The sequence below is a fragment of the Zeugodacus cucurbitae genome, chromosome 2 (assembly GCF_028554725.1).
Source record: "Zeugodacus cucurbitae isolate PBARC_wt_2022May chromosome 2, idZeuCucr1.2, whole genome shotgun sequence".
NCBI classification, from domain to species: domain Eukaryota; kingdom Metazoa; phylum Arthropoda; class Insecta; order Diptera; family Tephritidae; genus Zeugodacus; species Zeugodacus cucurbitae.
Window position 1 is genome coordinate 61224315 of NC_071667.1, and position 66681 is coordinate 61290995.

The window sequence follows — 66681 nt, forward strand, 5'->3', positions numbered from 1 at the left end:
TATGCTTTAGCGGGCGCGCTGACAATTGTTTTTCATGGTTCAACAGCAATACAACCCATAATACAAAGTACAAGTTGTACAAGTCGTCAAACAAAGGCACTCGCAACAATACCGCTAGACATCGAAGGCAAACACTCAACGCTGTGCGGTTCATTGGAGTTCATGGCAAGTGTGTCTGCAAAATTCATCGACTAACTGCATATATAAATGTGTGTGTGTGTGCGTGTTCGTGTGAGACAACATATGAAATGTACAGTTATATACAAATACGAATGTGTAAAAAACTTAAGCATGCTTGAGTGTGTCTGTGTGTTTGGGTACACAATCCATTTGAATGTTAATTTTGAAAAAAAAGATCGTAAAAAAGTCGGAAATTGTAAGATGCCAACGCTGTGAAGGACTCATACGCGCGAGTACATTGAAAGGTGAGTAAATTGAAAATTGTGTAAGCACATGTCGTAGTAGTGCGTATATATGTTATATACTCCTACATATGTATATATAATGTGTGTGTTGTTGTTGTGAACGTGCTTACTTTGTTACAGTTACATGTCGTTTCCCTTCTGCCCTGCTTATGCTGCAGTGGCATAGCGAGATGATTTAATTCAACGCGCACGTACATTTGATATTACGTTGCGTAACAAATGTATAAGTACTTGTACGAATACATATATACGACACACGTTGCATATATACATACATTACAAATGTGCTTGGGTACATGAGCAATTTTAATCCCATTACTTAGCCCATTAGGCGTGTGTACACGCGTTTATTTGTCAACAAATAGGTGTTAAGCGTGTGCGGAATGTGTTGAAAATCCATGTACACGCACACATACATACAGGCATACAAATATATAAATTCACATAAAATATTTGCCACATTTTGCTCAACACTTTCAAGTATTTGTTAGTGCAAATTTGTTTTAAAGATTTCCAAATTCCAACTTGTTCAATAGCTATTCGGCTGTGTGAGTTGTATCTTGAGCATCAAGTTCATTCATATATAATACATATACATCTACAGTGAATTAACACAAATTTGTTGGTAATTTAAAAAATTTGTAATTTTTCAAACTTTTTAACTTTCAATGGTGTTCAGAGATTCATATATATGTATAATGGAGACATTGTTTCACGTTTGAATTGAAGAAACCTATATGGACTCCGACATAAGCTACTGCATTTTGATTCGGATGAATTCAAAGGCTTGAAAACTGATCCTCGACCCGTCTCGTCTCGCGACAACTATTTATTTTCATAAAATTTTATTAACGTAGCACACAATTATATAGGAGCCATATATTCGGCATAGACTACACTAGAATAATGAAAATCATTATTTTTAGTATATGGGGGCTGGGATAATTCCTAGACCACTTTTTCACACCCAAGCTACATCATATTCAGGATTATACATTCATATAATTTTGTTAAAATATATGTATGGTTTAAAAATACCGGTTGTTTGAAGTAACATAATATTAGGTAGGGAACTAATGGAAGCTCTAACCCAATTTCACTCATTTTTAGCACGGAAACATATCATTAGAAGAAAAATATTCCCTATGAATTTCTTCAAAATATCGGAATTTTCGGTAAAAAAATTTATTCGAAGCTCTGAAGTCTTCATGTTCTGCCATTTTTAGAATGGGGCTGCCACACTATAAACATAGTATTTGTGCAAAGTTCTCTTCCGATATCTTCACTAGTGCTTTCTTTATATATTGTAAAGTTAACGATTCAGATCGACTTCAATGTTCTGCTATATGGGAAGTAGGCGTGGTTATGAATCGATTTCGACCGATTTCAAACCAGAAAGCCAGGAATATATTATAAACCGAATTTCATTGAAATTGGTCAAGTAGTTTCGGAGTTGTGCGTTATGACCCATAAGTGGGCGGAGCCACACCCATTTATAGTTTTGTATATTAATTTGAGTGCTGTGGTGGGCGTGGTTGTCATCCAATTTCCTTTATTTTTGGACTGTAACGACTACTGAGAGTTTCGTTGATAAAGCTTTAGCAGTTTACGAGATATGTACAAAAAATTTAATAGGGGGCGGAGTCACGCCCACTTTCCCAGAAACATTACATCAAAATTTCCCCCTTCATAGCTGCATTTCTGGCTTAGTTATAGCTCTTTGTAGATTTTCGGTTATTGCTATTTTGGGAAGGAGGATGGGATCATGTGTAGAAGTTCACGCAAGTGAGGAAAGTTTTTGATTGCCATTCACTTGGGAGTGGCCAGAAACGATTTTTCTCCACATGGTTCAAGCAGCTCACGACTTCCGGTTTTAGACCAAGTATCCTCTGGGTAGCCAACAGACATCCGTTTGAAGGCGAGCTAAAGTGAGAAGGTGAAGCCCGCTTATGCGGTTGTGCGTAGGGCTTGGGACCCACCACATAAAAACGAAGTACCAATGAAAAATCTACGAAAGCCTCGGATGAGACACCCCCCTTTTGATGACGACCCCTGCAAACGTTTTAAGGATAATGATATAAGGGCATGCACCTGGAATGTCCGGACCCTTAATTGGGAAGGTGCCTCTGCTCAGCTGGTTGATGTCCTCATACGACTCAAGGCTGACATCACCGCCATCCAAGAAGTGCGATGGACGGGACAAGGACGGAAGAAGGTGGGTCCTTGTGACATCTACTACAGCGGCCATATAAAGGAGCGCAAATTTGGTGTTGGATTTGTGGTGGGAGAGAGACTCCGTCGCAGAGTCCTGGCATTCACCCCGGTGGATGAACGTCTAGCCACGATCCGCATCAAAGCGAGGTTCTTCAACATATCGCTGATTTGCGCCCACGCCCCAACGGAAGAGAAGGACGATGTGACCAAAGATGCTTTCTATGAGCGCCTAGAACGCACCTATGAGCGCTGCCCCCGCCACGTTGTAAAAGTCGTGCTTGGCGATTTTAACGCCAGGGTGGGTAAAGAAGGTGTCTTTGGCACAACAGTCGGAAAATTCAGCCTCCATGACGAAACATCGCCAAACGGCCTGAGGCTGATCGACTTCGCTGGGGCCCGAAATATGGTCGTCTGTAGTACCAGATTCCAGCATAAGAAAATACATCAAGCTACTTGGCTGTCTCCTGATCGAAACACGCGGAACCAAATCGATCACGTTGTGATAGACGGAAGACATGTCTCCTGTGTTTTAGACGTGCGTACGCTCCGAGGACCAAATATAGACTCGGACCATTATCTGGTCGCAGCGAAGATACGCACCCGCCTCTGTGCAGCAAAGAATGCCCGTCAACAAACACAAGGAAGGTACGACGTCGAAAAGCTGCAATCGCAACAGACAGCCACGAAATACTCTACTCGACTTGCACTCCTACTCTGAGAGCACTCATCAGCATCTCGGTATAAGGGAACTGTGGAACGGCATTTCAAACTCACTGCGTACCGCTGCAGTCGAAACAATTGGTTTTCGGCAACGACAAAAAACAAGCTGGTACGATGAGAAGTGCCGTCTCGGAGCGGAGAGAAAACAGACTGCCTACCTCGCAACGTTGCAAACGACCACTACACGTGCGGGATGGGATAGATACCGAGAGCTGAAGAGGGAAGCGAGACGCATCTGCAGACAAAAAAAGAAAGAGGCCGAAATGCGTGAGTACGAAGAGCTTGAGAAGCTGGCAGACAGAGGGAATGCTCGAAAATTTTATGAAAAAATGAAGCGACTTAACGAAGGTTTCAAGACCGGAGCATCCTCATCTAGAGACCAAGGTGGTAATCTGGTAACCGATGTCCAGGGCATACTGGGATTATGGAGGGAACACTTCTCCGACCTGCTGAATGGCAGTGAGAGTACAACACCAGGAGATGGCGAACCCGATCCCCCAATCGATGACGATGGAATAGATGTTCCATTACCCGACCATGAAGAAATTCGATTAGCAATTACCCGCTTGAAGAACAACAAAGCAGCGGGGGCCGATAGATTACCGGCAGAACTATTCAAATACGGCGGCGAAGAACTGATAAGGTGCATGCATCAGCTTATTTGCAGAATATGGTCGGAAGAAAGCATGCCTGAGGATTGGAATCTCAGTTTGCTCTGCCCAATCCATAAAAAGGGAGATCCCACAATCTGCGCCAATTACCGTGGGATCAGCCTCCTAAATATCGCATACAAGGTTCTATCGAGCGTACTGTGTGAAAGACTAAAGCCCACCGTCAACGAACTGATTGGACCTTATCAGTGTGGCTTTAGAAAATCAACAACGGACCAGATATTCACCATGCGCCAAATCTTGGAGAAGACCCGTGAAAAGAGGATCGACACACACCACCTTTTTGTCGATTTTAAAGCTGCTTTCGACAGCACGAAAAGGAGTTGCCTTTACGCCGCGATGTCTGAATTTGGTATCCCCGCAAAACTAATACGGCTGTGTAAATTGACGTTGAGCAACACCAAAAGTTCCGTCATGATTGGGAAGGACCTCTCCGAGCCGTTCGATACCTAACGAGGTTTCAGACAAGGTGACACACTATCGTGCGACTTCTTTAACCTGATGCTGGAAAAAATTATAAGAGCTGCAGAGCTAAACCGAGAAGGTACAATCTTCTACAAGAGTGTACAGCTCCTGGCGTACGCCGATGATATTGATATCATCGGAAGCAACAACCGCACCGCAGGTGCTACTATGGACTGAGTAGGCAATTGAAAAGTAAAGTCCTCTCTCGAGGAACAAAAACTAAACTCTACAAGTCCCTCATCATTCCCGTCCTACTTTACGGTGCAGAAGCGGGGACGATGTCAACATCCGAGGAGACGGCACTAGGCATTTTCGAGAGCAGAATAAAAAGACAGGGGCTGGCTAGGTTATGTTGTCCAAATGGACGAAAGTGCTCCAGCTCTGAAAGTGTTCGATGCAGTACCCGCTGGTGGAAGCCGAGGAAGAGGGAGACCTCCACTCCGGTGGAAGGACCAGGTGGAGAAGGACCTGTCTTCACTTGGCATTACCAATTGGCGCCAAACCGCCAAAAGGAGAGATGCGTGGCGCACTGTTGTGGACTCGGCTATAACCGCGTAAGCGGTTTCTACGCCAGTTAAGAAGAAGAAGAACGACTACTGAGAGTTTCGTGGATAAAGCTTTAGTAGTTTACGAGATATGTACAAAAAATTTAATAGGGGGCGGGGTCACGCCCACTTTCCCAGAAACATTACATCAAAATTTCCCCCTTCATAGCTTCATTTCTGGCTTAGTTATAGCTCTTTGTAGGTTTTCGGTTATTGCTATTTTGGCAGTGTCACCCTAAATACTTCAGAATATATTACCCTATATCTGACTCTTTTAGTTTTAGAACTTACAAACCGTTATGTGAACAAAACGAGAGTATAAAAATATCGTTCGTACTGTCATCGCTCGACAGTTTCACCGAAAAAGTTGTACAAAAAATGGTTGCTCATGTTCATCTCTTCAATTGACGCATAACCTCTAATTAATTATTTAAGCTCGACTCTGATTGTGGGCAGATTAATTAAGGAATTGGAATTGCAGACACCCACCCACTAATACCGCCGATCTTTGTAAACTTTTAATCCAAATATATAAAAAATCCGCACTGAATCTCACATTACCGAAGACGCTCCAAAGTGGCTTCTGTCCGGTATTATCTTCAATACTGCTACTAAATTCGCAAAATTAATTTCAGCCCAGCATGCACTTGTACATAGATATTGCAAACAGATTCGACAATTTGATGCTATACACTCTTGCATTTGCATTTAAGCATTTTGCTCGCCCACTAAACTGCAGAGCTGCACAAGTAAATCGTATACAAAAGTGAAATGTTGAAAGCCAGATTCTCTAAAACACTGCCCCAAAGAAAACGCGTCGTTTTGGCTTAGAAATTCGTAATTGGTTGGCTTACTTTACGTTTCCATTTGTACAAGTACAATTTAAAATGGCTGTGCCAGTTGCAACAGAGCAAACAGTATAGTATAAGTAGGACAAGGACACGGACACGGTGAAAGACAACAAATGCTACAACAAGAGGAAACCACAAATGAGCCGTATAATTATTTAATTAACCGAAATGAGCTCGCTTCGATGGCGCTTAAGTTGTATTTGTGTGCGCGTGTGTATCTGATGTTTTCCCCCTCCTAAGAGATGAAGAGAGAGTGAGCTTTTAAATGTTAAAACAAACAAATAGATAGATATGTATGTGTGTGTATAATTTAAAATTTTTGATTAAAGGGCATCATGTTGAATAGCGCAATACTTATGTTGACCTCAGTTACAGTAATGAGTAAAAAGCAAATGAGAATCGTATTAACCATAATTAAACCAATTTAAAGAAGGGCGAACAGGATTTTTCATACTGCATATTTACAACTCATTAAATTGCATAAAATCATGCCATAACTATGTAAATATGTGCTAATAAGTTTGTATATATACCATACAAATATACATATATATCGACATTAATGACTAACGTACTAACTTCACTTAACACTTGCAGCATATACTATTATCGAATAGCCTTTCGTCATTAGCTTAATTGAAATCTTATTAAGGCTGGCAAATGTGCGGTATTAAACGCTGTTGAAAATCCAACCTACTATATGAGTAGAATTAAATGGGCCTTAAGTAGTTGGTATTCAATTTAATTACAACACTTGGTATGTTAAATCCGAAAATAAATTCAACTTAATGACATAAAAACGATGACAGCAAAGTGTCTGCCTGTTTAATTAGCATAAATTGGCAGTAAAACTAAATGAGAATTTTTTCCATTCGATTGTTTCAGCTTTAAAAGTGTTTAAGCTTCGCTTCTGTGTTCTTGGAACGAGAGTCTTACAAAAGAGCATAGAAATACTCTCATATCAGATATTGCCTCCACCGTTAATTTAATTAGAAGCTCACAATAATGTGTTTGTTCTCAAATCACTAATTTTATACTGAGGCTAAATGGCCTATTTTTATTACTCTCGCAACAAAAGTTGCTAAGAGAGTATTATAGTTTTGTCCACATAACGGTTGTTTGTAAGTCATAAAACTAAACGAATCAGATATAGGGTTATATAGTATATGTATATCAAAATTATCAGGATGACGCGACGAGTCTGTCCGTCCGTCTGTCCATGCAACGGATAACTTGAGTAAAAATTGAGATAACTTCATGAGGTTGGTTTTGAAAATAGGCGAAATCGGACCACGAACACAAAATGCGAAAACTGGAAACCTGTAAAGGGTCATAACTAAGCCATTAATAAAGCTATAAAAGTAAAATTTGACATAAAGGACCCTTCCTAGTGGTAAGTAAGTTTTATGTGAATATCTCGCAAACCAATAAAGCTATATTCAACGAAAATTTTCTGCAGTCGATTCTCTTACGTACCCCACCACACACCATAAAAATCGTTGAAATCGGATAATAACCACGCCCACCTCCCATACAAAGGTTAGGTTGAAAATTACTAAAAGTATATTTACTCACTAACGAAAACCACCAGAAACCGTAAATTTTGCAGAAGAAATTGCAGAAAGAAGCTGTACTCAGATACAAAATGAAAAATAAGCGTGGCGTCGCCCACTTATGGGTTAAAAACCTCAGGAACTACTCGACCGATTACAATGAGATTCGGTACATAATACTTTTTTGACACACTGATTACACGGATGGAGAAAATGGGCGAAATCGGTTCACAACCACGACTACTTTCCATATAACTCAATTTTGAATTCCATCTGATTCCTTCACTTTATAATGTATACATAAGGAGCTAACGAAGATTGCGGAATAAAGCTTTACACAGATGATAAGCACAGATGCTGCATATTGTGGTAAATTTTTTTAAATCGGACTATAACTTTTCAAGGCCCAGAATAAGGTAAGGTAAATATGGGTAAAACTATCAGATAATTTAATGCAATTCAGAGGAGAATTTGTTCCAAAAACTATTAAATTTGGGTCATAACTTATCGTAGCTCCCATATACCTAATTATAGGCTTTTACAAAAATACGGTAGGCTTTATTTCGCAGATATCGATTAATTTGTGAGATATCTTAACAAAATTAAGTAAGCGTATAGTCTTGGATATAGTCGCCTCAGGGTTCAGGTTTATGACGACTATGTGGGTCAAATTGTTTGTTATATTAATAAAATTAAATAAATAAATTGCGAGAGTATCAAATGTTCGGTGACACCCGAACTTAGTCCTTCCTTACTTGTTAATATAATAGTTATCGAAATAATGGTGCAAGCGGTGTATTTTAGCTGATATTTTAAAAGTCTTACAAAGGATTTTGAGGTATCTCTACTAATACTATAATTAATTCACTATGCATTTAAGCAATTAATTTGCTATGCAATAAATAGTTGAATAGTAATTTTAATTTCAACATATTTATTTTGTGCAATGAGCATAGTTTTACATTGTAAACGAACTATAAAATTCAAATATGCCAAACTGGTGCACTAATTACACTTGTATTTACGGTGCACTTTGAAGCAGAACAAATTCGTAGCGAATGTTAATTCGAATTTTAATGAATTACGCCAGCTACCATATATGCTGTCTAAGAAGTAACACAAAATTCAGGTTAGAAATATATTATCAATTAAGAGTTTAATTCTATGAGCTTGCATTCGTTGTGTTTTGACAGTTATGTGTTGTTATTGTCATGTTTTATTAAATTATTTATAAATAAATACAAAATAATACTTAATATATGTCACTTTGGAGGTCACAATTTCGATCAACATAATATTAGGTTGTCAAATATCTCCCTTCTGCCTTTTTTTCTTTTTATTCAATGCTAGAAAGTGTTACAGTGATCGGATTTAGTTCAAATATGCGCCGTTACGTACGATAATCTGTTTCCATCTAGTCGGCAACTTCATAATACCCCCCTCGTAGAAGCCCCCCTTCTTATTTGCGAAGAACTCGAACAGCCACTTTTCATAAGCCTCTTTTGTCTTCAACTTTACACCACCAGAGGCGTTCGCCATGGACTGGAAAAGGTGGTAATCACTTGGCGCTATGTCCGACCTATATGTTGGCTGCGATAAACCTCCCATCCGAGCTCCCGTAGCTTCTGACGAGTCATCAACGAGGTGTGTGGTATGGCTTTGTCCTGGTGGAACACTACACATTTCCTGTTGGCCAATTCTGAACGCTCTGGTCGATCGCCTGCTCCAAGCGGTCCAGTTGTTCGCAGTAGATGATAGAATTAAGCGTCTGGCCATATAGAAGCAGCTCATAGTGGATAATTCCCTTCCAATCCCGCCAAATAGACAGCAAAACCTTCCTGGGTTGGCCCCTGTTTGGGACGATTCACCGGCCTTCGACCACTACCTTTTTCGCTTGATATTGTCGTATGTGATCCATTTTACGTCGCCAGTTACCATCCGCTTCAAAAATGTATCGAGTTCGTTCCGTTTCAGCAGCATTCGCAGGCGTTGATTCGGTCCAGAAGGTTTTTTTGCGTCAAATCATGCGGCATCCAAACATCAAGCTTTTTTGTGTATCCATCCTGCATATCTGCAGATAAACCATCTGGTTTTGTGACTAACTGGCTGGCTGGCTTATCCATGGTGTCGTTTTCACACGCTTTGAATCGTTGAAACCATTCCTCCGCAGTTCGAAGTGACAGAGTACCATCCCCCAAAACACCATTAATCTCACGGAACGTTTCTCTAGCGGATTTACCTTTAACGAAGGAAAACTTTAAAATAGCCCGAACTGCGGTGTTAGTGAACTCCATGTTTACACGTCTATAACTGTTGAACGCACTAGGTTATGTCAAGACCTTTCAATGATGCATAGTATTGCCAGATAGAAGCTCTGTAGGACTTAATGTATACATAGCCGCGAAAGACAAAAAAGCGGGGACGAGTTTGACAACCTAAGATGTGATACCATTAACCTCTGTATTTTCCAACAACAAAAAACTTTTTTTACAGGAAAGTCGGACTAGGGCCAACACAGTCTGAGTGATGTTTACTAATATTTATAAGCAATTGGTGGGATCCAAAAGTTGTTCTGACGATTCCAAATGGTTATTAGATTTTATAAGAAACTTTGGCTTTGGGGCGCTATTAGAAAGGGAACGACATATTGTTGATAGTAAGAGTGATCTAATCCAGATTTTGTGTAGTTCATGAATTGTACTGAAACAAATGCATGCAATTTTATTATTAATTTTAGAAATATGAACTCAAAATCGGATACTTTTCACGCAGAATGTAAATACAGTTATTGCGCTCTAAATACATAATTATGCATTTCCAATGCATACAAGTGCGTGATTTGCACATTAAATGCGGCCGCTAAAATTTTACTATTTTATTGTAATTCTGACCGCATTCCAGCAAACCGCAACTGTTAAAAATAATAATTTCAATTTGTTTATGAGCGGCAATGCATTAAATTTGAAACAATATTTCGGTATAATTAGTAACAACTAAACTCATGTAAATACACACATACATATGTACATATACATATATATATATATACTTGTATGCATGACTACTTGCAAATTGCAAAATGAAAGAATGTTTGTTTCTAATTGCATATTTGATGGAACGCTCTTCATAATACATTATCAAATTAGAACGGAATGTTGATTTAATTAGTTTCATAATGATGAAAAAACAAAAAATAAAAACAATATTACAGAGAAATATTTGAAGCGAATAACACAAATTTCAAGATAAATTTAATGATTGTATGATTCAAATAATTCGAAGGAACTTTAAGAATTTCATTGAAATGTCACACAAGTGAAATGCTCAATTAAAACGAAATCATTTACCAGCAGATCAACGTAATTAAAGTCGCGGGGAGCAAATACCGAGAATTATTTCATTCGCATCCGAAAATATAGACGTTTTTGCTTAACTTTGCGAAATGGCTAAATAATTCTTCTACGATTTGAATTCGACCCAACGCTAACAACCCTCAAGTATGACTGTTGGTGTCAAGTTATGAAGACATGCTTCATCTGTTGTCACACATGCAAAAGTTGCTAAGAGAGTATTACAGTTTTGTTCACCTAACGGTTGTTTGTAAGTTATAAAACTAAACGAGTTAGATATAGGGTTATACATATCAAAATGATCAGGGTGACGAGACGAGTCAAAATCCGAATGACGCCTGTCCGTCCGTCCGTGCAAAATTTGGAACATAGGATCGTATTAGGGAGAGGCACATATGGAAGTATTTTTTTTGGAAAAGTGGGCGTGACCCCGCCCTCAAATAGGTTTTTTGTATATAACTCGCAAACCAATAAAGCTATATAAACCAAACTTTTCGCTGTCGTTTCTTTTCGCCGTTTCCTTATACAGTTCAAAAATGAAAGAAATCGGATAATAACCACGCCCACCTCCCATACAAAGATTAGGTTGAAAATGACTAAAAGTGGGTTAACTCACTAACGAGAAACGTCAGAAACACTAAATTTTACAGAAGAAATAGCAGAAGGAAACTGCGCTCAGATTTTTTACAAAATGAAAAATGGGCGTGGCATCTCCCACTTGTGGGTCAAAACCCATATCTCCGGAACTACTCGACCGATTTCAATGAAATTCGGTATATAATAATTTCTTGACACCCTGATGACACATGTGAAAAATGGATGAAATCGGTTCATAACCACGACAACTTCCCATAAAACTCAATTTTGAATTCCATCTGATTCCTTAACTTTATAATGTAAACATAAGGAACCAATGAAGATAGCGGAATGAAACTTTACACAAATAGTACATATCATCTCTGGCTTCACTTGAGAAAAAATTGTCGAAAACGGACTATAACTTTTCAAGGCCCCTGTTATCGAACATGTTGAATTCCGCGCCTAATGGTAAATTTTTACCGAAAATATGGATAAATCTCTCTGATAATTTAATGTAATTCAAAGGAAATTTTTTATTCTAATAGTGTGTCTCGGTTCCAAAAATTATTAAAATCGGATAATAACATCTCTTAGCTCCCATATACCTAATTATAAGTTTTTCAAAAATACGGTGAGCTTTAATCTGCATATATGTATTGATTAATATGCAGAGCGGTGATGTTTGAAACTTTCAAATTGCCGATTTGTACCAGGCCACCAGAACTGTGCTGCAGGTGGATGCTGGAAAAAATTTGCAGGTACATGTAGATATGTATGTGCGTATGGATGTATGCGTCCGGCGGGTATATATGTACATGCATATGGATCAACGGATATACCTCGAGGAAAAGGAAATGGACATAACGGATATGAGGTCGCCAGAACCGAAAATTCAATGGACAACAACGTAAATCGGCATCGGATATAGGAACTGGATGTTGGATATGAGCGGAAGTCACGGATGGGAAAGTACAACAGGAAATGAGTTTTCAACAGATACTTCCTGTACAAGAGCGACAGAAACCCGCCAGCTTCAGTAATTAACAAAACTGTTTCCTGTTTACAGAGAACTCCCGTTCTTCTCATTTCCACTTCCGTTGATGGCCTCCGTTTCCTTTACTCGATATCCGGTTTGAGATGGTGATGTGGTCATTTCAGGTTTCGGAACTTCACATTCACCATGAGCATTTCCGTTGGCCACGATGCATCCTTTGATCTCTATATACATATGCTCAATTCATAAAAATCTGAACGGCGTCCGGTCCGAATGACATGCAGAAGAAGCATGCATGAGTGTCCTCCCCGTACTCTTTAACATCCAATGCTTTGTATCGGTGCAAAGTCTGCTGGACGGCTGCTCGACGGTTGGATCGACTTCTCCGAGAACGAGCGTCTGCTGAAAGTTCCGATTACCAGACGTCGTGTTGTCGATTTTGAATTCCCACAAATTGAGTTTTTGCGACAACGAAGCAAGTTAAGTTATACTACGCAAAAAAGAATCGACCATAAAATTAGTATATATTGATTACAACAGTTCGGCGCTAAAAACTTCCATACGAAAAGAGATAACTCTCAAAGCAAGTTAAGAAGGTTTTTCCCATTTTTTATTGCAAATATCTAATGTGTGACTTTGAAAGTAACGGGAATGGCATTGCAGTAAATAAAACTGAAAACTTTCAGTTTTATATTCATTTCCATGAACCAAATTATTTATGTACATATGACTATACTCCGATAAGCACAGGTGTCCAAAAGTATACGTGCGCCCATAAGTCACCAACACTCACAAACACACACACACACTGCCCATACTACCGTTCTAAGACAATATATATTGCTATCGTCATACACAAGGATCATCGTAACTTTACGAGAGGTGCGGGCCCAAAAAGAATGCCACCATGCAAGCCTGAAAGCGCGAACGTCTGCTTATGGCCGATGGCAACGGAGGTGCAGTTAAACATTTAATGCCTCCCAAACAACAACAACTTCAATGACAAAGCGGATTTACTGTTATTGTTTTTGTTGCATAAAGTTGCCTAGAAAACACGCGCATTAAAATGAGATATTGCTCAAGTGGCAAGCAACCACAGCGACGGCATCGCTGTGTGCCACTAGTAATGGCGGTCATGCAACGGCGGGCGTATTGGTGACAACAATGGCGACACAACAATGGCTGTCTCAGCATCTCCGCCGGCAAAAGTGCCACACTGAATGGCCAGATTGTTGTAGACTCGACGCTTTTATTTGTTTGCGGCAATGGGTAAAAGACAGCAGTGAGTTTGCCTAACGGCACTCCAGCTATGCATATACATCGTACAAAAGATGTGATACAAACAACAACAGCAACAGCAACGGCACACGGAAGTGCGCACAATAGCAGGAGCAAGCGTTGACAGTTAAAAATGTTTCTTTGATAACACAATCGATGTTTACTATCATAAAATAAGCGCCTTTTACTCATATGCATATAAGCGCTTCATGACATGATACAATAATACAATTTGTTCCTGCATAAATTTTTATAATAAAACAACAGTTTATATAACACTAACAATAATAGCAGCAAATCATAGCAGAAAAATCTCTCTGTGTCACACTTTGCCCTTTAAAATATGGAGCAAATAATTTATGTAACTAGCGACCAGGATGTGGCTAATAGTCAAGAACGAAGGGTTCCAGTAAGATAACCACTGCAATTTCGCAACAGGCAACCATACGCCATGGAAAATGATTCCCTAGCTCCCTTCAAGTTCAAAACTTTATCTCCGAATCATTTCTTTCAAAGGTTGATTGTCGAATGTTGCACTGAGCGCGCACATGCTTCTTTTCACCATAGCTATGCTTTATAATTGGCCACATTTAAAAATGTTTCACGATTCAAAGATCAAATCATAAAAATATAGAAATTTGGAAATATAGAAATTTGGTGTGTTCAAAAAATAACGGGAATTTTAGTTTTTTTAAACAATATTTATTCATTCGTCTACATTAATGTGGTCGCATTTTAAACAGTCGCCCCTAGATATTATGCACTTATGTCAGCGCTTCTTCCAATCGTCGAAACACTTCTCAAATCGATTTTTAGGACAGCCTTGGGCTCTTTCAGCGATTTCTCGTTTGCTTGTAAAGCGACGGCCCTTTAAGGTTATCTTTATTTTTAGAAATAGTAAAAAATCACACGGAGTCTTGTCTGGCAAATATGGAGTCTGGAACATCAATACAGTATTATTTTTGACCAAGAACTCTGGAAGAAGCAACTAAGTGTGAGTCTTTGACAAACGAAAATCGTAAAGCTCATAAAAACACTTACAACCTTAGTGGCTGCTACATACAAAGTAAGCAATGAATACAGCTGAAATAAAAAATACAGCATAATAAAGACAATTTTTGACTTGCCAAAACCGTGAAATTTTTAACTTTTGCCATTCCCGTCATTTTTTGAACACACCACGTATGTATCAAAAAGATCAAAATTACGAGAGGAAATGAGTACCCGTTGCCTATTCGTCTATCCATAATACGACTATTCAAATAATAGAACCCATTATCTCGGTTCATCTCATTGCATTTTGTCTCAGGAAGATCTTTAAATTTTTGAAAAAAATGCCTTGATCCTATCTTCTAAAAGATGCTGTGCATATCTCTTAAACTACTTGAACAATCTGAAAACTGAAATAATAAAGATTCACTCTATAGTATGGGGCTATACCAGTGTAACCCAAGAAAAATTAGGCGATTTTCGTGAATTTTTTTAAGGAAAGTATTCGATGGAATGTTTCGACGTTTTTTGGACATAATAAAGTATATTTACAGCTATATTTTAAAATGTTTTCTTACAAAAATATTGAAAAATAACTAAGTTATGTGCTGTCTTCGGAGGTGTCACAAAAAAAACGTTCCCCGCTTGCTGACATGATTCCGGCCGAATGAGTAGCTGAAACTAAACAATTCAAAAAGCGTATTAAAGTTGAAGGTATTTTCTATACAATGGCCTACCTAAATATATTCAAGACTACTCAGTTTAAATTTGAAGTCGATCGGTCATTTTCTCGTTGAGTTTTGATGTCAGCAATTTTGAGAAAAGTCTATTCAAGATATGACCTTACCGCTTTCACAGGATATTTTTGAAAGTATAAACTATCGAATAACCAAAAAAATAAATCGATTTTTTGAAAATGTCACAGTGATAACCCCTTAACGGAATTGTAAAATACTACCACAAGTATGTTAACTTACTAACATATAAGGAAGCTAGGAAATGTCTAGTACATTTATATGATAATTTCGATAATGTAGATTTTGAAATAACGGTAAGATCTAACTATTCACCAGTTGTTTTGAAGTTAGGCCTAAGATTGTACACTTTTTCCTCCGGGATTTTCTTGATTTGTTCAATAACACTGGTTTACAGCAAAAATGTTCCATGAATGCCACTATCCAATTTGTATGTGGAATCGCTCGCTGATTTCGAAAATCGAATAATTTTTTTTCATGGATACGTTTTTGAGATATTTGCAATTTACCGTTATTCGACCAAAAAAAAAGGTGTCTTCATTTAATCATGTATATCTCAATGACCAGTTGAGCAATCTTACTGCAAATTATAGAAAATGAAAGTGATTGAAATTTCCTAAAAATATTGTCTACTCCATTTTTCCATAGGCCTTATAACTTCTGAGAAATTTGAACATTTTTATTAATGCAAAAAACCTACATATTGTCCCAAACTGCCAACAAATTTCCATCGACTTACATGTGGAGGGAAAAGTAATTGAGGTTTTTTGTTTGCTTGAAGGCCTGTCGTTTCGCTACTTAGAACCGATTAAATGAAACACTTAAACACTTTTTTTTTATGTCAATGTCACTTTATTTCAAATATTTTTCTATTTTATACATTTGTCTATTATACATGTCTCTTATGTACTAAATAATTTAGTTCTAAAATCAAAAATATCATACATTTATATTTTAAGCGAACTCCAGCTGAAGATGCCGAAAAGTATGCAATGCTTTATCCTCCACGATCAGTCGAAAAGTCTGCAGATCACCCAGCCCATGAAAGATCTTTAATTGATAAGGAAAATTATTCATTAAGTACACGATACTGTAATTAATTTACTATAATAACAATTAATGAATTATATAAAAACATAGAAGTAATGATTCTTCGTATACATATATATATGAATAATATCGCTGTACAATATATTTTAAAGTATTCGGTTAGTTCAGTTTTATGATAAATGTGACTGCTATTGTTCGCTTCAGTTGGCGGATCACTGCTGCTTTTGCTTCTTTTGCGAAAAATATATTTCTTGGGGCATTTCTCATTTCTATGCATCGTAAAAATTTCCCTCGCAAATTTAGTTAAAAATCCTTATTGATACTTATTTCTAGTAGAAGTTTACTCCTGGAGTATGTTTATATAAACAATATGGCTTGGAGAAGGAAGATCTACACCGGCTTCAAATAATTAGCTAAAACATTATATAGCATATGTGCAAAGCCAAACATGAAATTGCTAATAAACCATTTCTCTACTTGACTGCAAACTTTGTCTTCTATTACTTTCTTCTTAGTTTTAAAAAGTCTTCAAATTGCACAAAATACTGGTGTTTTTGCTGGTATTTTATTAAATTTACTTTACATTGGATAGATCAGTGTTATAGATGAAAAATGACACCAAAACCATCAAAATAGGTTCAGAATTATCAGAGTTATGACAATTTAAAGAGTTGTGGTGCTCCACACGGAAGCTCTGCTCAGGTGGGCAGCGCAGTTTTACAGGCAGGTGGCAGGTGGGTGTCTGTATTTAGGCATATATATGTACATATGGGTCAGCGGATATACATCCGGGTAAGGGCATGACGGAAGTGCAACTCAAACCGGATGCCGCCCACCGAAACCGGAAACGAAAAATGATTGGACCGGAAATGAAAATACTTGAACCGGAAATGAAAATGATTGAACCGGAAACGAAAATTTTGACAGAAATAACGCAGGAAATCTCAATTTCCGGTTCCGGTTCAAGCATTTTCATTTCCGGTTCAATCATTTTTCGTTTCCGGTTCAATCATTTTCATTTCCGGTTCAAGCATTTTTCGTTTCCGGTTTGCAAATTCCGGTTCCGGGTTTTTTATTTCCGGTTTCAGTGGGCGGCATCCGGTTTGAGTTGGCGGCAAGTGGATTTCCGGTTTCTGCACTTCCATTCTGCCCATATCCGTTATCGGATGTACATCCGCTGAACCCATATGTATATATATATGCATACTTACAGACTTATAGTTTATCGCATGCTATTATGTTAAGCGAATTATATAATTTTTCGCCGTTCATATAAAAGTGTCCTGTATAAATAGCAATACAAACACACAACTATATACATGTATGAGCAAAATAAGTGCACTGCAAATTTGTATATAGAAATGGAACACAATGTGCGTGCGTGACTATTCTCTACTAAAGCGCATATAATTAATTCATATCAAATGCATATGATGATTGCATTATTAAATGTACATATAATCCACAAGTACTCTTAAGTCTACTTATAAATATTTTAGTATATGAAAGTTTACTATAACCAAATATTTAGGTTTCTAGGTTATTTGCTCTGCTATTTGAGAAATGGTTGCAACAATGTTTCAAAATTACTATTATTGCATTAATTATTGATTATGTAACTGATAAATGATTGTAACTATTATTATTATTAAATATTATATTATATTTATATACAGCAAGATAATGCAGCAGTTAGCGACATATGTAAATGAGAGATCATTGAAAAATGTAAGAAATAAAATATAATAAAATGTGAAATATTAAAAATCAATTTGTTTTATTTCAACAAATTTGTTGTTGTATGTTGTTACCTTTGTGGGTTCATACAGGAACATTCACGTTCCAAATTGGTGATCGATAAGATGTAGTGGTTCCCCCCATAGGCCAAAATTCAAAAAATCGATAGCAAAATATTTTGACAAAGTGTAAACGAAACGAAAATGATCAAAATTTTATATGGTAAAACAGTTTTATCTGGAAATCTAACGGGACTTTCTAAAAATAGAATCGAAGACGTGAGTACATGTTCACTTTTGAATACTTCTCAACTAAAGCGGAAATTCAAAGTAGTCTGTCGAATATTTACGTTCCGGAATTTGAATGATTTTAAATGTATTTTTAAGTGGAAGGTTTACATTTTATGATCTAATAATAATAAAAGCTAATTTGTGTTGTATTTTTTTTTCTTTACCTTGTTTTTTGTAGATTTTACCAATTCCAACGAAATTCGGTTCACAATTTTGTTTTTCTCCCAATACTACAGTTTGAAAATTGGCGAATTCGGTTTACAGCTTTTACACCATAATTTTGAAGTCCATCTCATACAAATACTACATTTAGAGTGTGGTATCGTCGGTGTAAAAATTGCCGAAATCGGACTATAACCTTTCAAAGCCCCAGATATAGAACATGATGGCCTCAGTGTTTTTTGACTAATTCAGTAAGTCTCTCAGATATGAACATAGCCCTTCTTTGCTTGTTTTTAATTTTTTTTTTGTTAAATACCTGATTATACAGTCTTATTAACAATCTGTATATGTATATATGTAAATAAGTGGACGGGCGGGAATGACCACGCCTTTTTTCCTCCATATTAAGATCTCTGTTATTACACTAAATGGACAAAGTTCATAACCGAAAATAACAAAATTATTATAACTTGTCCCGATCGTTCCTATGGGAGCTATAGGATATAGTCGCTCGATGTAGCTAATTTTTTTATAATATATTTACAATATTTTTCTAGATTTTTGGAGAACATTTCATAGCGATATCTCAACGGGAAGTATTTATGGCCGCGGCTTCATACAAGCGGGCCCACTGTGTACTGTTTTCCGTACAGACATAATAAATCTGCTAAAAAGGTTGTTGTTGTTGCCATAGTGACTGAAAAGATATCAAAAATAATTAAGAGAAATGCTACCTTATTAGGTTATGTTAGCCGATGTATTATGTTATGGTAGGCCAATAAGCCACACATAGATCAGTTTTGGTCCTTTGCGATACCAGATGGAGTGCCGTCACATAATCCCCGAGAAGTAGTCATTTTTTAGGATGCCTGCGCTTGTCGCGAATTTCAATAGGTTATGTGGTTTCACTATCGATAAAATTTTTAAATTTCCATACTGTGAGACCCCCAAATGCTGCAGACGTTGCCTTGACAATGCAGGACAAGCGCATAAGAGATGCTTCATTGTTGCTCAGGTACCTTGCTTTTGACATTTTCTGCAGTCATCTCCATTCGTCAGCCCTATCTTATAGGCGTGTGCCGCCACCAGATCAGACAGGGGATATTCCAATCATACTCCTACAGTCGATTCTATCGAGTCTTTTCTATTTCTCGTCTACCGCTTTACAGTTGGCTTTATTTGTTCTGCCTTGATTGATTATTTATTTTTTATCATTCCGTCATGGTTAAATTTGTGAAGAGTAAATGAAGATTTGGGCGCTTAAGTCTGTTATAGTCAACAGACCAGTTTATCACTAGTAGTTTCACTACTTACGAAAATAGTTCAATCATAGGTGATTGGAAGGATTCGAAAAGTTGTAGATCGAATAACGCCTATATTCTTAGTGAACAGAAATTTGTAAACCGATTATCGAAATTTAATTAAACTAAAATTAAATTATGCCAAAAATTCGGTTTTTATTTGTTATTCGGTCATTTGTTATTAGAAAGAGACCGATCGTTGTTTTCGTTGATAATTGTCCAATGGAGTGTTTGATCTAACCTTGGTCTTGTACAAATATACGAGTATCTTATAACAGCAGAGTGTAATAGTAGTTTTTAATTTTTTTCTTTTTCAAGCGATACATGAAATTTAATGTACCAATGATATGGCGAGAACCTATATGCCACTCAGAAGTTTGTTACATTTGTATGACAAAAGTACTTGGCTTTGGAAAATCAAGAAAAGTGATTTATGCTAACGTACCTACCGTTTCATTGCCAGTTCTACATTTAGCTGATGTTGCGCATCCAGTTTCGTTGTCAACAGCAGTATCTGAAGGATCATCTGAATATGGGGAATCAAGTTGTAATGAATTTTTAATGGAAAACGAGAGAAACGTTCTATCACAAGCGCAACTAAACGTTTGGATTAGAGATTTGGAATTATCCAAGGAAAAAGCTGAGCTACATGCCTCTCGTATGCAACAATTTCAATTCGTGTCACCCCATATTAAGGTGACATATTATAGAAATCGTCACGAATCATTTGCCAAACACTATACGAAGGAAGACAATGTATGCTATTGCAAAGACATTCCGGGATTATTCAAAGAGTTTGGTCAACCATAGGATTCCGAGGGGAGTGGCGATTGTTCATAGACAGCAATAAACTGAGCTTGAAGGCCGTATAACTGCATAATGGCAACAAAAAGCCCTCGATCCCGATCGCGCAGTAGAATGGATACCAAGGTTTCTGGGACGTCGGTATGATGGGTGACTACTGTTGGTTTCTCATAAGAGAAACCGATGCTAAACTAAATAAACGACAAAACAAAACACATAATCATTTCGACTATAATGTAAGAATATCAACTTAAGACAAAAATAACACATTGTTTTAATATATATTACTAATATATAAATAAATGAGTTTATAAAAACTAAAATCGACATGAAAATTGACTTTTTACTTAACAGAAACAGCGCATAGCTAGATATCCCACCCCTACTTTACATACTACTTACGCATATATGTATACATTGACTTTGCGCGACTTGGATATATTTATTTGATCATGTACAACTTTCCTATTTATCCACGGATTTTGTTCGTTGGTAGCTTATTTTTTTATAAAGAAACAGGACTTCATATAAAATAAAAAAAATTTAAAAAACATCTTTTTTTTTAAGTTTTTTTTCTTGCCAAAGTTTATTTTTTTTTTTAATTTTTTCATAAAAAAATTTAAAAACACGAAGTGATTAATCAATTTCTCAGAAATTATAAGGCCTATGGAAAAATGGAGTAGACAATATTTTTAGGAAATTTCATTCACTTTTATTTTCTATAATTTGCAGTAAGATTGCTCAACTGGTCAGTGAGATATACATGATTAAATGAAGACACCTGTTTTTTTTGGTCGAATAACAGTAAATTGCAAATATCTCAAAAACGTATACATAATAAAAAAAATATTCTCGATTTTCGAAATCAGCGAGCCATTTCACATACAAATTGGATAGTGGCATCCGTGGAACAAAAAACAAATGCAAATTTGTGATCCAGTGTTATTTTTTTGTAATTTAAAAATTTTTGGCGGCCATCTAAATGTGAACCGTTATTAGTAGAAAACCTTACCCCACCCTTAATGTTGTCGCATTTCAAACAGTCGCCCCTAGATATTATGCACTGATGTCAGCGCTTCTTCCAATCGTCGAAACACTTCTCAAATCGATTTTTAGGATAGCCTTTGGCACTTTCAGCGATTTCTCATTTGCTTGTAAAGCGATGGCCCTTTAAGATTGCCTTAATTTTTAGAAATAGAAAAAAATCACACGAGGACATGTCTGTCGAATATGGAGTCTAGGACATCATTACAGTATTATTTTTGACAAAGAACTCACGAACAAGCAACGAAGTGTGAGCTTTTTTAACAAACGAAAATCGCCAATTTCATAAAAACACTTCCACCCTTAGCTGTTGCCACAGACAAAGTAAGCAATGAATACAGCTGAAATAAAAAGTATTGCATAATAAAGACAAATTTTGACATTTCAAAACCGTGAAAATTTAAACTTTTGCAATTCCTGTTATTTTTTGAACACACCATATATATTACAAAATGATAAACATAACGAGACTGAATAAGCACCCGATGCCTATTTATCTACCCGTACGACTATTAAAACAGTAGATCCCATTATCTCGGTTCATCTCATTGCATTTTGTCTCAGGAAGATATTTACTTGAACAATCTGAAAACTGAAATAATAATGATTCACTCTATACTATGGGGATATACCAGTGTAACCCAAGAAAAATTAGGCAATTTTCGTGAATTTTTTTAAAGAGAGTACTCGATAGAATGTTGTCGACCTTTTTTTGACATAATAAAGTATATTTTCAGCTATATTTTAAAATGTTTTTTTCTTACAAAAATATTGAAAAATAACGGAGTTACATATGTGCTGTCTTGGGTGGTGCTAAAAAAAAGTTCCCCAATCGCTGACATGAATCCGGCCGAATGAGTAGCTGAAACTAAAAAAATTCAAAAATTGTATTAAAGTTGAAGGTATTTCCTATACAATGAACTACCTACCTAAATAATTGTAGTTTTTTAATGCCAAATTTACAATTTTCAACTAAAAAAGATCGTAGTAAAGCACATTGTACAGTAAATATATTCAAGAATACTCAGTTTAAATTTGAAGTCGATCATTTTCTCGTTGAGTTATGATGTCAGCAATTTTTCGACTATTATAAACTATCGAATAAGCAAAACATAAAAAAAATCGATGTTTTGAAAATGTCATACTACTTTACTTACTAACAAATAAGGAAACTGGGAAATATATAGTACATTTGTACGATAATTTCGATAGTGTCGATAACAACTTATATCTAAATGTTCGAAATAACGGAGAGATCTAACTATTCACCAGTTGTGTTGAAGTTATGACAAAAATTTTGATTGTACATTTTATTCTACGGAATTTTTTTATTTCTTCGATTTTGGATAGATTTTTTCACATATTTCGTCCCCTCAATATAACAATAGCGTATGTGCTCATACGCCATTATTTTTTTATTGCATATTTAGAATCTCCATCATTGATTCTATGTCTGGTCAAAATTTCGTCAAATTCTACTTCCACAAAGTGGGTCAAAATGTTATTGGAAAAAATTGTGTATAATTTCATGTTCAAAAATTCCTTCATTTCTGATTTGACAAAAACTTTAAACTCGATTTTCTCAAAACCCAAAAAAAAATTATACGCTATTGTTATATTGAGGGGACGATTTCTGTCCTGGAGGCATGAGAATACATAAGTTTTTCTACACTCTACTGATCCCACTGAGATCTGATTGATACTAAATAAATTTCTTAAATACTAGAACTTGTTCTTGAACTATTGTCAACTTCGAAACTATATCGAGTTAAAACGCGTCGAAATAAAAGATGGAACGATTGAAAAACAGTTGTAAATTTCTTTAACCTGTCAAATAAATAAAGCAAAAACTACAAACTTGATTACCACTAGGCAATAAAATTATCGATAGTGAAATTATCGATTATGTGTTTTTATTCAAAATATTCGACGCTCCTTTGAAAAAATGCTTTCAAAATAAGTAAAGCGATCTATTTTATACATTTGCATTACTAATACAACTGTGTGGGTGACTAGCGTCAGTAGGAGACATAAATTCAATTTAGTTGACATTGCAAATAAAGCATAACGGAAGTAATTAATTTTCATGAAATTGGGAAGTGCGACTTGAAGGAAATGCCTGACAGATGCATTGATAAAAAGGAAGAGATTAACAAATAACCGCACACAATCGACATTGAATTTGTTATGCCAAGGGCGTTGAATTGGCTGTCATATTTTATTATATTTAGAAGCCGAAGCGGTTAGCTGTGCCGCAAATTAAATTCACTTTTATTGTGAAATAAATTGACAATTTGGGTTGTGGGAGGAAAAAATATTTTTATGCAATGAGGAGATTCAAAACAACTTTGCTTTAATGAAAGGATTGAATAACGTTGGTGACGTTGAATTGGGAAAATAATAATGAAAAATTTCAAATAGGAAAGGAACCAAATGCAAAGGTGCCGAGAAGAAGTTTGGGAAGTTGTCTTTGTCTCTTCGTCTTGTCCACAACTATGACTTCGTTCTTTACAATCAAATGTCCTAATTGACAAGCATTTAATTTCAGAGTCCCGGTTCAGTATCCAATACCTTACAATTCCTGCAAACAACAGAAATACCTTGACTCACTATTCTGCATATCCAATCCCACTTCATTTTAATTTGTCAAATCGAAAAGCAATCATTGCCCAAAGCGTCTGCTGCAAATTGAAAAAAAACACTAACCTACACTTTCACACAAACACATAATTCCGTATATTTAGCTTTGATAATCGAATTCTATTCCATTCATAGTTTACACAAAAACTGAAAAAAAAAATTGGGATTTTTTCTCACTTTTTGTTCTACAATTGATTGCCTTCCAACACAGCGAACAATGCGTTTGCCTATCACTTGTCCCTCATAAGTCCTCGACAGCGCTTTTCCAATTAGTTTGTTTTACTGTTGAATTGTTGTTCGAACAGCTGTTGCTGCGGCCAATTTATTGATTGCTTTATATCGCTTGCAATCGATGATTATGTCGTTATTATTGTAGAAGCGGATTATTCGTTGGTGTCGAAGTTTCGCTTATTGTTGCTACTGCTGCTGCTAATTGCCACTTCGGAGCAATAATTACTTTGCAGATTGCCGACACTCAAACGTAGTTTCGATTTGCATGCGCCTCAAAGTTACCCAGCGAGCATACTAGTATCGTGGAGACAGTTTAGCTCACATATGTGATGTCTAATAATATATAATGTTAGTTAAATAATGTTGAAGTAAATCTTAAACACAATTTTCCATAGGGATTAAAGATCGGACACATCGACTGACTGGTCGTTGCTATTCCATTAGTCGCAAGGTGTTTTTTTAAATCTGTTAAAATATTCTCTAGAATCCCCACATCGTTCTTTAAAGTGATTCAAATTCCTATATCGTTTATCCATAGAAACCTACAGGCCTGTCCGCTGTGATTTAAATAGAACTTCATTACATTGGTAATGACAATCCTCTAAGTTTCTTTCTTCAAATATGTATATTTAAAAGTGAATTTGACTATAGGTAATAACACTCATCCAGAGAGATCCCACTATAAAGCATTTCCCAACCTTTTGATTCATGTGTCCTTCCACGAACAGACTTTATATTTTTATACTCTCGCAACAAAGTTGCTACGAGAGTATTATAGTTTTGTCCACATAACGGTTGGTTGTAAGTACTAAAGCTAAACGAGTTAGATATAGGGTTATGTATATCAAAATGATCAGGGTGACGAGAAAAGTTCAAATCCGTCTGTCTGTCTGTCCGTCTGTCCGTCCGTCTGTAACTTGAGTAAAAATTGAGATATCTTGATGAAACTTGGAAGACGTATTTCTTGGCACCATAAGAAGGTTAGGTTCGAAAATGGGCGTAATCGGACCACTGCCACTGCCATAACTGAGCCATAAAATTTGGTATGAAGGATCGCACTATGAAGGGGCATATGTGGATATAATTTTTTGGGGGAAGTGGGCGTGGCCCCGCCCCCTACTAAGTTTTTTGTACATATCTCGCAAACTACTAAAGGTATATCAAGGAAACTTTCTAGAGTCGTTTCTTTTACGTACTACCTTATACAGTCCAAAAATGGAGGAAATCGGATTGTAACCACCAATCCCATACAAAGGTTATGTTGAAAACTACTAAAAGTGGGTTAACTCAATAATGAAAAACGCCAGAAACACTAAATTTCACATAAGAAATGGCATATGGAAGCTGCACTCAGATTTTTTTACAAAATGGGAAATGAGCGTGGCATCGCTCACTTATGGGTCAAAACCCATAGCTCAGGAACTACTCGACCGATTTCAATCAAACTTGGTTTGTAATAGTTTCCTTACATCCCAATGATATGTTGTGAAAATAGGCCAAATAGCTTCATAACCACGCCTACTTCCCATATACCAGAACTTTGAAGTCGATCTTAATCGTTTACTTTACAATATATAAAGTAAGTACTAGTGAAGATATCGATGCAGAATTTTGCACAAATACTACGTTACATTCTAAAAATCACCGAAATCGGACCATAGGTTGTCAAGGCCCTATATATCGAACTAACCTAATATTATGGTTTCCAACTTTCAATGGACTTTGTTGTCGGGATGTCAAGAATGCCGTTCAGAGTTTTTCTAGAGATATTTTGATGGCACGACTACTAGGCTCAATGGTCATATGATATTTTTTTCTTAGTGTCTGTGCCAGAGATAATCTGTAATGTGTAGTTATATAATCTAGAAAGATTTCTTCGACTTTATGTCGAAATTGGGCTCAGATCTTTGCTGGGTAGCCATGAAAAATACGCTTTTGAGGTGGATCATACAATACAAGCGCATTTTTTACGCTCATTGGAATACACGCTTCATTATGCGACTTTTTTCTGAAGCGCTAATCAAAATTCTTCTTCATACACATATTATATATTCTAATATTTTATAAAATAACAGATAATCCACAATTAGTCGAATATGTCAGATAAAGATCGAGATTTTCCTATATATAGTCCTTTCGAAATTTCGTTCTTCCATTTATCAAGAGATCTTCCAAAATATGTGTCCAGACAAATTGGCAACACCGGTTCAAAAGCTGCTTATCTTATCTTGTAAATCATATCAATCTAATTTAGTTTATTGGAACTATAAAGTTTATACTTTCGCACTTCACCACCATATCAATTCTTATTGCATGATTATCCTTCCTTACGCACATCAGTTACTTACTCTAAATTATGTTGACGGAAATGCTAACCATGCGTACTCTAATAGAGTGTCTGCGCTCATAAGCTCTTCATTTTATGTTCGCCATTGCGAGTGCGATTCACACTTTCTTTTAGTTCACTCTTAGGCGCGTGGATTGCAAAGTAACGGGTGATTTTTTTGAGGTTAGGATTTTCATGCATTAGTATTTGACAGATCACGTGGGATTTCAGACATGGTGTCAAAGAGAAAGATGCTCAGTATGCTTTGACATTTCATCATGAATAGACTTACTAACGAGCAACGCTTGCAAATCATTGAATTTTATTACCAAAATCAGTGTTCGGTTCGAAATGTGTTTATCGACAAATTTTGTTCAGCGATGAGGCTCATTTCTGGTTGAATGGCTACGTAAATAAGCAAAATTGCCGCATTTGGGGTGAAGAGCAACCAGAAGCCGTTCAAGAACTGCCCATGCATCCCGAAAAATGCACTGTTTGGTGTGGTTTGTACGCTGGTGGAATCATTGGACCGTATTTTTTCAAAGATGCTGTTGGACGCAACGTTACGGTGAATGGCGATCGCTATCGTTCGATGCTAACAAACTTTTTGTTGCCAAAAATGGAAGAACTGAACTTGGTTGACATGTGGTTTCAACAAGATGGCGCTACATGCCACACAGCTCGCGATTCTATGGCCATTTTGAGGGAAAACTTCGGAGAACAATTCATCTCAAGAAATGGACCCGTAAGTTGGCCACCAAGATCATGCGATTTAACGCCTTTAGACTATTTTTTGTGGGGCTACGTCAAGTCTAAAGTCTACAGAAATAAGCCAGCAACTATTCCAGCTTTGGAAGACAACATTTCCGAAGAAATTCGGGCTATTCCGGCCGAAATGCTCGAAAAAGTTGCCCAAAATTGGACTTTCCGAATGGACCACCTAAGACGCAGCCGCGGTCAACATTTAAATGAAATTATCTTCAAAAAGTAAATGTCATGAACCAATCTAACGTTTCAAATAAAGAACCGATGAGATTTTGCAAATTTTATGCGTTTTTTTTTTTTTTTAAAGTTATCAAGCTCTTAAAAAATCACCCTTTATAACGCTAGCTTACAGCAGAAATGTGATAAGTCCATTTTACTTATTTTTCTTCATATATAACAGAGAGTATAAAAATGACACTAAGCCTTAAACACACTCTTAACACTAAATATTTTATATTATTTACTTGTGTAAGTTTATTGGTATATGGTATACATAGTATGTTCATTGCTTTCTTTTAACTTATTAACTCAGCAATTGCTTTGGCTATACAGACAATTTATATTATTTATTTTAGCATTTCACTGATCCCACTTGAACTGATAAGCAAGAAAGTAATTGACTTATAGAAGTAATAATTGAAAATTGGTGCATAAGTAAATATAGTATGTAAGATAATTATTTGAAATATTGACGAAGTAAAGAAAACAAATTTTAATTGTTAGGTGATCGGCGACCTTTATACGAGAGCGTCATTTAACGCATATATACAAATTGAAATATAATCATGATTATGTTTTTGTAGGTACTTGAATATGTTTGAAAGCAAATACAGCCCTGAAAATTAACTCTTTAGAATGACATTCGCAATATGTTGAAATTATGTCTATGAATATGTTAGAATTAGATATAAAACAAGTAAGGAAAGGCTAAGTTTAATTTTATACTCTCGCAATTTATTGATACAGTTTTATCCAGAGAACACAATTTGACCCATATCTTCGACATAAAGTCCAATGGAATAACGAAAATCATCATATATGGTATATAAGGACTGAGGTAATTCCTGAACCGATTTCACTCATTTTCACCACCAAGGTACACTATATCCAAGACTATATGCTCACTTTATTTTAATCTCACATATTAACCGATATATGCGGAATAAAGTCCACCGTATTTTTGAAATACCTATATGGGAGATAGGGGAAGTTATGACCCGATTTTAATATTTTTGAAACAGAGACACACTATTAGCGTTAGGCAATGAGTTTTTCATATTCTATATATATCCAAGACCTTGAAAAGTTATAGTCCGATTTCGACAATTTCCATCCACAAAGTAAAGCCACAGATAATATGCAGTATTTGTGTAAAGTTTTATTCCGCTATCTTCATTGGTTCCTTATGTATATATTATAAAGTGAAGGAATAAGATGGAATTCAAAATTGAGTTATATGGAAAGTAGTTGTGGTTGTGAACCGATTTCGACATGCGTGTTTTTTTTCATCCTGGTTATCAGGTTGTCATGAAAGTATTATGTACCGATTTTTATTGAAATCGGTCGAGTAGTTTTTGAGATATGGTTTTTGACCTCTAAGCGGGCGACGGCACTCCCATTTTCCATTAAAAAAAATTCTGAGTGCAGCTCTTCTCTGCCATTTGTACTGTAAAGTTAGTGCTTCTGACGTTTTCCGTTAGTGAAGTAACGCACTTTTATAATTATTAAATAGAACGAAGAGTAAGCCGGGTCATCTCTATATTTGTGCCGCAGGCGTTAAGAAACTGTTAAAACTTCTCACAACCAATGTTGACAGAGCGGTAGGACTTATAGTTGGTTTTAGCTAGAACATTCTATAGATTAATTGTTGATTGAAAAAGTTACGCGCAAGACATTCCAACACAAATATTTTTTTTGGAAAATTAGTATTGCTTTCGCAATTGATAACCATAACCATACTCTAAGAAAATAAAATAAATTTCAATTAACAAGACCACATCCCATGAAGCTCTAGAGCACACAATCGAACGATGTCATATTCGAGATTGAGAAAAAGAGCTCAACGATTCACATTGTTATTTGGGTTAGAACTGTCGCTTGTCTGACCAGATCTTCACAATGCTCCAAATCTTGGAAAAGATCCGTGAAAAGAGCATCGATACACACCATTTTTTTGACAGCACGAAAAGGAGTTGCCTCTATGCTCCTATGCCTGAATTTGGTATCCCTGCAAAACTAATTCGGCGTTCAGTCAACGCAGAAATCCTTGAAATCCAACGCAGAATCACTCTTGCCAACAGGTGCTACTATGGAATGATTAGGCAATTGAAAAGTAAAGTCCTCTCTCGACGAACCAAAACCAAACTCTACAAGTCCCTCATCATTCCCGTCTTGTTTTATGGTGCAGAAGCTTGGACGACGTCAACATCCCATGAGACGGTACTAGAAGTTTTCAAGAGAAAGGTTAGAAAATTTTTAACTGACTACCTGAGCACTTCTTAGAGATGAAAGCTGCTAAGTTATTAATAGAATGCAAATATTTACGATAATTTTGTAATACTTTTTATTTTGCAAACAAAGTTTTGAAGTAATGGAACATTCTTTACCAAATAAATCAATTAGAGCCCGATTTGCTTAGGTCACACATCTTTTAGCATAAGTGAGACAGCGTTTCGTGCAACAATCATCGGCCAAATTGCAAAAATCACCAACTTTACCACATTGTGTGCGCGACGGAAGCTGAAAAATAGTTGAAATCACATTAAGTAATGCGAAGATTCAATAAAGTATGGGAATAAACAGAACATTTCAAAAAATGTAACTGCATTTTGCGCCCGGAAACGAAAGGCAAACATTAAAATGTCACAGCAATAACCAAAAGCAACAACAAGCGACAGAGTCCGCGCGTTAAAATGTAATAAAAAGTGACAAGATAAACTCAGCGCAGCTCAACTAAAGTAATTTTTAGCTGGTAATTAAATAAAACCCACACAAATTGGCAATCAATTTTACCTCATCCGCTGGCAATATCGACAGCGACTGCGCCGCAGCAACCGCAACTTCAGCGCCTGTCACCACTGCACTCGGCACCGCCTTGTTGACTTCGTTCTCAGCCTCTGGCGCTGTGGCCGCCACCGCAACCGCCGCCTGTTGGCTTGGCGACTCCACCGCTTGTGGCAATGTCAGCGTTGCACTCGGCAAACTTGTTGCATGCTGCACCTGGCACGAACGTCATTTTATAGGCACATTGTGGTTTGATGTTATTGTTGTTGTTTTTGTTGTAGCATATATACACCCATTGTTGCAATTTAATAACAACATTCATTAAATGCGTGTGGCAGCCAATAAAGCACCGCGGCGGGTGGGGGAGAGAAAACACGAGAGAAAATATTAATTGCGTTTATGCTCCGTAATTTGGATTGACGTAAATTTGCGACATTGAAACAACTACAAGTCCATACACACACACACACACACACACACAGCGAAACACAGCCAAGCAACTAGCTAAGGCTGGGTACCGTCGGATGTTGAAATAAGTTTTAAAGGACCTTTAGCCGAGCGCTGGTGAGTTATGAAGTAACAACAACAATTTTGTTACTCAGATTTTGTCAAAGCAACCTTATTAGCTTAGAGTATTTGCTATTAGCTTTTTTACTTTTTGCCGAAGTTTGCCGAATATTTCGAATTTTACCTTTTGAAACTTAACTAAGTACTTTACAGCTCTCAAGCTCGCGCTCAACGATATGGCAAGGAACAGTGAGATTTTTCAACGAAAATGATAGGTATATCATTTATGAAGTTTAAGCTCGTTGAAACTGTGAGAAATGGCTACCTTTCGAGGATTATGTTCCAAATTTAGTATCTTTCAACTAAAATTCATTTAATTTTTTTTTGGTTTAGTTCTTTGATAGAGAATTACGGTTATCAAATTCATTCCGATCAGTTAGAGTCCAGTGTGTCCAGATCCTTGAGGAAACAATGGAACACTTTTTATGTAATTTTGATATAATGTTCATAAAATGTGGAAATCTGTTAACAATTAACCGAGGGTAAATTACTCTACTCTCTACTCCTGAGGTCAGCTCTCATAACAACAATATTAACAAGTATGGAAGGGCTAAGCTCGGGTGTAACCGAACATTTTAAACTCTCGCAATTTATTTATTTAATTTTATTAATATAAAACACCATTTGACTCCCATATAATATAATAAAGTCCATTGAAATTTGGAAACCCTAATATTAGGTATATGGGAGCTTGGGGAAGTTATGACCCGATTTCAGTCATATTATCAAAATAAAGATATTCCCTCGAAATTTCTTCAAAAAATCTGAGATACTTACTAATACTTCTAGTGCTAACTTTATAAATTGTAAAGTAAACGATTCAGATCAACTTCAAAGTTCTGGTATATGGAAAGTAGTCGTGGTTGTGAACCGATTTGAATTTGAATTTCACAACATATCCTTGGGAAGCCAAACAGATTTTATGAAACGAATTTCATTAAAATTTGGTCGAGTGGTTCCGTAGATATGGTTTTTGACCCATAAGTGGGCGGAGCCACACCTATTTAAAATTTTATCCAATTGGAGTGCAGCACTTCCGTACCTTCTTAATATTAAAATTTAAGGTATCTGGTGTTTTCCCTTACTGAATTAAAGCATTTTTAGTAATTTCCAATATAATCTTTGTATGGGAGGTGGGCGTGGTTTAATCCGATTTCCTCAATCTTTGGACTGTATAAGGTAGTATCTAAAAGGAACGACTCGAGAAAGCTTGGTTGATATAGTTTTAGTGGTTTACGAGATATGTACAAAAAACTTAGTAGGAGACGGGGCCACGCCCACCTCCCCAAAAAAATTACAACCAAATATGCCCCTTCATAGTACGATCCACCAAATGCAAGTGCACCAAATTTTACTTTCATCGCTTTATTTATTGTTTAGTTATGGCACTTTATGTGTTTTCGGTTTTCGCCATTTTGTGGGCGTGGCAATAGTCCGATTTTGCCCATCTTCGAGAACAACCTTTCTATGGTGCCAAGAAACACGTGTACCAAGATATCTTATTTTTTATTCAAGTTACAGCTTGCACAGACGGACGGACGGACGGACAGACAGACATTCGGATTTGAGCTCCACTCTTCACCCTGATAACTTAGGTATATATAACTCTATATATAATTCGCTCAGTTTTGGGTGTTACAAACAACCGTTATGTGAACAAAACTATTATACTCTCTTAGCAACTTTGTTGAGAGAGTATAACTAGTCAAATGGCAAGCGATTAGTACTACTAAATTTTTATTCTATATACACTTATTCATGAGAGTTACCACTTGTTTGTTCGATTCGTCACACAGCCTACATACATACATGCATACATACAGACAAATACTAATGTTCTTCTGAAACCCACCATGACACACAATGAGAGCACAAGCAACTGCAGTAACGTTAGTTTCATCATATTGCCCATCATATGGCCCAACACTCCACTTTAAATTAATTTACACGCGCAAACTTTTGTTTTAATTACAACTCGATTTCAGTTAATCACAAGTATGTGCACACTCTTGTCGCTTTCAATTTCTGAACTGTGTCGAGTATGGCCAATTTAGTGCTTATTATATGTTCGATGGCGAAACATTTTCACTTTATCTTAATGCGTGTAAATAAAGTACAATTCTGTAAACAATGTCAACAGTGGCGCTTATTATTATTTTTATCAATAAAAGTGAAATTTTATCACTTTGACACATTTTCCAGACGTGTTTTTGTTTTTTTTTTTTTTTTGAACAACTAAATTGCGAAATCATGAATTAACTGATTCACCGCCTGCTTATCTGCTCTTATTTGAGATGTCAGCTTGTACTCTTTTGTTTTTGTTAACGCCATGTGCTAATTCTTAAGAATTAATGTATCAATTTGTCAATAATTTTGACTTGCCGTTGCAACATTCTGACTTGTGTTTAATTTAAGGGGTTAAGTGGGTTTTTGTCGGTTAAAAAAGGTCTATTTTCAATATTTTTTTTCTATGTAAAAAAATTTAAATCAAACTTTTTTCTGTCATAGATACATATTTAAGCATAATTTCTGAAATTTTCAAAAAAAAAATTAATACTCCTCCATTGTGACGTCATTTCCGGTGACTCCTCAGAAAAAAGGTGCGTCCGCGTTGTCAGAATAACTCCTGACAGGATCATCCAAGATGAAAAAAAAAATAAGTGGTTTAGTTAAGACCATAAACTCGTGCTTAAACGAAGGAAAGACAAACAAAAAAAAAAACGTTAACTTCGGCTGTACCGAAGCTAATATACCTTTCACAGGTACATTTCTTTTAGTAACGATGTGTTTAAGCAAATCTAAAGACGTAAGAAAAAGTAAGTAAAAAAAAGAAAACATTTTACTAACCCATCTGAACAATTTTTTCGGCGATTAAATTATTTCTATGAACAATAACTCACATCAAATTTCGTGAAGATATGTAGTAAAATGCGGAAGTTTTCCATACAAGCCCCTGATTCCGATCGTTCAGTTTGTATGGCAGCTATATGATATAGTGGTCCGATATCGGCAGTTCCGACAAATGAGCAGCTTCTTGAAGAGAAAATAACATCTGCAAAATTTCAAAGCGATATCTTAAAATCTGAAGGACTAGTTCGTATATATACAGACAGACAGGCGGACGGACAGACAGACAAACGGACATGGCTAAATTGACTCAGTTCAACATACTGATCATTTATATATATACTTTATAGGGCCTCCGACGCTTCCTTCTCGGTGTTACAAACTTCGTGACAAACTTAATATACCCTGTTCAGGGTATAAAAATGTAAAAATTGGAATTTTGACAGACATTTTTCCAAAAAAATTGAAATTTTGGTCAAATTTGCTTGACATTTTGTTCAAACACGAGTAAATTGTATCTCGAACACCTGTGCAAAATTTCATCAAGATCAGTTGAGGAGTTTTCGTGAACATTTGACAACCGACTTTGAAAACATAGTTCCGAGAAATTTAGGATAATATTCTTGAGATGTTGTCGAAATCAATAAGTCAAAAATAAAAAAAAAAAATAGATTTTTTAAACCCATGTAACCCCTCGATAAAAGTGTGTGAGAGTGCTCTAAATTTGTCCATTTTTTAAGACATTTTGCAAGGATATTGTAATCGTGAAGTGTACGAAATTTATGACGAAACAAGACTGATGAATATTAGGATATTTCAGTCACACGACATCTTGCTATATCGAATACTCAGAAATAATGTATTAGTCTGAAGAATTGAACACATAAACGACTGCACTACACGACGTAGCGACGGCGAAATTTTCTTGGCTACAAATGTCGCTTTGAAGCCAGTATCTTGAACATTTTGAAGACGACAGCGGTATACCTAACAGCAATTTCATTGCCGCCGTACGAAAACCTTTCACTTCAATAAAATATATAATTAGGTCCATTTTTTGTTTTAAACAATCGATTGTTATTACAAATGATATATCAAAGCTATTTTACGCTTCTGCTGACGAAATAACGTTATGCTTGTTAGAGCTTCCGCTTGTCGTCGTGTTGTCTATGTGTTCATCACATTAGACACACCAACGATTGAAGACAAATCCTCGATTGACCTTATAATTCATCAGATTTTAATTTTTTCCGTTTGGTCAGATAAATTTTCTCCTAATTTCTGTATTTTCTACTAAATATAATCACAAAGCCAACAACAGTTTCGAAATTGAAAATTCTTAGTATACCACTGATTGAATAAAGCACACACATTTGTTTGAAAAGTACTGTTTCAAATGAAATTTATTGTCTTGCCGTCTCGTATTGTCTAACTTGAATAATAACTGAGATTTCATAATGAATACCAATCATTACGTTCATCATATTAGTGCTGGAAGAAAATTATTTGATTGAAATTTGTTCCACTTGTCCAACCGTGAGCAGAAATATAGGGTCCAAGTCGAGTCTTCGCAATTTTCCATGTAAATGTAAAATTTCTCGAGAAATATGTAATAACTTTCGTCTAGATATGTATCCATCACTAATCAAAATGTGCGATATAATGGCGGACGAAAACTGTCATTCATATTGACTATGGGAAGATCTGATCCGGTTTATCTTTTTTTAGCAGAGAATCACTTTGTTAGACATACTGTTTAGCCTCATTCAAATGAAATATAATATAATATCTTGAGATATACGTTGCAGAAAAGCCGTAGGTGCCAGTATTTTTAACACTAAAATGCGATGATCTTCGGTTTAGAGATACCACATAGATAATATTTTATAATGATATTGGCCTAATCATTGAATCCTCAGCAAATTCGATTTCGATACGATAAAGATTTTCGATCGAAAATGTTCAAACATTGATTCCGTCGATAAACTGATTTACCACGAAGTGAGAACTTACAACTGTTTTATCGACAAATGTGACAAATTTGATAAAGTGTTTGTGCTTTTTGCCTTGTTAAAAAAAGATTAAAACTGTCCTTTAACTGTAGTGAAGTTTCTTCAAAAAAAAAATATTTAATTCGCCTCAGCCGCTTTGAGAAAATTCTTTCGCTATTACGAGGGGGCAACTTTAAAGCGCTTTCATACATCTTTAATTTATTTTTCTTAGTCTGTTTTTGTCTCTAAAATACACATTTAGTCCGTCATAATTTAGTCCGTCATCAGTAATTATTTACATAAGAACTTCCAAATGGCTTATATATTTTTTATTTCCGCAACTCATTCGCCAACGTATAGATTTCGACCAAAATTTTCGATTTTGCGGATTCAATGATTTCGTAATTAGCGACATCTATTAGCTGCGGAATGTATTTTTTCGAGTCGGTAAGTGAGTTCAATGTGATCGTAAATTTTATTTTCGATACGGTTTCAAAGATTCCAATGTAAAATATTTCGATCGAATCGAACGATTTTTCGATCGAAAGGGATTCAATGATTAGGCTCATTATTAATGTTGTTATATGGGAAGTAAATGCGATTTCGACAACTTGTGTAGGTATTATCCAATCACAAAGTATTTATTTAATACTTGAGTTGCCTCAAATAAGACCTTTTTGTGGGCGTGGCAATGTACAGATTCCGACCAGCTACCACCTCAGAGAGCTAATGTAAACTATTACTGTATGAATATACATATAATATAAGTAATAAATAAAGCGTCACATTGTCATCCTGATCATTTGATATACATATAGATATATATACTATTATATATAACGCTATATCTATCACTATAAACCTTAGGTGCTATAAACAGCCTTTATATGATCGAAGAGTATGAGAATAATTGGTTAATTGATGCGTCGTGTGCTTTTTTTTCTGCCAAGCAATATTTACGAGAGAGTGTAAATGAGAAAAACCCAAAATTAGCAAATTTCTGTTGTTTTTATTCAGTTGTTCAACAGTAATAATAGTTAATTGATATTTTGCATATTCATACTAAAAACTGTTTACGACCGACACCATAAAAAGGTGTAATTCATTTCTTAAAATAAATAATAATGTGCATATGATAATTGCGGCAGCACTGCACTTGGCTTGGCCACCTATGTAACGCACTGGTGTAAGAAGCCATGACAGCGTTGGGTGCAGCACTCTTCGTGGCGATAACACTAAAAGCAAAAACAAAACAGAAAACACAATAACGAAATAATCAGTATATATTAATGTCTGTTCGTGTAAATATGTAATTTGATCTTGGCATACCTTCTCGCCGATGGCTTTGCACTGCCTGGTTGCTGTCGCCGGCAGCTCGCTATCAGCAGTAGCTGCTTTCTCAGCATCTGCTTTCACATTTGGCGAAGCCACAGTTAGCGGCGTTTCTGTTGGCATGGCTTCAGCCGTTGCTGTTTTCTGCTCTTCCAACTGCTTCGGCTTTCGCAGCGCTTCTTGCGGTTGTAAAACGAAGAATATGAAATCTGGCCCATTTGAAGTGGGATCTGCATTGCCGCTGCGCATTTGTACGCCCGCGAAGCGTTCTTGTATAACTGGATTTGACATGGCAACACCCCACTCACCCCTGGCGCTAAGCAAATTCTTCAGCGCCAACTTAGATTTGCCTGCACTGGCGTTTGGCGATTGCGTTGGCGCATTCGCTTGCACCATATTGACCTCAGCTATGCTTTCTAGCAGATCTTCGAATGTCATGCTGGGACGCTCGTACAGTACACCGGGCCGCCTCTTGCCAATGCAGCGGTAAGAGTAGGTCAAACACGTATTCGAACAGCATTCCCAATGCTCTTGACACTAGTGTAATGATTCTTATTAATCATTTTTGTAAATTGACTTTTGAAGTTAAAATAATGAGTAATTGATTTCCACTTACATATTCATTGTATTCTGCGCATTTCCTTTGTGCTCCCAAGATGTTATCAAAAATCGCCAAGCACAAAACAACAAAGAAAAGAAATTTCACAGAATTGCTGATACTAAACATGTTTACTGTTGTAAAGCCGGCATTCAACTGATGCAATAAGCATCAGCTCAGTTTAAATTGTCGAAGCGCAAAGCTAAAACTGCTGACAGAGTTGCCGTATGGCATTGCAACGGCGGCGGTGTTGAAAATGAATTGAAATGTTAAAGCTGGACAAAAAAAAAGAGTTCGAATTCGGGAATCGTGTGTTTAATTACAAGATCGGAGATTGAAATATCGAATAAGTATATTTTCAAGACAGTTTTTCCGTCAACAGACAATACTGAAGCTAGGAGTCTATAGCTGATATAAAAAATGTAAAACTTTTAGATAGTTCCCATTGTAAAACTTCATCAAGAAAGACCCCAACTAATAGTTAGGAAGTTCGAACAAAAATATCAAGCAGAAATGATCACAGATTGTCAAATGTAAAAGTTATATCACAAATTCCAGGTGTCGAAATGTTAAATAATATAGTATATGGATGTAGCTGAACTCTAGAACTGAGGAACGAAAAGTTTTGCATTCAAAGAGACAGATAGACAAAAATAGTAAAGTCATTTCGTAATATAGTTTAATTCTACATTATTGGAGCTCATCAAGTCTACGCACTATGTAGCCGCCTATTAGCATAACAAGATTTCCTTATAAAAAACACCAAGTAACTGCTTCTCCCAAAAAATGTGTCAGTTTATTCAAAATTCTGTCCAAAACCTACATCCATCTTATATCAGCTCGCACATAACTTTTATCGAAGTAATGCAATCATCGAAGGAAGAAGTGATCGAAATCGCTATGTAAAAATCCGGTGTATATACATACATATGTACCCCTCGAACAAAGTTAACCTATTGATTGTTTTATGAGCGTTTTGTGATCTCACTTTCACCCCAATCAATCTTGTCTCTTCAGTTTCCGGGTTTATTGACATTATATTTAAGTGTGGTTGCGCATATAATATCGCTAAATTTGATCAACAACATCTGGCTTGGATCGGTGCTCCGATCAGTGAACATCGTAAGACCACTTCAAACTGTAAAATATGTTAAGTGAATTTTAAGTAGCTATGAAGTTGAGAGATGTAAAAGAAGTCAACTGCTACTACAAAGGGTTTCAAAAATCTTAAAATAAAGTTTGGTTAGTAGTATATGATTTATACTAACGATTGATGAGAGATGTTTGGCGAGACCTCACAAACAATTCTTCAAAACATCAACTGCAAAATTAAACTCAATGAATCAACATTGCTTTGCTCATTTTGCGTATTTCCCAGCGATTACTGCACTTTTTACTACATAAACACATATACAGTAAAATATACATACAGCCATGTGTGCACAAATTAATCTCAGCGTAGAGAGGCGATTAAGCAGAAAACAAAAACACCGAAATGAAATAAAATTGTAGTATTTTTTTTTTTAACCGAGAAATTGTTGACTAATAAAGTGTAAACAACGGCAGTGTCAGAGTGCGGGTTTTACTGAAATTACTATGAAACATTTGAGTTTGAATGAAAAAGAACATTATTTGACAAAAACAAAATTAGTGTTTTTTTTTGTAAAATATTCTCAAGATAAGAAAAAAAAACTTTTTTTCAGATACACACTAAACAGAGCGCCATTGCAGTGAAGGCTGAACAGATTTGTATTGTATATTTTTTTATTGTGCTGTATTATACACGTATGGTCGATACAAATAGAGTTAGAATGAAATAATAATTTTAGATAGAGTTGCCACTTATTTAAATATTAAATTAGGTTGGCACAAATCTCTCTTCCGCCTTTTTGTCTTTTGAATTTCGCGGCTATGTATAAAGGTAAAGCGCTACAGAGCTCGTATCTGGTAATACTATATCTTTGAAAGATCTTGACATAACCTTCAAAAAGACGCTATTTGAAAGTTTTCCTACGTTAAAGGCAAATCCGCTGGAAAAACGTTCCGTGAGATTAATGGTGTTTTGGGGGATGATACTCTATCACTTCGAACTGCGAAGGAATGATTTCGACTATTCTGAGCGGGTTAATACGACACCGTAGATAAGCCAACCAGCGGAAGACCTGTGACGATGAATACCGATCAAATCATGGAAAACATCGAGTTAGACCGGCATGTGGCATCTCGTTACATCGCCCAGGAGATGGAAGTTAGTCACCAAACCATTTTAAACCATCTGCATCTGCATCTACACCAAAAAGCATGATGTTTGGGTGCCGCATGATTTGACGCAAAAAAACTTTCTGGACCGAATCAACGCCTGCGATATGCTGCTGAAACGGAACGAATTCGACCCATTTTTGAAGCGGATAGTGACTGGAGACGAAAAATGAATCACATACGAAAATATCAAACGAAAACGGTGGTGGTCGAAGGCCGGTGAATCGTCCCAAACAGTGGCCAAGACGGGATTGACGCCCAGGAAGGTTTTGCTGTGTGTTTGGTGGAATCATCCACCATTAGCTGCTCCCATATGGGCAGACGCTTAATTTTACCATCTACTGCGAATAACTGGACCGCTTGAAGCAGGCGATCGACCAGAACTGTCCAAAATTTGCCAACAGGAAGGGTGTCGTGTTCACCAGGACAACGCCAGACCACACACTTCGACACGTCAGAAGCTACGAGAGCTTCGATGGGAGGTTTTATCTCATCCACCATATAGCCCGGACATAGCGCCAAGTGATTAGCACCTGTTCCTGTCCATGGCGAACGCTCTTGGTGATGTAAAGTTGAACTCAAAAGAGGCTTGTGAAAAGTGGCTGTTCGAGTTCTTCGCAAATAAGGAGATGGGCTTCTACGAGGGGGGTATTATGAAGTTGCCGTCTAGATGGAAACATATTATCGAACGAAACGGAGCATATTTTAACTAAATACAATCACTGTAACACTTTTTATAAAGCATTGAATGAAGAGCGAAACAGCGGAAGGGAGATATTTGCCAACCTAAATTAAATTAAAACAATTAAAATTGGTTCGCATTTGGTTAAGAGTGATAAACTTTACCATGACTTTCCTTATATAACCAGTTAATACGATCAATACGATTGGTATAGACATTAAGGAAACCTTGCTATAAAACTCTAGACGTGTTAAACCTCATAATCATTCTCTGACGAATCATTAACCATTATTAGCAAATATTTAATTTATAAAATGTTTGTCATAATTATTTATCAAGCAGCATTAATCCTTCCTATTTGAAAGTTGTCTATCTTATCATAATGATGGTGCATTTTAAGATCGTATATAGTATTACTTGAACCAAGATATACTGAGATAATTGAACAGTTAGAAGTGTTGTTCGTTCAGACCCGCATAACTATTCAAATATATGAAATAAATTAGTATAATTGAGCCGGACTTTCGATATTTTTCCTCTCTCGAAGATAAACATATTAGTCTCTGATTGATTTACAAGTTCTATAAGTTACTTGGGCAATTATTTATTTCGTCGAAAATTTCATAGTCACTATCTATAAGGGGCATATGTACATATACATATAAGTATATATTTGTATTATTTTTTTAAGTATAAATTAAACTAGTCATTCTGAAATCAATTTCTTCAGTGTCAGTAGACCACGCGCCATATCTACTACTATTGCTTCTAAACAAATAACTGGCGAATTATTGTTTTCCTTTTTTTTGCAGAACTCAAAATGCGTCATCAATGCGTCATTCAACTCATCGTTGTCTAATGTTCCAAACTTTTAAGAAATTAAAATTTGAGTAGATATAACTGTACATACTTACATATGCTAATAGAATGAGAAGACAGCAAAAAAAGGTGACGTTATTAATAATATATTCAAGAAAGGATACATATAGAGTATGGCCGTACTTATACGATTAGACTTGGTGAAGAAAATAGAAAGAAACCAGACCGATTGATAAGAATGATAACCGGTAAAAAAGTTAATGAAAAACGATTTTTTTATTTATAAATTTAAAAACCTGCTTGAGGACTTCAACAGCTATTTTCAAATATAAGCTTACAAAATTTAGTTAAACTAACTCACTTATGGCTGGCGTATGCCGTTGATATTGATATCATTGGAAACAACAACAGCGCCGTTAGTTCTGCTTTTTTCAGACTGGATAAGGAAGCGAAGCGTATGGGTCTGGTGGTGAATGAGGACAAGACGAAATATCTTCTGTCATCAAAAAAACAGTCAGCGCATTCGCGTCTTGGCTCCCACATCACTGTTGACAGTCAAAACTTCGAGGTCGTAGATAATTTCGTATACCTGGGAACCAGCATCAACAACACGAACAATGTCAGCCTCGAAATCCAGCGCAGAATAACTCTTGCCAACAGGTGCTACTTTGGACTGAGTAGGCAATTGAAAAATAAAGTCCTCTCTCGACGAACCAAAACCAAACTCTACAAGTCCCTCATCATTCCCGTACTACTTTACGGTGCAGAAGCGTGGACGATGTCAACATCCGATGAGACGGCACTAGGAGTTTTCGAGAGAAAGGTTTTGCGGAAGATTTACGGTCCCTTAACATTTACATTGGCAACGGCGAATGCCGCAAATGATGCAATGATGAGCTGTACGAGTTAGACGACGACATAGATATAGTTAAAAAGACAGCGGCTACGTTGGCTTGGTCGAATGGACGAAAGTGCTCCAGCTCTGAAAGTGTTCGATGCAGTACCCGCTGGTGGAAGCCGAAGAAGAGGGATGCCTCCACTCCGATGGAAGGACCAGGTGGAGAAGGACCTGGCTTCCTTGGTATTACCAACTGGCGCCAAACTGCCAAAAGCTCCAACAATTGCTTCCGCTGTTGTGGACTAGGCTAAGCTATCTACGGCAGTCAAGTAGAAGAGAGTGCTTTCTATTCTATACTCTTCTGTCTTATGTGTTTACCATATATTTTAAGTTAATCTTTAAAACTCCAGTCGCGTTCAAATCAGTTTGTCCCCAGTAGACATAATACGTAATTTCATTGCAATATATACCGGTTTTAGACTGGTCATCTTACGCACTTAGTTCCCCGCATTTTATTTGGACTTAAGCTTATGGCTCCAATTAAAAAACTAAATTTTCTGGACACTAGAGTTCTCTCACAAGTACTACATTTCGACAAATAACTATTAAAACACTGACACCTTGTACTGGCCCATACCAGAAGTTCATAAAGAGTCAACTCAAATTGTAGAAAAACGCTCAGAGATACATTGCGCACACAAAACACTCAAATCGTTATCTTATCAGTCGACCAAATGTGGACTGTCTATATGCGCTGTCAAGTGAGTAAACAGACGTGAAATCTTACAAAACGCAAGAGCGCCCAAATAAAGGCTAAAGCCTGCCTGTATATAAATACAAAGTTGGCAGTTCACTCAAATCCGATTTCAGTAATGGTTTATAACTCGAGACGAGTAGAAGCACATAACGGTTTCAACGATCACAGAGTGAAGACGTGTTACTAATGATCTAAGTGGTCGCTAGAGAAAGTTTTATAAAATCCCATAAGAATTACAAGATAAATATATACAAAATGTCAGAGACTAAACCCGGACAGTGTGTTTTAACGTTACACTTGTTTTACCGTAATAAACTGAATGTGTTGTTATTTGTACTGTTAGTTTTCCACATAAGTGCCGGTAACGCGACGGAGACCGACACCGCTATCGATCCCGTAAAGCGTATCTCCTTCACAACAGCAGCACCACCACCACCAACGGCCATTGATGTGGACGCTGCAACAAATCACACCAATGATCCGCCTAAAATAAGACGTTCATTGCGGCTGCCGAACACCACATTCCCGCTAAATTATCACCTGCACATCGTAACGCATATACATCGGGAAGTTTTCGAGTTCACGGGCAATGTCACGATGGACATTGAAATACGCCAATCCACCAATGAAATCGTATTGCATGCGAAAAATCTTACCGTTAACGCGATTACGTTGCTCGAACTGCACACACACGAAACGCTGCGTGACCTCACCTACAGTTATGAAAAATATGGCAGCTACTTGATCATACAACCGATTGAAAATTATATCGCCTTCGAAGCGGGTCAACGTTATCGGTTGGAAATTTTATACACAGGCACGATGCGCGCTGACACATTCGGTATCTATTGGATGACCTACAGAGATGAGAAAAATAGCACAGTGTAAGTAGTGGTTTGGTGCGCATTTGAATAGCACGAACGGACAATTGCAAAATGGCGCGAAGGGTTAGGCGGTACACTACACGCCATACATACAAACATACACACATATATACTCGAATGTATTTATATAGTTGGTAACAAACGTAAAAGTTCGTGCGCTCATTAGTGTATTTGTAGTATATGTGTATGTATGCACGCATGTACATATTTGTTTAAATATTGATATGGTCAAATGAAATCAGACTACTTCACTTGAACAATTATCTACCACATAGTATATGTATGTATGTTGCACACATACAAGTAGCGGCAGCTAGACAACGCGTGCTTCGCAACTGTTTTGTTATGGGCGCTTTGTGCTCCGTATGTTTGTTGTCGTCATTGCTACATTTCGCTTTTGCTTTATTATAAAATTAAATAATTTGACAGTCACAAACGCACACACACACACACACATGTACATACATATAAATATGTTTACATAGTATATGTCTCATAGTTCAACGCTTATGGATTGCCCCCAAAACAAGCAAACCCGACTGATAACGTCTATCAATGAATTTGTGTGTGAAATGAAATCGTGCTGATAAGTGTGCATTAAATAAAAACAAAAATTAATAACGAAAAACAACAAAAACAACAAAAATAACAATATTAGTAATAATTGTAGAATTCTAACAACAATTTTGTTACAGTGAAATGAAACTAAAACTAAGCGAGAGTTATTTATGTGTAAACAATGGTGTGCTAAATGAAACGGGAAAATCTAACATATGCGTTTCATGAGTGATTTAATTCGAAAAACGAATATTTAAAATACAAAAAACGCTTATTTGAATTTTATTAAAAATGCATATTTTTGTTATCGACGACGTTGTGTGATTGCAATTATTTTGCGGTTATGTCAATTCAACAAAATAGCTGTAATTAAGGCAGTAGTCTGCATTAGAAGCCGAAAAAAAATCTTTTTTTTTAGCATTTTTTTTTTTTTGTAAACGAAACAGAACGGGTAAACGGAATTTCAAGGCGATAGTGTACTATATTTAAGGCTTAAAAAACAATATTTATTATTAAAAAATATTGGAATTTTTTCAAAGTTGTAAGTATATTTCTGGAGCGCCTGGGGTCTGCACTTGTAAATCGGTGCCGGTGATGGAGGTCGTGCGGTGCAGCTGAAACAGTTGAACCAAATTTTTTTTGAATTTTTATAAGTTTCTTTTCTTTATGAACTAAAAAATACCGAAGAAGTTAATAAATTCCAAATTTTTTCGAAGTTTGAAAAATTTTTAAGAAAAAAATTGACTTTAAGTTGCATAACAAGTAGCTTAAATAATACTTGTGTCCAACTTTTTTAATTCAAATAAAACATAATTTAATACTAAAGCTAGATTACTTTGGTTTTTTGCTATCGCCGGCACCATTTTCTAACACTTGTGAAAATGAAAACTCGAGAAAACGCGCTTTAAAGGTCTGCCTGAGCATTCGCACCTACTCGATGCTCGGCCACTAAAAATGCTCTAGCTTCGAAAATATGTCGAATTGGCCTCTGGAATTTTAAAGACATATTCTTGGATAGTTTTGGAAGAGATTTAAAACAAAACAAAAAAAATCGATTTTTTGAAGCCTGTAACGGATTTCCAAAATCTATCTTTTACGCTGAAACTCTACCCAGAATTCGATCACTGGATTGTCAAATAAAAGTCACACTTTCATGTATAGCCATTAATCTTTATAATCTTTATTTCTACATTCTTATAACTTAAGGGGGTACTCTGGTCTAGACGCATGAATTTTAGGCATTTTTAAACTAAGATAAAAAAATGAAAAACATTTTTACTACCCATTTTTTTATATGTTTTTTATTGACATTTTAATAATATAAAAAAAAATTGCAAGAAAAAAAACCAAAATTCGTCGAGATACGGGCCGGTGGAGTGGGGGCTTCAAAAAAACGGTGCTTCCTGATTGACGTGATTTCAACCCTTGTAGAGATCTAGATTCAAGAAGATTCTTCATTGATAAGAATGTCATTATCGGGTTGACCATTTTCGAAAAAAATAACAAAATGGCGTCGACTTGAAAATTTTTTTTACCCGATTTTTCACCTTTTCGATTTTTTTTAAAAATATTTCAAATCAAAATCCAAGGCAGACACGATAGAGCATTGTATAAGGAAGATATATCCAAATTTCATTTCAGTAATCGGTTCAGTAGAACTTGAGATATCATGTTAACCACCTCAAAAAAAGTAGTATCGAGAAAAACGCGTTTTAAGTTTAGGAGACCGCTCGGCCCGCTCGTACGCCACGTCACAAAATCGGCAGTATCTCCGAAAATAAGTCGAATTTTTAAAAATCCTTCCAAGGTCATATTTTTGAAAGTCTAAACTTCCAAAATATGCAAAATAAAAATCGATTTTTTCAATATCCTAGACCAGAATACCCCTTAATACTCTACTTTACAACTCTAACTTATAATTTGTTTACACTTTACTCGACAACTCTCCCCTTAGAATTGTCCTTACTCGACAACTCTTTTATTAGAACTGTGTCTTGCTGCCAATTCGGCAACCCTTATATAGTCGATTGTTGGCAATACATCGCCACTCGAACATTCTGGCAATTACGGATATCGATGTCTGGATAAATCTAGCAAGTTACCGATTTGGATTGTCTATTCTAGTTTGTTCAATCTCGTTACAATATTGTACCTTCGATGTAATAAGAAGTTAGATGGGTTTCAGAGACTAAAAACAAGGGTATTTTTACGAATTTTTTTAAATATATGCAATTAAATATTTCATTTAAACAATTCAGCGTATCAAAGATACATATTTAAACAGTATATTACGAAATGTTTATTTAAAAATTCCGAAAAATCAGCCGTTGGCACTTCATGTTCCATGAGGTGTCCAAAAAAAAAGGTTTTGCGGTGGACATCATATCTCATGATTGGTTCACCTAAAAGCAATAGGCCAAAAATCTTTCGATATTTTTAGGTCTACAACTTTGCTTCCGCCATATTTTTTTGTAAATTTAATTTTTTTTATATAAAAACGGTTACAAATGTCGATGAGCCTCAGCCGCACTTTTCTTAGAATTAAAAAATAAAAGCAAAATTTCCCGAGAAATGTCGAGAATTCGGCTCAAAAAGTGACATTTTCAGTTGAGAATAAGTATGGGATGCAAACAGATCTCTACAAATATTTTGTTGGGTTAATGTTGACACAAATGTCCAAGATCGATATAAAAAAAATCGATTTAATCGGCCAGTGCTTGACCCTAGAGACATTTATTGGAAAACGGCGGAAGAAAAGTAATACATAGATAGATCTAGTTAAGAACGAAAGAAAACAGTAAATATTGAAATTTGAATTTTTGACCGAGAATCAAACAAAAAAACTCACTTTTTTGGTCAATTTTTGGCCATATATATTGGCTCGAAAAATAGTTGTAATTCATATATACAAAATCGTTCGTTCATTAACTAGTTAATGTTATTCCAAAGATTTTTCTTTTTCAGATATCGTCCACCGACTTGAAAAATTGAGTTTTGAGATAAATACGTTTAAAGTTTTACATTCGTACCGACGTCGCCTGATGGACGGAACAGACCAAAGGGCATATATGTATAATATTTTAAAGACAATACAATGTTTTTTCTAATTTTTAAATATTGAAACCCAGCGTCAGTCAAAGACGCGAAAAATGAGAATTCACAGTATTTTTTTTTTTGCTATTAAATCATGTTATTTTCCAAAAATAATAATATAGCATTATTACACAATGTTTTGACTTGAAGTCACGAAAATTTGAAAAAAAATTATAATTTCCAAAGTTTTAGCTATTTGTGTTGACCTAGTTCCAAAAAAAAAGTTATTGCGTTGACAATCATAAGTCCTGGGAGACACATCTCAAATCAATCGGATAGGAAAAAATTGTTTTTTAAATGGATAATTTTGGGCCCAATCGAAGCTTTTTGTTTTTTTTACAAAAATTAACAAAATGGCTGCCTCAGTAAATTTTTTTCTAGATTTTCGTGAAAATATAAACAAACGAAATATAAACAAAAAATTGATTTTTTAAAAATCCTGACTAACCTTAACCGCTTAATCGCTTTTACTTTTTTAATGCCAGAAGCTGTAGAGTTTTCTAAAAGTCTATGAAAGAATATGAAGAGTAAATCGCAAGAGAACTCGGGCTTCGACGTGACCTCCCATAAATGTAAGAGTTCTAACCGTGCACTATACAATTGACATACATACAATGCGATGTGTACAAAAATCTTGCCAAATACAAGCTATCAAATTTCTTTGGTAATAGACGTGGCAGAATTAGATCAACATTTTCTACATGTTTGTCTCGCCTTGAACCATTCAGTTAAACTAGCTTTAATCTAAAAGAATCACATATGCAGATTTGTGAGAGGTTCAAAGCTCTCAGGTATATAATCGATATATTGGCATAATCGAGTAGATAGAGAACAGGCCGACGATATTCAAATTGAACATCTATCGAGTAGAAACAACCTTCTACGACATACATACACAAATTGTAGCCAAGCGACTCCTTATCACTTCTTTTACTACTCATAAATCACAACTTCCTGTAAAATGTTGCTAAATTTCGACAGCGGTAATTCCATTTTCGATAACTAAACACAAATATGTACCTAAACCGGGTTTCGACAGTTTATTGTTTTTTCTTTTTAATCTTTTTTTTTATTTTTTATATTTTCTACTTAATATTATTTTTTCGCTGATAAGTTAGGAATCTTAATCAATACTAATTAGCGGGAATTTTATGTTGACTACAAATTTAATAAATTCTACCGAAAAACACCCGATAACCAGAGGGACCACCAACACGCTTGCAACGCGACCACCTACAAATAGTCAGACACTAAACAGAGAAACTAATCACTCTTCTCTCCATCTTGTTTTCTTTTCAATTTAAATACAAAACTACACACACAGTTATGTGACGGCGACGCAATTTGAGCCGACTAGCGCACGTTTGGCCTTCCCTTGTTACGATGAGCCATCATTCAAAGCGAACTTCACAATAAGCCTCACGCACAGCAACCGTTACACGGCCATCTCGAATATGATGGTGCGTCAAATTGAGCCGAGCATTGACGCAAATGCTGCACACGGTGACAAGTAAGTACCCTATAGACACAATTGGACACACTCATACACATATTTATCTGCGTGTTATTGGCCTGTGGAAGCCAATTAATAAACCGCAAATTTACACGCATTCAACAACTGCTCATCAGTTTAGCCGATCCGTCAAGCCATTCATTCACATAAGCCACACATACATATATATACACATGTATGTACTTTCACATTTCACTAACATTACCCTGTTGCCTATTTTGTCCGCAGCAGCATTGACACTACAATGGTGACAACCACATTCCACACCACTCCACCAATTTCCACTTACCTGGTCGCATTTGTCATCTCCGATTTCGTGTATATTTCGGAGGAATATCGCGGCGTACAGCAGCGCATCTTCACCTCGCCATTAATCGCTGATAAGGGTCGTGATGCTTTGAAGAATTCCGTACGTACGGTGGCCATGTTGGAGGATTTTTTTGGTATCGATTATCCGTTGGCGAAATTGGATCATGTGGCGCTCAAGGATAACTACGGTTCGGCAATGGAAAACTGGGGTTTAATTACCTACAAGGAGGGCAATCTAGTGCAGCGTGAAAACGCGGATAAGCTTAAGAAGTTGAAGGATGTCCTCGTGCAGAATCACGAAATCGCACATCAATGGTTCGGCAATCTGGTATCACCGCAATGGTGGTCATACGCATGGCTGAATGAGGGTTTTGCCACATATTTTGGTTATTTGGTAACCGATTTGGTGAGTGCGCTATTTTATTTATTGTGTTGTTCGGGAAATATAATTGCATCCATATATTTTTTTATTTTATATGTCTTTAGCTTTATCCAGAGTATAAAACCATGGACTACTTTTTGACCGATATTGCTGAGCGCGCCTACAGTTACAACTATATGACCGTACGTCCGATGACTTACTATGTGGAAAATGAAACCTCCATTATGTCCGTATTTGACATCATATCCTATCAAAGAGGTGAGTTCCTTTGATCAATTGAAGTATTTTGTTGAGCTTTGAACTAAGTTTTAATTTTGTCCGACAAAAAACTTGAAAAAAAGCATAAAGATACAAGCATTCCCTCAGCTATACTGTATTTAGTAAAAATTTTATAGAACCTCGGGTTTGAGTTTACTTAAAAAACTGTACGTTGAACGTTAAGGGTTAGTTTCTTAATATAAGAACTTTTAGTAGAACTTTGTGCTGTCTTAAAACACCCTTTCTCTTTGTTCAACCACTGAGAGCATAATGAATGAATTGCCAGAGCCTTATTTTTATTAATCTACCAAAGGATATTACTGTTGTTGCGACGACAGAAAACATTCCGCGAAGAATCTGGAGCACGCTGCCGAGTTGACAGTTAATGGCCGAATGAAAATCCGCGTTAGTGCCGTTTACATAGCCCGGTCGGTAGTGAGAACGAAAACAAGTTATAAATTAGACCCACCCTCAATTATAGCAGATCTACACATAATGAAATATTACACCGTAATTATAAAGACCAACAAGTCGGAAACACCACGTTTCAAGGCCACACTACTATTAGAAAGTTCATCCTTCTTATTTCTGTCTTCATTCCGAAGAGCTTTTCGATCTTTTGATGCTATGAGTGGTAATCAAGCTCTGCTCAATCTTACAAATGTAAACTCCAAAACAAAGATTAAATCAGATTGTTAATAATTTGTCACATTTATTACTATACTTTCAGCCGCTTGTGTGATCAAAATGTTCCATCACGCTTTCAATCAGAAAACTTTCGTAAATGGCATCAGTCAGTATTTGCGCAAATAGTAAGTACTACTTCAGTAAATAGACTTTGCACATTTACCTTATAAGAACTGGTCAATAACATTTAATATGAAGAATTTTTCTCCTCTCTCTCTCTCTCTCTCTCTCAAGTCAGTATAGTGTGGCGAACGAGCTGAATCTTTTCGATGCTGTACAAACAGCCGTTGCTGCGGATCCCACATTCAGTGAGCAGAGCTGGAGTCAAGATGGCGTACGCGACATTATGCTCTCATGGACGCATAGCGAGTGGATACCGATCGTGAGCATAGCACGCGATTATGTAAGCAATACCATAACAATAAAGCAACGTTCAAAAAATAAAAACTCGCGTGAACACTGGTGGATACCGTTGAATTTCGCAAGCGCTTCGGCAGCCGATTTCGAGAATACACACGTCGATTACTTTATGCCACCACTGGAGGAGGTAACCTTGAATGCCAGCCAATTGGGTATTGAATTGCGCGTCGACGATTGGCTCATCGTGAACAAACAGCAGACCGGCTTCTATCATGTACTCTACAATGATGCGAACCTCTGGTTAATTGCTAAGCAATTGCAAGACAATCACACGGTCATACATGCATTGAATCGGGCAGCCATCTTTCAAGATCTCGGACCGCTAATTGAGAACAATGAAATACAATCGGTGGATGTGATATTTGAATTGTTAAAATATCTAGAATATGAGGACAATCTCATGCCATGGAATCAAGTGGCAGACACAATTGCCTTTCTGGGCAAGAATCTCTATGACACGCCCTCGTTTAAATTGTACACGCACTTCATGCGGCAACTCATTAGACCAATGTATCGACGCCTCTATGAAATGCCATTGCTTAAGAATCTCACATGCACCGAATCGTTGGCTAGACAAAAGATTATGGAAATGGCTTGTATGGTCGATCTGCAGGAGTGTCTGGACTACACCCACAATTTGGCGCACAAATATATTTTCGATAATGTAACATTCGGTAACGACATGAACTACTATGCCATGTATGAGACCATTCTCTGTTTGGGCGTTAAGTATCTGAGCGATGAGGAGTTCAACGCCATACTTAATATATTCGCTGAAAGGCAACGCGATACACTGTGGAATGATGATCTGATTTACTCACTGCGTTGCACACAGAGTAAAACGCACCTGCAGCAGTATCTCAATCTCTTGTTGGGTGAGAACTCGACCAAAAGCATTATGAACGACAACGAGTCCATAATGTACTTATTCTATTTGTTCATGAGTAATCCTGCCGCACGTCCTGTAATGTGGCAATTCTTTGACAGCAATTATCGTATGCTGTGTCGTTCGGAATTGTTCGTCGAGAACTTTAACCGTATTGCGGAATACACAAAGCGTTCACATCACGACGAGGTAAATAATTCAGCTGATATTATATTGACATCGTATACTATATATTGCTATTATCTTCTCTTTGCAGTTCCACGCTTTGCGCGATAAGATTGCCGTTGAGCTGGCGAAGGTAGGCCGCGAAAAATCGCTTATTGCACCGAATTCACCGCGTATCGGTAGAAAGGTTAGAATCAGTGAAACCTTCCTGGAGAAATTCTCTACTCAAATTCACGATTGGCTTAGACGACATCAGCAAGCCACCTATGCGGCATCTTTGGGTGCGCGCAGCAGTGCCACACAGATTGGAAATCTGTTTCGCGTGGCGGGGAAGTTCCTACGTAAAGTACTCATCAAGAAGGGCTGATGAGTGATTTAGTTTACTTTTAACTTCTTTTATAAAGAATGAATAAAAAATTATTAAAATTTTATTTAAAAAAATAATATTATAAAGATTTTCTTAATTCGATTAATTGATCCGAAGCAAGTAAGACAGAACTGTATTCTGTTGAAGTCGAAGAATATTTATTTGTTCCACATTTGGAATTAAAAAAGTACCGAAGAAATTTATAAATGATATTTATAAGCGATTTTGAAAAACTAGAGCCTACTTCCTGCTCGGAAGTTTGTAATCCCCGATGCTGTTATCTTTTAAATGATAAAAGTTTCATTCAACTCTGATATCTGCCACAAATAGGTTGATCTAATGGACTGATTCGTATTGCCAAGACGGCTTAGTCAACAAGTACTAGGAACTGAGTCTCAAAGAGACATGATATTTTAAAATATATAGTTCTAATATTAGGTCTACAACTTTGCTTCCGCCGTTTTTTGTAATTTTTTTTTTGTATAAAAACGGTTACAAATGTCGATGAGCCTCAGCCGCACTTTTCTTGGAATTAAAAAAAAAAGCCAAATTTCCCACAAATGTCGAGAATTCGGCTCAAAAAGTGACATTTTCGGTTGAGAATAAGTTTGGGATGCAAAGAGATCTCTACACATATTTTGTTGGGTTAATGTTGACACAAATGTCCAAGATCGATATAAAACGATTTAATCGACCAGTGCTTGACCCTTGAGACATCTATTGGAAAACGGCGGAAGCAAAGTTGTAGACCTAATGTAAAAATGTTCAAATCCAACCTAGACTTTAACAAAACTACTTTTAATACTGCTCATAAATACAATTAGAATATACCGTAAACAGTAAGATTAAGAAAAAAGCTCATTCACTCTACTCGTACGCGGGATATATGTATAAGTACATGGAAGCCACTATAATCTTCTTGACATGAAAAAGCATTGTTATAAATGTTGCTCTAACAACAAATACTCTTCTTTATAGCGAAAAAAGCTTTGGAAGTTGTATAAATCAAAGCTTTTTAACATTAATCTTCTTGACATGAAAAAGCATTGTTATAAATGTTGCTCTAACAACAAATACTCTTCTTTATAGCGAAAAAAGCTTTGGAAGTTGTATAAATCAAAGCTTTTTAACATTTGCAACGACGCACACCACAACTTAGTTGCGGCAAGAAAAAGCTCGCAACATAATATTTCTGAAATCGATAAAGTTCAGAGAGAAATATATATATACATATGTATATAAAGTTGCTCCGAACAGGGTACCGTGAAATAGAATGAAACTTAGTCAACACAAGAAAAAGCTCTCATTTGAACTTTTCACCAAAAGCTGAAATTCAGGTGTTTTTTTTTTACTCAAATAAGTCATTCTAATAGCGTTTTTAGACAACCAAATAAATTGATTGTATGGTAAATCGATCTTAATAAGCATTTTAATCGAGCAGAGGCCGGTTAATTGATCAATTAGCTCCTGTCTAATAACGCTATAACGCAACCTCGAATACTTTAATACCATTAGAAAGAATTGTTCCTCCTTAAAAAAATAAAAAACAATTAGCACAATCGAAAAATATAATATCGACATGACAGCTGGATCTTCATAAAGGCAACCGACCTGGATTTATATGCGTGTACATCCAAGCTCTCCATATATCAGGTTGACAAATACGAGTCATCAACGAAGTGTGTGGTCTGGCGGTGTCCTGGTGGAACTAATGGGAGCAGCTCATAGTGGATGATCCCCTTCTAATCCCATAAAACACACAGCAAAACCTTCCTGGCCGTCAATCCCGGCTTGGCCATTGTTTGGGACGATTCACCGGCCTACGACCACGACGGTTCTCGCTTGATTGATTCATTTTTCTTCGAATTTCGGCGTTAGTGAACTGTATCTGTATAGTATTGCCAGACACGAGCTCTGTAGCACTTTATACAACACCAAGAAAGGGAGATATTTGACAACCTAATACATAGACATATCCATAAATTATGGATTATGGTTCTATTTTGTAATTTTAGTTAATCATTATTAAGTAGAGTCATTACATAGACCCATTCGTTGACTACAACAAATAATTGATGTTATAATGAACACTTCAATGTCTTATCTAAGCTTCTTATTAATTTATTGAGCATTTATTATGTTGTTCAAGTGGACTAACTACTGCTCACATGATGCAAGTGTACCTTCTCTTTTCCCAACTCTATATTAATTTTTCACCAGATTTTTACTTACATACCTGTTTTATGGCAAAATAAAGTAGAAAAAAGCACTGATTTTTCAATATCGATTGTTTTGAAAATATCCATTTTATATTCGAAACAAGCGATGTTCATTATATGATTATATATGGCTGGTATACTAGCCATGGCTGGTATTACTAGTCATTAACAACAAAGTTTCCTTAAGATTAATCACAAATGTGCCGATATATGTATATATAGAGTGTGTTTTATCGGAAGAATGGAGATCCTACTTAGATTTATAGAGGATTGGTAGTCTCTATGTGTCTATGTGGCTAAAAAAAAACGTTTCGAGACCGTTATTAATTATTCAGCTATCTTTAGTAAAGACCTAGAAGCTGAAGGGATAAAAAATTTATTCTGTGAAAAAAATCTTCCAAAAGAACTCTGCTGCCTAAAACGCGGCAGGGAAGCCACTAATAAGAGGCTGCTGTGGAGAAAAATTTACTAAGAAATGTTCCGATTTATAGAAACCAAACGAAGGTTAGTAGCATTCTACTATAGAATATAGACGCTCAATCCTTATCAATGAACCTATTAATTCTTACAATAACATTTTTTATCTCTGAAATCGTGTGGGTATACACTTATAATCGAATAAAATCGAGACTGGCAATAAAAATTAGTTTATAAGCGCACTGTACGTGACGATTAACTGAAGGAAAACGATTAGATATCTTCCATTATTGTGGTAATACACGCAGACGAAACCTATGTAGTTACTTGATAAAGAAATCTATATAGAATGATATATACGTATAAATATGTAAAGACATTCCTACGAAACTTGAATGGAATGAGTATCTTATATCCATAGATTGGTTATCATTGCTTCTTGACGGTAAATATTGGCATCTTATCGGCATTTATGATACGATATACTGTTATACTCTAATTAGATATGAAATACTAGATTTTTTACTGGAGGGTACTCGGGTTTTTGGCACATATATACAATTTTTAAACGACTCAGGATTTTACAATTTAAACTCCCTATTTGTTGACATAGTTCAGCGAATAAAAGACAGCGGCTACGATGGCTAGGTCATGTTGTACGGATGGAAGAAAACACTCCAGCTCTGAAAGTGTTCGATGCAGTACCCGCTGGAGGAAGCCGCGGAAGAGGACGACCTCCACTCCGGTGGAAAGACCAATTGCAAAGTGACCTGGCTTCACTTGATGTTTCCAGTTGGCGCCAAAAAGCAAAGAGGAGAAACGAGTGGCGCGCTCTGGTGGATTCGGCTATAATCGCTAAAGCGGTTCCAACGCAACGCACACGTCAACAAACACAAGGAAGGTTCGACATCGAGAAGCTGCAATCACAACCGACAGCCGAACGATTTTCTACTCGACTTGCACTCCTGCTCTCTGAGAGCACTCATCAGCATCTCGGTATAAGGGAGCTGTGGGACGGCATATCAAACTCCTTACGTACAGCTGCAACCGAAACCATTGGCTTTCGGAAAAGCCAAAAAAACAGCTGGTATGATGAGGATTGTCGTCTCGCAGTGGAGAGAAAACAGACTGCCTACCTCGCAATGTTGCGATCGACCGCAACACGAGCGGGATGGGAAAGATACCGAGAGCTGAAGAGGGAAGCGAGACGCATTTGCAGAAAAAGAAAGAAAGAGGCAGAAATGCGTGAGTATGAAAAGCTTGACAAGCTGGCCGACTGGGGTAATGCTCGAAAATTTTACGAAAAGATCCGGCGACTAACTGAAGGTTTCAAGACCGGAGCACACTCCTGTAGGACCCCCAGCGGTGATCTAGTGGTTGATGACCAGAGTATACTGTGTTTGTGGAGGGAACACTTCTCCAGCCTGCTGAATGGCAGTGAAAGTACAACACCAGGAGATGGCGAACCCGATTCCCCAATCGACGACGATGGAACAGATGTTCCATTGCCCGACCGTGAAGAAATTAGAATAGCAATTACCCGCTTGAAGAACAACAAGGCGGCGGGGGCCGATGGATTGCCGGCCGAGCTATTCAAATACGGCGGCGAAGAGCTGATAAGGTGCATGCATCAGCTTCTTTGCGAAATATGGTCGGAAGAAAGCATGCCCGACGATTGGAATCTCAGTGTACTCTGCCCAATCCACAAAAAGGGAGACCCCACAATCTGCGCCAACTATCGTGGGATAAGCCTCCTTAACATCGCTTATAAGGTTCTATCGAGCGTACTGTGTGAAAGACTAAAGCCCACCGTCAACAAACTGATTGGACCTTATCAGTGTGGCTTTAGACCTGGAAAATCAACAACTGACCAGATATTCACCATGCGCCAAATCTTGGAGAAGACCCGTGAAAAAAGGATCGACACACACCATCTATTTGTCGACTTTAAAGCTGCTTTCGACAGCACGAAAAGGAGCTGCCTTTATGCCGCGATGTCTGAATTTGGTATCCCCGCAAAACTAATACGGCTGTGTAAGTTGACGTTGAGCAACACCAAAAGCTCCGTCAGGATCGGGAAGGACCTCTCCGAGCCGTTCGATACCAAACGAGGTTTCAGACAAGGTGACTCGCTATCGTGCGACTTCTTTAACTTGATGCTGGAGAAAATTATAAGAGCTGCAGAGCTAAATAGAGATGGTACAATCTTCTACAATAGTGTACAGCTCCTGGCGTTCGCCGATGATATTGATATCATCGGAAACAACACCCGCGCCGTTAGTTCTGCTTTTTCCCGCCTGGATAAGGAAGCGAAGCGAATGGGTCTGGTGGTGAACGAGGACAAGACGAAATATCTCCTGTCATCAAACAAACAGTCAGCGCATTCGCGTCTTGGCTCCCACGTCACTGTTGACAGTCATAACTTTGAAGTTGTAGATAATTTCGTATACCTAGGAACCAACATTAACACCGATAATAATGTCAGCCTTGAAATCCAACGCAGAATCACTCTTGCCAACAGGTGCTACTATGGACTGAGTAGGCAATTGAAAAGTAAAGTCCTCTCTCGACGAACAAAAACTAAACTCTACAAGTCCCTCATCATTCCCGTCCTACTTTATGGTGCAGAAGCGTGGACGGTGTCAACATCCGATGAGACGGCACTAGGAGTTTTCGAGAGAAAGGTTTTGCGGAAGATTTACGGTCCCTTAAACATTGGCAACGGCGAATACCGCAGAAGATGGAATGATGAGCTGTATGTGTTGTTCGACGACATAGACATAGTCCAGCGAATAAAAAAAACAGCGGCTACGCTGGCTGGGTCATGTTGTTCGAATGGATGAAAGTGCCCCAGCTCTGAAAGTTTTCGATGCAGTACCCGCTGGTGGAAGCCGAGGAAGAGGGAGACCTCCACTCCGGTGGAAGGACCAGGTGGAGAAGGACCTGTCTTCACTTGGTATTACCAATTGGCGCCAAACCGCCAAAAGGAGAGATGCGTGGCGCACTGTTGTGGACTCGGCTATAACCGCGTAAGCGGTTTCTACGTCAGTTAAGAAGAAGAAGAAGGTTCCAACGCAAATGTATATTTATATATGTTCAAATACAATTTTCTCAGGTTTAAGACAAATTTTAGAAAAAAAAAATATCACGAATACACAACTTGTTTATTTTAAACCTCACTCTACTCTAGACCTCACTATATAAACTCGAAGAAAGACAGACCGAGAGAGTGCACAAAATATATGATATATTTTATATTTCAACGAAATCAGAAGTTAGATTCAATCGTCGCATTGACCAGCAGATGTTGCCTATAGTTATCGCCTCTCGGCAAGCAACAGCAAATCACCCCGAGTTCAGTATTCTCCCGATTTTTTCGCATTTAATCGAGACATACACCAAAAACAGAAGGGGAAGCTCGATCGAACATCTCGCAAAGGTGATACAAGAACTTTAAGAGTTTGAGAAAAAAATTGCATTCCATTTTCGACCTGCGACCTAACCAAGTATATCCCAATTTTATGAACCACAAATATAATAATATGTATATATATAAGTAATCACTTCAAATCGATCCCTCCTTTAACTAACTAGATCCGCTAGTGTTTGCACTTTAATCATAACTTTATAGGCCACTAAAACGCAATAAAGATAGAAAATACAAGTTTAAAGTTAGGCACCGCTCCGCGAATATCAAATGCAGTTTAATCCATCATATAACCAATTTAGACCAATATTACTGATAGCTAATCAAATTTTTTGTCGATATACAATTGCCGCACGCAAAACCTTTAAAATACAGCTGGATCAAGTGTGCAACGAGTATTTAATTTCTTGAACTACGGCCGTTTGGTTCACGAAATGATTCGCGGCAAATTGAAAACAAACGTTGTCCTTTTGGCTACGCTGGCCATTATCGTTTCGGGATTGACGATAACCGAAGCGGGATTAAGATCTCTGCCGCCTGAGGACGAAGAACGGGCTAGCTCACGTATCGCGGAAAAGGAAGCAGGTATCAATTATGATACACGCGCTGATCTTAACTATCGTTTACCGAACAATACCGAACCCATACACTACGACATCGAATTGACAACGAATGTGCATAACGGTACAAAAGATTTCACTGGCAAGGTAAAAATTTTAATCACCGCAATCGAGGATACGAGGAATATCGTGGTGCATGCGCGCCAACTAGATGGCTTCCAAGCCACCATAAGAAATGCCAGTGGCATTGAATATGCATTGCAGGCTTCCTACGAGGCCGAACGCGAATTTCTCAACTTGACGCCACTACAGGCCAACGTACATCTCAACAGAGGCACCAACTGGACCTTGACCATTGCCTATAAAGGTGTACTGCGTACGGATAGAGCCGGTTTCCACATACTCTCTTACACCGATGCCAACAATAAGGAACAGTAAGAATTGTGAAATATTTACGTATTTACAGTGCAATTGTGAACATTTATTTGCAAAATTTACAGTTATATGGCCACGACACAATTTGAATCGACAAATGCGCGACACGCTTATCCATGCTACGATGAGCCGGCCAAACGTGCAACCTTTACAGTTACCATCAAGCATGATCCCTCCTACAATGCGCTATCCAATATGCCGAAAAACGTAGCAGCTAGCTCGTAAGATACAGACTTGGTCTGATTGAAACTAATATTAGTACTAAATGAAAAAACTCTCTATTTACAGCGCCGGTGTGACCGTATTCGACAAGACCAGTGTGACCATACCCACATATTTGACAGCATTCCACGTCTCGGACTATGCCTACACTGAGGGTTCACTATACGCATTGCCACATCGGCTTTACTCCAAGCCATCGGCGGTGGGTCAACATCAATTCGGTTTGGTCTCGGGTATATTGATACTACAAGAATTAGCCGATTACTACAATGTGCCTTTCGTATTGCCACAAATGGTGCAGGTGGCCGTACCCGGCAAGGGTGGTGCTATGGAAAATTGGGGTTTAGTAACATACGGTGAACAGTATTTGCTATACAACAAAAGCACATCAACCACAAGTGCGCAAACTTCCATTGCCAATATTATAGCGCATGAGTTTACACATCAATGGTTTGGTAATCACGTAGCGGTCAGGTGGTGGACATATTTGTGGCTAAAGGAAGGCTTCGCCACACTTTTCTCTTACGAGGCGGTTGAAGAGGTGAGTCTTTGCGTATGCTCAGTACGCTCTTTAAGAACTACTAACCTTTTAAATGTGCGCTTTATGCACCTCAGGTTTACCCCGACTGGGATGTTTATCAAACGTTGCACACAGACGATTACCAATCGGCATTATCGAATGATGGCCGCGGTACTGTAGTGCCCATGACACATTATGTACAAACGCCGAGTGAGATTTCAGGACGTTATGGCACATCATCATACGCCAAGCCGGCGTGTGTGCTGTTCATGTGGCAGCACGCCTTGGGCGATAAGGCTTTCCGCAGCGGTTTAAACAAATATCTGAGCAAGAAGTGAGTACCCAACGCTTTAGAAGCACTAGGTTTAAAGTACTTCATATTAAACAACTCTAGTTACAACAGTTTCTGAAACCATTCTCATCCGTCTTTGTCAGTTTCTAAATTAATCAATTTATTTTATTTACTTCTCTTCAATACAGCGCTTTCGATTCCGCCGAAGAACGTGATCTATTCGAAGCTCTGCAGAGCGCTGTTGATGAGCACAAAGTGTCGTTACCCGCAAAAATAACTGTAATGTTCCCGACGTGGTCCCAACAATCCGGCTATCCGCTACTCACAGTTACGCGCGATTATAAAACAAATAACTTCACCGTTACACAAAGCGCCTACAATGACAATAAAACTATTGTCGCGGACAAGACATACTACGTACCCTTCAACTATGCCACACGTTCGAAGGCAGATTTCCGTGATACCACTGCCTCCAATTACCTGCTGAATGTGAAGGAAATCAATATTACAGATGCCACTCTGGGCGCTGACGATTGGTTGATCTTGAACAAACAATCCACCGGTTATTATCGCATTAACTATGATGAGCGCAATTGGCTGCTCATCGCCGATGGCTTGTTGGCGCGTCCACAAACCGTGCATCCTCGTAATCGCGCACAACTTTTATACGATGCCTACAAGTTCGTGCAAAACGAACGTTTGTCACATACCATACTGTTGCGTTTAATAGCATACCTTGCCGGCGAGGATCAGTATGCGCCTTGGACCGCTGCCAATTCTATCATTACCAATTACTATCGATATCTAAGCGGACATGCGGATTATGAGCACTTTAAATTATTCATTCAATCGCTGGTCAGTAACGTCTACGAACTGTTGGGTGTGAACAATGTGCCCGGCGAGCAGCTGTTACGTAAATTCACACGTAATACAGCGGTTAATCTGGCCTGTACATTTGCGGTTGAGAATTGCCTCGTCGATAGCAATAACAAATTGAAGGCGCTCATTAGCAGCGGTACGCCCATTGAACCAAATCACAGATCACAGGCTTACTGCAATGGTCTGCGTCGTGCCAGTGATGACGATTATAATTACTTCCACAATGATTTACTGAAATCAAGTGACACATCTTACCGCAGCACGCTGATTAAGGCTTTGGGCTGTTCGCAGAACACAGCACAATTGGAGAAATTTGTAAAGAGTTCGATTGACCAGAGCAACTCATTGTCCAGTTCAGAGCGTACAACACTTTTGAATGCGGCTTACACGCGTGGTCCCAACGGTTTATTGGTTAGCATCGATTTTCTCAGCAACAACTGGGAAGCATACGCCAGTCTTTCGACCAGCACAGGCGCTGCCAATCCATTGAGTCGCGATATCGTGAGCATCTCTAATTATGTTAATAATAAAAATCAAGAAGCGAAGGTAAGTTGTAACGCATGCGTAGTCACCAACAACAGCGCATAAAGTCATTTGCAACTCTTTTCTGCTTTTCAGCTTTTGGCGCTGGTCAATAAGGTTAAGAGCAGCAACAAAGTGCAGGCAAATCTCGAGGAAACTGTGAAAGCGAACATTAAAGTCAACTTTGATTGGCTGGACAAAAATGGCGCACAGGTTATAAACTTCGTAAAATCTTATCGCAGCGGAAGCGCTACTCTCAGCGCAACCTGCTTGTCGGTGTTCGTGGCGCTCGTTGTGTCACTGTCGCGATTTTGGTAAAAAACTGGATTTAAGAAAACGAATACGCATACGTAATGAGACAGTAGGCGATAGACATAAGTAGAATACTTCAAAAGCAATCTGTAGATGAATTTTAATATAAAATAAAATTTTTATAAAAATATTACAACAATTGACGTATTTACAACTTCACAATTTACTGTAGACGATTACTCTTCGTTTAACGGTGTTTTCAAGTTCTAGTGTAAGTAAAGGTAATGAGGTTTCATTTAGAGAATGTATATAGTTTTTAGAGAGCTTTACTCCGCCCAATATTCCATTCTCTTTATGGTTCATAAATAGAGAAGGTTCCCCGAATTTGGATTATATTACACAAAATTGTTGCCATCGAGAACTATTAGGTCTACAACTTTGCTTCCGGCGTTTTCCAATAGATATCTCTAGGGTCAAGCACTAGTCGATTAAATCGATTAAATCGTTTTATATCGATCTTGGACATTTGTGTCAACATTAACCTAACCAAATTTTGTAGAAATCTGTTTGCATCCCAAACTTATTCTCAACTGAAAATGTCACTTTTTGAGCCGAATTCTCGACATTTGCGGGAATGTTTCTAGGGTCAAGCACTAGTCGATTAAATCGATTAAATCGTTTTATATCGATCTTGGACATTTGTGTCAACATTAACCTAACCAAATTTTGTAGAAATCTGTTTGCATCCCAAACTTATTCTCAACTGAAAATGACACTTTTTGAGCCGAATTCTCGACATTTGCGGGAATGTTTCTAGGGTCAAGCACTGGTCGATTAAATCGTTTTATATCGATCTTGGACATTTGTGTCAACATTAACCCAACAAAATATTTGTAGAGATCTGTTTGCGTCCCAAACTTATTCTCAACTATAAATGACACTTTTTGAGCCGAATTCTCGACATTTGCGGGAATGTTTCTAGGGTCAAGCACTGGTCGATTAAATCGATTAAATCGTTTTATATCGATCTTAGACATTTGTATCAACATTAACCCAACAAAATATTTGCGGGAAATTTTGCTTTTCCTTTTTAATTCCAAGAAAAGTGTGGCTGAGGCTCATCGAATGCTTTCGGATACGTACGTACCTAATATGTATGTATCTTTTATAGCTGTATGCCAACTTCTAGAAACCATTTCTTTAATATGAATAATCCCCTCTAGTCTCTAGCACCGATTTGAAAATACAGTGGATTTCAATGCAATTGGAAGTCCAATTATAGTCATAGTCTCTGTAACACGTTCCATTATACCAATTGTAAGCTTTCATTCACAAATTTCTGCAAATCAACGCAGCAATTGAAAGTTATCAACTAGCGCTGATATTGTTTAATTTCACATTTAAGTATAAATACTGGACGATCTACTACAGAAGCTTGTGGAAATGGAACATCACTATTTTTCACAGATCACAGATCAGATAACTCAGCAGTCCGTTCTAACACTTTTCTAGCAACTGCCATTTCTAAGTCATGCACGTAGCTTCAGGCTTTCTCCCGTCTTTAGTGTCTTCTCTCAAACAAATTTTCAAACAAAGTCTCCTGCTTTCAGTTCCACTACAGTTTGCTTAATGCGTTAGCATTTTTAATCGTAAAAAATATACCTGACATTGAATTCAAAATAATCGAATTGAATTAAGAGCAAATCAATTTTGGTTTGCAGTATTTTAATTGTTTTCCTATCAATTCAATTATTTCGCTATAAATTCCTTAATTCTTCCGTCGCCCATTTACTGTGACTTTAAAATTCAATGTCACAAATATGAAAAGTAATATTTTAATGGTTTAATGGCTGGCGTGTGATGCGATAAGCCAATAAGATTGATTTATTCGACCAATTAACATACTAAATCATATTTACGTAATTTAGCTTAGTTACGTATACTTGACGTCGGACATTAGCCGCTGAAATAGCATTTTTTTATGGTTATCGAGCAAAAGTGCGGAGTTGCCTTAGCAAACTGGATAAATCTGCTTGCAATGAAATGGCATTTTTTTAAACCGGAAATTTTAAACGAGTTAATTTGATAACGGCGAGAATTCTCCGAAAAAGAAACGCCGCAAATACTTGGAAGGAAATTCAACTTTAAAATTTCGATATTCAAAGTTTAGTTTTGAAAGCGCTTGCCTTGTGTGTTTTTATACAAGAAGGGAGTAATTTTTATATATGTACATGTACACATTTTTCAAGTGGATAGAGTCGAACTGGCCTTTGAACTCTTCCAGCATCTGTTATAAGAGTTTGATCGAAAATTTTATTATACACCATTGAGATAATGCAAGTCCATATGCAATTAATAATTTAATATTATTGCTTTTCAATAAGCCTAATTTCGAACTTCAAAGGCAAATATTTCGATTTTGCTAACTAACTACGAAAAACGGAGAATTTTACTTTTGACTCAATCTTCCAGAAACAAATAGTTTGGTCCAATACTCAGACGAGTGTTTTACAGTGTAGTCGATCAGCAAGAAGCAGTCATATACAGTATCCGACAAAATTATGGATACCCCACCGCATTTTTTACTATTATTTGAATATTTTTTGATTTGAATTTGCCAAAAAGTGTTATAAGTGAAAATACTAATTTGAAGTAATGGGAGCAAGGTTTAATTAAAAACTACAAAAGGCAGTCAAAAAGTTTGACGAAAGAGTCATGAGAGGCTCCAAAGTACGTACATCCAAGGCACCACTAAGTTCGGAGGTGAAAATATTTTAGTTTGGGGTTGCTGTAGCTACAGCGGTCTATCAAATCTGGTATTAATCGAATGCAAATGACGGGAGAGTCCTACGGAGTGATGCTGAGTACAAATTTAGAGCCCTCAGCACAAACAATGGACTTAGAAGATAACTCTATATAGCACCAGGACAATGAGCCCAAACATACAAGTCGGGTTACGAAAGAATGTTTCGATGAAAAATCGATAGATCAATAATTGAGATATTTTAAATATATTGAAGGACTCCTGCGAAAAAATACCACAATCACTTTTTCTGAACTTGGTAGACAGCATATCTCAAAGCCTTTTGGCCGTAATTAACGCTAAAGGTGCCAACACTAAATATTCTGATTTGTTTCTCACGGTAATCTTGTATACAGAACTTTATTCTCCCATGGCTGTCATATGGACAACAGCATAGCTCTTAACTGAAAGAATATTTGCACGCTTTTCTTCAATAAAATATTTGATACTAGAATAACGAGATTACTAGTATAACCATTCAGTAAGTTCAGGGATTCCCCTTTGCAATTCATGCACCGATACCATCTACTTTCAGTAAATAAATATTTCTTATATAGAAACAAGGCGAAAAGTGATAATTCTAATCATATTGTTGCTCTAATTTATTGAAAATCCCCTAACTAAACTACGAATATACCCGTATATATACTTGTATATGTCTAAAAATAACTATGTACTCGCACTGGTTTCAAATTGTAGACGCCTTTTCAAAAATGCCAAAAAGCAACAACTATATATGTACACACTTAAGTCACACATCTAGTCCATATAACTGTCCGCTAATATAATTTAGACAGCGTTATAAAGTGGCACCCGAACTAATGAAATTTGCCTCGAAACATGCCTAATAATGCCGTTGATAAGAATTACTACAATAAATGTTTACCAGTTCATACACGAAATCCAATCAATACACAAAGTGCCCTTGAAAGTAAACAACAATGTATACCTTGAATAGAGATAGGCAGGTATTAATCGACATAATGGGAGATGTCTTTAAAGATATGACAAATAGTATTGATAGCACTAAGTATTGGTGTGAGATAATGCAAAATACAACGGGAAACAAAGAGAGAGAGTTGGTGCCTCAAGGCATAGTAATTTATAGAATATACTAACAAATTTTTTTAGATAGAGAAATGTGTTTACTTTGTAGATATTGTCAACTACTCTCATAT

At 37.0% G+C, this 66681-nt stretch overlaps 3 protein-coding genes across 7 annotated transcripts; 1 reads left to right on the forward strand and 2 right to left on the reverse strand.

Annotated features, from left to right (window-relative positions):
- Positions 1-30279: 30279 nt before the first annotated feature.
- Positions 30280-39674, reverse strand: LOC105216753 (uncharacterized). 4 transcript variants are annotated; one of them, XM_054234605.1, is made up of 4 exons: positions 35529-35616; positions 33163-33431; positions 30753-30959; positions 30280-30479 (listed from the first exon to the last, which is right to left on the reverse strand). In XM_054234605.1, exons 2-4 carry the CDS (start codon positions 33223-33225, stop codon positions 30375-30377), a joined length of 375 nt encoding a protein of 124 aa, XP_054090580.1. In that variant the 5' UTR covers positions 33226-33431; positions 35529-35616; the 3' UTR covers positions 30280-30374. The 4 variants fall into 4 exon arrangements, with proteins under 4 accessions (XP_054090580.1, XP_054090589.1, XP_054090581.1 ...); XM_054234614.1 differs by having other exon boundaries at positions 30753-30953; positions 35529-35615; XM_054234606.1 differs by having other exon boundaries at positions 35506-35600.
- On the reverse strand, positions 37138-38257 carry LOC105216755 (uncharacterized). The gene is made up of 3 exons (XM_011191392.3): positions 38097-38257; positions 37478-38017; positions 37138-37383 (listed from the first exon to the last, which is right to left on the reverse strand). Exons 1-3 carry the CDS (start codon positions 38205-38207, stop codon positions 37318-37320), a joined length of 717 nt encoding a protein of 238 aa, XP_011189694.2. The 5' UTR covers positions 38208-38257; the 3' UTR covers positions 37138-37317.
- Positions 39675-43314: 3640 nt separating the features above from the next.
- Positions 43315-53029, forward strand: LOC105216756 (aminopeptidase N). Of its 2 annotated transcripts, none has more exons than XM_029043178.2 (7): positions 43315-44317; positions 49293-49478; positions 49713-50196; positions 50277-50430; positions 51161-51242; positions 51352-52612; positions 52680-53029. In XM_029043178.2, the coding sequence occupies exons 1-7, from the start codon at positions 43689-43691 to the stop codon at positions 52953-52955; spliced, it is 3072 nt and encodes a 1023-aa protein (XP_028899011.2). In that variant the 5' UTR covers positions 43315-43688; the 3' UTR covers positions 52956-53029. The 2 variants fall into 2 exon arrangements, with proteins under 2 accessions (XP_028899011.2, XP_011189695.2); XM_011191393.3 differs by having other exon boundaries at positions 43509-44317; positions 49710-50196.
- Positions 53030-66681: the final 13652 nt, after the last annotated feature.

What these genes read in the sequence shown, in the direction of transcription:
- LOC105216753 (XM_054234605.1), bottom strand. Translation starts at nt 33,225, where the DNA reads ATGATGGGCAATATGATGAAACTAACGTTACTGCAGTTGCTTGTGCTC. An exon ending in TGCTCTCATTGTGTGTCATG is followed by an intron (nt 30,960 to 33,162) that starts GTGGGTTTCAGA and finishes CGTTCGTGCCAG; the next exon opens with GTGCAGCATGCAACAAGTTT. An exon ending in CGATATTGCCAGCGGATGAG is followed by an intron (nt 30,480 to 30,752) that starts GTAAAATTGATT and finishes ACTATTTTTCAG; the next exon opens with CTTCCGTCGCGCACACAATG.
- LOC105216756 (XM_011191393.3), top strand. Translation starts at nt 43,689, where the DNA reads ATGTCAGAGACTAAACCCGGACAGTGTGTTTTAACGTTACACTTGTTT. An exon ending in CATCATATCCTATCAAAGAG is followed by an intron (nt 50,431 to 51,160) that starts GTGAGTTCCTTT and finishes CTATACTTTCAG; the next exon opens with CCGCTTGTGTGATCAAAATG. An exon ending in AGTCAGTATTTGCGCAAATA is followed by an intron (nt 51,243 to 51,351) that starts GTAAGTACTACT and finishes CTCTCTCTCAAG; the next exon opens with TCAGTATAGTGTGGCGAACG.
- LOC105216755 (XM_011191392.3), bottom strand. Translation starts at nt 38,207, where the DNA reads ATGTTTAGTATCAGCAATTCTGTGAAATTTCTTTTCTTTGTTGTTTTG. An exon ending in GCGCAGAATACAATGAATAT is followed by an intron (nt 38,018 to 38,096) that starts GTAAGTGGAAAT and finishes TCATTACACTAG; the next exon opens with TGTCAAGAGCATTGGGAATG. An exon ending in GCAAAGCCATCGGCGAGAAG is followed by an intron (nt 37,384 to 37,477) that starts GTATGCCAAGAT and finishes TTTTGCTTTTAG; the next exon opens with TGTTATCGCCACGAAGAGTG.